This window comes from Vombatus ursinus, unplaced genomic scaffold (genome assembly GCF_900497805.2).
Source record: "Vombatus ursinus unplaced genomic scaffold, bare-nosed wombat genome assembly UNPS02014894.1, whole genome shotgun sequence".
Taxonomy (NCBI): domain Eukaryota; kingdom Metazoa; phylum Chordata; class Mammalia; order Diprotodontia; family Vombatidae; genus Vombatus; species Vombatus ursinus.
The window spans coordinates 630,076-702,164 of record NW_020954672.1 but is presented as its reverse complement, the minus strand read 5'-3'; the positions used below and the strand labels follow the sequence as shown (position 1 = coordinate 702,164).

General features: G+C 39.4%; 1 protein-coding gene and 9 non-coding genes across 10 annotated transcripts; 6 read left to right on the top strand and 4 right to left on the bottom strand.

Moving 5' to 3' along the window:
• Window positions 1–8,830: 8,830 nt before the first annotated feature.
• LOC114028737 (olfactory receptor 6S1) lies at window positions 8,831–9,790 on the bottom strand. The gene has a single exon (XM_027843011.1). It carries the CDS (start codon window positions 9,788–9,790, stop codon window positions 8,831–8,833), a length of 960 nt encoding a protein of 319 aa, XP_027698812.1.
• Window positions 9,791–27,675: 17,885 nt separating this feature from the next.
• Window positions 27,676–27,757, bottom strand: TRNAL-UAG. Its single transcript has one exon. It is a non-coding gene; the product is annotated as a tRNA-Leu (tRNA).
• A 6,207-nt stretch (window positions 27,758–33,964) lies between these two features.
• TRNAY-GUA lies at window positions 33,965–34,055 on the top strand. Its single transcript is given in 2 exon segments — window positions 33,965–34,001; window positions 34,020–34,055. It is a non-coding gene; the product is annotated as a tRNA-Tyr (tRNA).
• Window positions 34,056–36,421: 2,366 nt separating this feature from the next.
• Window positions 36,422–36,503, bottom strand: TRNAL-UAG. Its single transcript has one exon. It is a non-coding gene; the product is annotated as a tRNA-Leu (tRNA).
• A 240-nt stretch (window positions 36,504–36,743) lies between these two features.
• TRNAP-AGG lies at window positions 36,744–36,815 on the top strand. The gene has a single exon. It is a non-coding gene; the product is annotated as a tRNA-Pro (tRNA).
• A 483-nt stretch (window positions 36,816–37,298) lies between these two features.
• TRNAP-UGG lies at window positions 37,299–37,370 on the bottom strand. Its single transcript has one exon. It is a non-coding gene; the product is annotated as a tRNA-Pro (tRNA).
• Window positions 37,371–38,454: 1,084 nt separating this feature from the next.
• TRNAL-AAG lies at window positions 38,455–38,536 on the top strand. The gene has a single exon. It is a non-coding gene; the product is annotated as a tRNA-Leu (tRNA).
• A 973-nt stretch (window positions 38,537–39,509) lies between these two features.
• TRNAT-UGU lies at window positions 39,510–39,582 on the top strand. The gene has a single exon. It is a non-coding gene; the product is annotated as a tRNA-Thr (tRNA).
• A 402-nt stretch (window positions 39,583–39,984) lies between these two features.
• Window positions 39,985–40,056, top strand: TRNAP-AGG. Its single transcript has one exon. It is a non-coding gene; the product is annotated as a tRNA-Pro (tRNA).
• A 4,395-nt stretch (window positions 40,057–44,451) lies between these two features.
• TRNAP-AGG lies at window positions 44,452–44,523 on the top strand. Its single transcript has one exon. It is a non-coding gene; the product is annotated as a tRNA-Pro (tRNA).
• The last annotated feature ends 27,566 nt before the right edge of the window (window positions 44,524–72,089 follow it).

The window sequence follows — 72,089 nt, the reverse complement described above, 5'->3', positions numbered from 1 at the left end:
GTAGAGATCAAGGAGAACCCTGGTAAGTAGCTGCCTCCTAGATCCAAATGGGGCATGGCCACTGCAATTGGGGTGAGACAGTATCCTCCCACTACATAACAAGCAGTCTTCTCCAATCAATTTTGGTTTAGGGATCCAGGATCTTTCATTGAGCAGAGGCAGAGTTGGACTGGGTCTTGGACTCTTCAGGAATACATGACCATAGGAAAAGCCAGACCATTTGCAGCAAGAATTTTCATACAGAGAGTCGAAAAAAATCTAAAAGAAGAATAATAAATAGGCCTGGCTGTACTGGAAAAAAAAATAAGAGTTTCATTCTTTCCCACATTTTCTCTAACTCCTTAGTTTTGAGCTAATGAAGCGGAAAATTTTACAATTGGGAAAGCATTACATTTTTAGGTAATCCACTTCATTCTTGGATGGCTTTTATTGTTGGCAAGGACCTAAAATGATTCCCTGGAGTAGAACAGAGAGGAGAAGGAGGAGAGTGAGGGCTGAATCTGTAGTCAGGAAGATTTGAGTTGGAATTTGACCTCATACATTTTTTGAGTTATATGACTGTGGGCAAGGCACCCATCCTCTCTGACACTGTTTCCTTATCTATAAAATAGGGATAATAACACCTACTTTTCAGGTTTGTGGTTGGGATCAAATAGGACAAGGTAAGTAAAGTGTTGTGTAAACCTTAAAGCCCTATATAAATATGAGCTATTATTTATCCTAGTTGTGTCCTCTGGGTCCAAGCAGGGCATCTCTTTTTCAAATGAGAGTCCTTCAAAATAATTTAGGATGACAATTATATTTCCCCCCCCCCCCCGCAAGACTTCAGGCTAAACACATCTAGTTCTTTCAATTAATAACTCATCTGAAAATGGAAACTGCTGTGGGGCCCAGAGGGCTGAGGCACTTCTATCACTCTTTCCACCAAGAAGTTCCTCTTCTCTGCAACCATACACTTAGTCTAGATAAACCTCAGTCCTGAGTGAGACTGACTACCCATAAAAGGAGTCATATTCCTATACTTACACTCAGCCTCCTTATGCGCTCCATCTTGGCATCCTGGGAAATTTTTGCTTAAGGTTTTGCCTCATGTCTAGGATATTTCAAAAATAATGGCTGGAAGGGTATTCAATGGACAATATGAATCAGGTATAGGGTAGTTATTTTTTCCTACACACAAAAGAAATGTTTAACACAAAATACTCACTAGTACACATTGACATTCCCAAGATGATTAGAGAAAAAGGAAAAGAAGCTATAAGTTCCAAAATAATTATAACAGCTCTCTTTGTGATGGCAAAGACCTGGAAATTGCAGAGATGCCCATCGATTGGGAAATGGCTGAACAAGTTGTGGTATATGATAGTGATAGAATATGACTGTACTATAAGAAATGATGAGCTCGATGATCTTAGAAAAACATAGATAAATTTGCATAAAATAATGAAGAGCGAAATGAGCAGAACCAAGAAAACATTGTATACAGTAACAGCAATATTGTTTAAGAACAACTTTAAGTGACTAAGTTATTTTGGCTATTATAAATATCCAAATTAACCACAAAGGACATATGAAGGAAGATACTATCTGCATCCAGAGAAAGAACTAATAGAAGTATGCATAGAATGGTTTTACATACATACATACATATACATATATACATATATGTACATATATATATACACACATACATATTTGTGTCTAATGGTAGCTATCTCTAGGGTATGGGGGAAGGGGAGAAAAAAGGGGGAAAAGTTACATGGTAACGTTCTTATATATTTAAAGGAATAGCAAGTTGTACATAATAGATTTGTAGTTTCATGCACAATCATCTTTTTTTATTTTACTATTTTATGGAAATGCTTGTTTTATTTTTTAAGGTCAGAATACAATAAATTAAATTAAAAAAACAAGTAAACATTGACAGACTCAGAATGGGTTTCAGTATCTTAATACAAATACTCTTTTGCTCTCCTGGGAAGTTGAGACTTAAAGATCACTGGCTCAGACCAGCAGTCTGAGGGACTAAGGAAGAAGTATTCTTACATTTTATCTTAGTTCTGCTCTGACTCCTCAATATCCACATCTTCTGATTAAGCAGTTTAGGGTTTTGGCTCCTCCTCTTGTCTGTAATCATCTTTTCCAATTCAGAACCTCCCCATGCAGCTCTGACTAAGCTAACTAGGATCTCTCAACCTCTATTACTCTCAAGGTCACCTCAAGACTGGATTTTATCTTGAGGCTGATGTTTAGTCACCTAAATCCAGGAAAGAAAAAACACAAAACAGAAGAGGCAGCCAAGATGTTGAAGTCCTCAGGCTTACCCAGGCAGGACATATGCTCTAGCTGCTGTGTTCTCCTGGTTGTTTGGTAGCCAAAGTAGAGAAAAAGTAAGTTGTCCTTCCCTTACCTGGAAGGCTCTGGTGCCAGTGGAGGATCAAAAAAAAAGATAACAAGTAAATTTAAACATGTTTTCCCTGCAGAAATTCTCTCACAGAAATAACCTGCAATAACTTGAAATGCATACCCTTTTGAACACTTCCCTTTCTCATGCATAAATTAAAACATTTGCTGCATTTTGCAAAATGTCAATTCTCCAAAAATGTATCCATATATTTCTGTACCTGCAGTGGAAGAAAGGTTTAGACAAAACCCTATAATGATAGTGGCATACTGTCACTTAGGTTTCAAGAAGCAAAATAAACAGTACAGATAACCAAATGAAGAATCACCCCTTTTATAAAGGTCCTCTGAATCATAAGCTCTTCCTGTTCAGTGGCCAATGAAGGGCTTATTTCTTCTGCTCAGATAGCTCTAAGAACCTAGGTAACACACATAGTTGATAGAAAAGAGCCAGAGCATTTCTGCACATGCTTTACTTAAACCCTGCCTCCCTTCTTTATTTTTTAGAACATGATCATTATTGACCCTGGGATTGACTTGGATTCAATTAAAATGAACAAACATTGGTTGAGGACCTACTGTGTACATAGCACTCTGGTAAAAGCTGAGAAAGATACAAAGGTTAGACAACCCCCAGATTCCCCAAGTCTTTTTAAAATTCTGACCAGAATCCTACCTCTCCCATGGTAGCGAGTGAGCTCAGGATGCCTCCTTGACACTACTTAGACTATTTCCTGGATACTGAACACTAAAAAGCACTTGAAGACCATGGAGAAGAAAGATGGTTTCTTACTGGAAGAATCTGAAACAAGGAAGGCATATATAGTGAGTACTATTTAGAAAATTACCAAAAGGTAAGATGCTAAGGTCTTGGACTTGTCTCCAGGGCTTGGCAGAGTACTTGGCACACAGCATGCACTTAATAAATGTTGATTTGACTTGACTTAACAAGAGAAAAACCAAGTAGATGAAAAATGTCTATTGTCCATACTATGATATCCAAGTAAATAGACAGACTACCCTTAGAGTTGGTTGGTAAGTCCATATCTTGGACAAACCTTGGAAATGGACAATTAACTGGACCCAAATTGAATAGGAGAGTTGACTAAACTACCTGTATGAAATTATCTAGTACTTTTCCCTTTAAAAAAAAAAAGCCTTCTTTGATTTTTTTTTTTACATCACCAGAATTTCTCTATTCTTTTTCATCTCCCTCCTAGAGGCGCCATCCCATATATATAAAAAAAAACCATTTAAAAGGAAAAAAGGGGGGAAAGAAGAAGAGAAAAAATTAGTAAGACATAAATACATTGTAAAAAAAGAAACCCTGAAAGTACATGCAATGTGCTACATCTGTGGACCTCCCACTTCAACAAAGGAGTGGGATGGAAGTGCCTTCTCATACCTTTCTGGGGCTCTTCTTATACTTTGTAATTTTACAACATTCACTTTTGATTGCTTTGCAATTACTCTTTCCATTAACATTATTAAAGTCATTGTGTATGTTACTTTCTTGGCTCTGCTTACTTCACTCTGAATCAGATTACATGAAATCTTTCCAGATTTCTACGTATTCATCATAGTCTTCCTTTTTAAAGCACAGTAACATCCCCTCATAGTCATGTACAACAATTTGTTTACCCATTCCCCAATTGATGGGCATCTAATGCGAGCATTTAGCACAGTATCTGGCACATAGAAGGTGCTTAATTAAATTTTGGTTACCTAACTACTTTGTATCCAAAGCTTTGCTGCAACAAGAAGTGCTGCTATAAAGACCTTGGTGTATATGTATAGTTTCTTCTCATCAGTGGTATTATTGAGGTATAAGCCTAGTAGTGAAATTTGAGTCAAAGATATGAACATTTCAGTAATTTTATTTGCATACTTCCAAATTGTTTTCCAAAACACTTGTACAGATTCACAACTTGCCTAACAGTGCAGTAGTGTGCATATCTTCCAACAACTCCTCCAAAATTAACTATTCCCAACTCATTTTATCTTTGCCAACTTTCTGGGTATAAGGTAATACCACAGGGTCGTTTTGATTTGTATTTCTTTTGTTAATAGTAATTCAGAGAATTTTTTCATGTTGTTAATATTTTGTAATTTTTAAAAGAATTCTTTGTTCATTTCTTTTAACTACTTATATATCGGGGAATGACTTTTATACATTATTTCCATTACTTGTCTGTATATCTAGAATGCCAAAACCTTATCTGAGAAATTTAGTATAAATATATTTTCTTCATTTGACCACTTCACTTCTTGTCCTAGATATGTTAATTTTGTTTGTTTAGAAGTTTTTTGGTTTCAAGTAATCAAAGTTATCTAGTTTATCTTTTCTAATTGCCTCTAGGTAGCTAGATGGCATAATAGATATTGTGCTAGGCTTGGAGTTAGTACAGCAGAGCTCAAATCCTGCCTCAGATACTTAGGAGCTATGTGACCCTGGGCAAGTCACCTAACTGCTATCTGCCTCAATCGTCTTACTTGTAAAATGAGGATAATAATAGCGCCTCTAAGCACAGTACCTGGTACATATTAGATGCTTAATAAATGCTTGTTTCCTTCTGTTGTCTATCTCTTGTTTGCTTAAGAATACAACTCCTATCCATAGCTATGAAAAGGATATGAACTAATATTTATGGTATGATATCTAAGCCTAATTTTTGCCTGTGTAGTACTTTTAAGAACCTCATACTTTCCCCTTCAAATAAAAGCTGTCTTTAAAAAATTCTTCTAGTGATGCTGTGTGACTGTAAGTCATGAAATATCTCTCTAAGAAGAGGATCAGTCAAAGGTAACGGATAGATGCACAAGTGGTGGGCACAAGCTGGCTGACACATATTACCAGTAAAAATTGTGTAAGAGGAATATTGTGAAGGATGCTACCAGGAAATGTGATAAGATCTGGTCTTGTGAAAAATGAGGGATCATCACTGGTTAGTTCTTCTACTCCACTGAGATCCATATAATGTCATGAGATACAGAGGAAGACCCCACCCCCACCCCAGAACCTGTGGAGGATATGTGGGACAATATAGACAAGATTTGCAAAGGATGACAGGATGTGTTGCGATTTACATCTTTGAAGGAAGTATCTTTAACCAAGGAGATCACAAATCCACTGAAGTTTCAAAGCATTTCACTCTGATCTTTATAAGAGCTGTTTCTGTCCAAAAATATCTTGGGTTATTTGTTAACTTCCCCACTCATGTAAATGACTAGATTCAGTTTTATGTTACTATTGGGTCACTGGCAGTTGGGAAAAATCCATTCTTCTGGATTTCCCCCACTCCCTAGTAATTTCTGAGTCAAGTAAGGGTCTGTTCATTGACCTCAGCAAATCTCTGAAAATCTAGATCTCTTATCATAATCTGCCCCTCCCCATTGCTTCTTTCTCCATTCCTTTGCTAGGCTTCCTTAGATAGAAATCATTGGGAGTATATGTGATAAGAATGGGGGTAGTAGTGTAACAAGAAAGGGAAAAAAACCCCAGCACTCTTACCACATATTGAAATCTTAAAGATATGACAATTAGGCAATAAGCATTTATTAAGCACCTACAATGTGTTAGGCACTGTACTAAGTGCTGGTAATAAAAAGAAAGGCAAAAGATAGTTACTATCCCCAAGGAGCTCAAAATCAAATGAGGGAGGGGCAGCTAGGTGGCACAGTGGATAAAGCATTGGCCCTGGAGTCAAATCTGGCATCAGACGGGTAACACTCACTAGCTGTGTGACCCTGGGCAACTCACTTAACCCCATTGCCTAGACAAAAAAAAAATCAAATAAGGGAGATAGCATGCAAATAAATATGTGTGATTTGGAAATATCCAAGGATTCATTGATAGGTACTACTGCCAACCATATTTATCAACATGCAGAAACATTTCATTAACCAGTTTATTTTATGCTCAGCATAGTCTCATGGTATCTAAAAATGACCACTAATTGCCAGACAGAGTTTTCATATGACTTATATGGATGCTAATTTTGTCAGGGGAAAAAAAAAGGTACAATTGGATTTTATGGCTGCCAAAAGGGAAAGGAAAAGATTTATGTTTCAAAGATAAACATAAAATTTCTAATGGAGAGCATGATTTATATGGAAAAGAGAGCATAAGGGGAAAAAGTATAAGAGATCAAGTTGTAAATTGATCAACAAATACTGAGAGGATTTACTCTGGAAATCACAACTAGCTGGGTAATCATTATCACAAAGCTGAGTTAAGGATTCTTTTACCCCTAACCAGCTAATTATCTGTGTTAAACTACTGGAAGTCTCAAGTAAATTCTACACTGTAAGGAAAGCCTCAGTTATTTATTTGATTCTTTTTACAAAAAAAAAGGGAGGGCAGCTCTCCTAAAGCCACTAGAAAGGAAATTTAAAATTCCTATCATGTGCAAACAAGCTATAAACAGGATAAAGGGGACATAATGAATAGAGGGAAGACACTAGAATTAAAATGGTTTGGGAAAGACTTCTTGTAGATAGTAGGTTTTAAGCTGGGACTTGAAGGATTCCAGGAAATCCAGGAGAGATAGAGACGAGGAGGGAAGGCATTCCAGGCCTAGGGGAGTGACTGGTCCAGGGAACAGCAAGTAGGCCAGTGCTACTGGATCAAAGAGTATATAGGGAAGAGGTGCAAGAAGACTGGAATGGCAGGGGAGAGAGAGGTTATGAAGGGTTTTGAACACCAAATAGAGGTTTTTGTTTTTGATCCTGGAGGTGCTAGGGAGCCACAGTAGTTTATTAAAAAGGAAGCAGGATGACATGGTAGGATCTACAAGCAAGGAAAATCACTGTGGTGGCTGAATGGAGGGTGGACTGGATTGTGGAGAGATATGTGGCAGGCAGACCAACCAGCAGGCTATTAAATAGTCCAAATGTGAGGTGATGAGGTCCTGCACCAGAGTGGTAACAGTATCAGAGGTCATAAGGGGCCATATTTCAGAGATGTTGCAAAGGTAAAATCAACAGGCCTTGGCAACAAATTGGATAAAGGGGTTGAAGGATGGTGAGGAGTGTAGGATAACATCTAGGTTGTGGGTCTGAAGGACTAGGAGGATGATGGTGCTCTGGACAATAATAGAAATTTTTGGAAAGGGGTGGGCATTGGTGGGAGGAAAGATAATGTGTTCAGTTTTGGTCATGTTGAGTTTGAGATTTCTACTGGACATCCAATTTGATATGTCAGATAGGCAGTTGGAAGTTGGAGACTGTTTCTATCAGCCATTGTTTCCCAGTGGTGTTAAAGCTTTTCAGTGTGCCTATTTTTTGGATCATTTTGAAATCAATTTACTTACCAAGCTCTTGAATTTAATTGTCCTTTATCTGGAACATCTCTGTACATTTATTTCTCCATCACTATCTGATATTAGGTTCTCACTGATAAACATCACCTTATTTGTCATCTTTCTTTCATACCAGCTTTCGAGTACATTATAAAGCATGAGCTCATCTGCTCCCCAGCATCCTATGAGGTAAATAGTTGCAAAATTACGGAACACATTTTTTAGAAGGAACCATAGAAGCTACTACTATTTATCACATTCAATTGGCCAGTAATTAGTCTACTGTATTTATAGTCATTTAAAAAAAATTGTCAGTATTCATCAGAATAAGTTCATCCCCACTCCAACTTCAATAAAAGTAAATATGAATTTAAGAAAGGACAGAAGGGGAAAGTGGTACAATTAAAGGAAATCTATCCCAGTGACAAGAAATAAAATAGTCTTCCACCAAACCTTTACCTGAGGCGAGATGAAGATGAAATATGGGAAGTAGAAGAGTTGATCAAAAGCTTTTCCCCTTGAACCTTTCAGGGATCTCAACCTTCCATTACTACTGGCATTTCCCTAGAGTTGGAAACCAGTCCCTTGGTTCAATTTTCTTTACTTCTTTTCCATCTGATGGCAAATATTTAGGTGTTGCAAGTAGATTTAAAAGACTCAGGCATAGTCTATGCAGGCCTGATCTACTGGCACGTCTTCCTGTGCATCATAATCTTGTAATCCTTCATATTTGTGGCAAACTTGTTGACTTTATGGAAGTTTATTTAATTAGAAAGAGTTCCCAAAGGCTGTTGGAAAATTCAGTTGATATTTGTAATTGGTAGCGACAAAGATTACTTGTTTTGGCTTGTGAAACCTTCCTTGAGAAAAGAAATAAAGACTAGGTGATCTTTTGAAGTCTTTGCTAGCTCTAGAATTCTGCAGTTTGCTGCTGCTGATGTTAGTAGAATGAAAATGGTAGTGAGAAAGATTTTCCCAAGAGTGAAGGTCTATAAGATATGGAGACAAGACTGACTCTCATATAGTACCAAAATTATAGGCAGAATGCAGAGATAAATTAGATCTACTCTTTCCTCTGACCCTTCCCCCTTCATTTCATTCTTTTTCCTAATCTAGCTCCAATACTATCAGAGATGCTCAGAACAAGATGCTAGCCCCTTCTTAAGCATATCCTTTAAGGCTACCTTCACTCGTTCATTTCGAAGGGTGTAAATGACAGGGTTCATTAGTGGTGTCACAAAAGTAGTCACTATTGTCACCACCCAGTTTGTACCAACAGAATCACTTTGTGATGGTCGGACATAGAGGAAGATGGCACTTCCATAGAAGAGTGTAACCACCATCAAGTGAGAGGTACAGGTAGAGAAGGCCTTCTGTCTGCCTGAGGCTGAGGGTATTTGAAGGACAGCCAAAACAATGTGACCATAAGAAGTGGCAGTAAGCAAAAGGGAGACCATGATGACCACTGAGGCCAGAGCAAAATCAACCTCTTCCAATTTTTTGGTGTTGGTGCATGCCAGGCGAAGCAAGGGGCCACTATCACAAAAGAAGTGTTGGATCACCACATTCTGGCCACAAAAAGGAAGCAAGGACACAACCACTGTAGGACCAAGCACAAGGAGAAGGCCTCCTGCCCAGCAGACCAGAGCCAATCGTAAGCATATGGTCCCATGCATCAGTATAGGATATCTCAAGGGATGACAGACAGCCAGGTAACGATCCACAGACATGATAGCCAGTAGCAGGAACTCAGAAGCTCCAAGGCAGAAGTAGAAATAGAATTGAGTAATGCAAGCAGTGAAAGAGATGGTATGTTGACCTGAAAAGAAGTTAGTCAACATCTTAGGAATAATCACAGAAGTGATCAGGATCTCCAGGCATGACAGGTTCCCCAGGAAAAAGTACATAGGAGTCTGCAAGCGAGGATCAACTCCTACCACACTTATAATCACCATGTTGCCCATTAGGGTCAGCAGGTACACTAGCAGGAATATTGAACAGAGCTCAGTTTGCATGCTGTGAAGAGTGGGGAAGCCTGCTAGGATGAACTCAGTCACACCCCTACTCTGATTCCTGCCCATAGACATTGGTTTTCTCACCTGTTGAACAATGGAGAGATAGTCATGGTGAAAGAATACATATCCAGGTACTTACCTATCCCTATGTCCCTCACTTTCTTCCCTCATTGAGAGATTATACTAAAACTAGATGGAGCCAGGGTTGTTTTCCAACAGGCTGGATGGGACATCTTTAAAGAAGAGCTAAAATCCAGGTGTAGAAATCTAAGCCTTCAAAACAAAAATCCTCCTTCCTTCACTTCTACCCTTCTCGTACTGTGAAGTTATGTCATTCTTTCATTGATGTAAACTTACTGAGAAACTCACACAGATAACCTAGATAAGGCTGGGAACAGGAGAATCCAAAAATGGTTTTCTAAGGCATTATTTGATGCTATTCAACCCAAGCCAGAAACTGGGTAATCCTGTTGCCCAGATAGGAGTGACCTAATTTTTCTACCTCCTAGTCTCCACTGGTTTACTATTAAACCTGAATAGGCTGCTTGCTTTTTTCCCCTTTCTTGGAATGAATGCACTCCCCAAATCTCAGAACTGGAAAGGACTTCACAGACTATCTAGTCTAACCTATATTTGACTGAGAATCCTATCTACATACATTATCCTCAAGAAATGTCCATCCAGTCTTCACTTAGGACCTTCTGTAAAAGGGAACCCCCTGCTTCATAAGGTAGTAAAAGCTTCTTTTGAACACCTCTTTTTAAGAAGCAGCTTGGTATGTATACAGCACTGGGCCCAGAGTCAGGAAGACCTGGGAGCAAATCAGCCTTAGACACTTAATAACTGTGTGACACTGGGTAAGTCATTCAACCTCTGTTTAGCTCAATTTCCTCAGCTGTATAATAGGAAAGAATAATAGTATTTACCTCCCAAGGTTGTTGTGAGGATCAAATGAGGTAATATTTACTTATCACAGTGCATTTAATAAATTTCCTTCCTTCCTTTTGAACACCTGTAATTGTTAGGAAGTTTTTTCATACATAGACTCTATATTTATCTCTACAACTTCTCTTTTTCCAAGTAATGCCCTCTACTGCCAAATAGAGCAAATTTATTCTCTTTTCCACTTGACAACCATTCCAATACTTGAGGACTCCATGATGACCAAAAGTCTTGGACTGATCCCTCATCAACATTCTGACCACACCCCAGCTTGTCATTATCTTTCCTAAATGTCATACCCCAGATGTGGCCTGACTAAGGCAGAGAAGAGTGGGACCAGTCAGTCAGCCAATAAACATTTATTAAGCACCACTATGTGCCAGGCACTCTTCTAAGTGCTGGATGAGGTCCTCCCTCATTTTGCATGCCTTGTTTTCTAATGCGCTTTAGAAGGTTTTAATACTATTTGCCTGACATTTTACATCATTACTCATACTGAAATCACCAAGCTTCCTGGAGCTTTTTTAAAATTCACATTAATGGAAGTATAACTGTACCTTCCTCTACTTTGTACTATGAAATTGATTTTTTAAAAACTCAAGTGTGGACTTTATGTTTATCTTTATTATATTTTGCTTTATTAGATTTGACTCACTTTTTTAGCCTGTCAAAATCCTTTTGGTTTCTGATTTTGTCATCCAATGTTTTAATTTTGTGTCATCTGCAACTTTGCCAAGAACATCATTTATGCCTTTATCAGTCAGTCAATAAACATTTATTAAATGCCTACTATGTGCTGGGGATTCAAAGAAAGGCAAAAGACAGACTCTGTTCCTAAGAAGCTCAAGGTCTAATGGAGGATTCAACATGTAAAGATCTCTCTCTCTCTTTCTTTCTCTCTCTCTCTCTCTCTCTCTCTCTGTGTTCTCTGTCTCTCTCTGTTCTCTGTCTCTGTCTCTTTGTCCATCCATCTGTCTGGAGTTAAAAGGAAAGTGTTGAAGCCAGGATTTGAACCAAAGAATTAAACCCAGGTCTTCTGACTGCCAGTTCATTATTCTGTTCATTAGTTCACATTCCATAAAATGACAAATGTCTTACAGGAAAATGAGAAGGCTGATGCAAATATCATATAATCCAGCTGGAAAGGACCTTATCTTCTCCTCCTCCTGCATTTTTAGAGATGAGGTACAAGTTACACTTTGTTAGAAATAACACTGGATTTGGAAAGAGAGGACCTGAATTAAAATCCTTGCCCTGCAACACACATCCATTTTCAAATTACTTGTGTAACTTTGGATAAATCTCTCTGGGCCTTAGCTTCCTCTTCTGCTCACTTAGAACATTGGGCTCGATATTTTTCAGGCCTAATATCTGTATTTTTTTAATATTATGAATCTGAAATCTGGAGAGCGTATGAGCACTGGCAAGGCCACAGAGGTAGTAGTAGCACAGCTTGATTGGAATCTAGACCTTCTCATGTAATAAATGAATATGTCACAAGAATGTTTGGGGGTGGGGAGTCATTGGAAGTCTCACTTTAAAAACTTGAACTAGAGATCCAGCTGGAATGAATTTCAGGCATGTCATCCATTCTCAGTTTCTTCATTTGTAGAATGAGGTGGACTGTGACCTTTATGGTTCCTTCTAGCCCTGATCATAAAGTGATTTGTGTGCTTCTACCTAAGGTCTTGTGCTTCAGTGAAGTAACTCCCATCTTTCCTCATTTTTCATATGCTAAAAGGTGGTTCCCATTCATTTTTGAGTCATTTAGGAAGACAAGGGGTAACCAAGTCCTATCCTTAAAAACACAGAAGAAGCCATATGCTTTGCCATGGGAATGTATGACTCCCATTTCCAAAGCATCTTTAACTGAAACCAGGTCAAACTCTTGGTCATTTACAAAGTATAATAATAATAATAATAATAATAATAATAATAATATCTCTCTACATATATAATATTATATAATAATACTATATATAAAATAATATCCAATAATAATAATTTTTATTGATATAGTATTTTGGGGGAGGCAAAATCATTCCTTTGTAATACTCCAATGAGGTAGATAGTGCAGATATTTTCTCACTTTTACAACTGAAGAAGCCTGTTGGGAAAAGTTAAGTGACTTTCTTACAATTATTAAATGCCCAAATTAGAATTTGAATGAAAACCTCTTGAGGCTAGGTCCATTGTATCTACTTTAACATCCTCTGTCATTTGAAATAGAGTTCAAATTTTGGTAATTTGAGTAGCTCCAGTTCTGAGTATGACATTCCCTAAGAAAGATTTACCATGGAATTAATTTATTTTTAAATCTTCCTAGCTATCGGAATAACAATGTCCTTATCCATGTACTGGGTTACGTCTCAAATCCTCTCTCCCTTATTTGCCCAAGTGTTTCCTTAAGCAAAACCCTAGTTAATATTTATCACAGAAAAAAACAATGATTTGCACAGAAAAAACAATGGCATTTCTAAGTTGTGAGTGATTATTATTAGAGAAATCTACCAGAGCAGGGGAATTGTCACCTCTTGCTTGATTTAAAATTATAAAAAAAAAGACTCTGAGGGGCCTTCATCTCCAGGGGCTAAGGGCTTTTGCAGCACTGGCCTGCACCCAACATTTGCTGAAATTGCTGTGAGGCTAGTCTAACCTTATCTTCAATAGGAGATGCATCTAAAGCTCATTGTTCTCAGGGTAGCATTCACTTTGAGTGACTAGGTGAAGGAAAGGGAAATTTCCTCCCTTTTCCACCAAAAGCTCTCTAGAATTCTCAGAAGAATGGTCAGTTTGGTGGAGATAGAGACAGGAATTTTCTACCCTTTCTGGTGTTCACTGATCAGTCTTTGATCTTGCATCTTGTCCTTACTCTTGTCCTTACATCTTGTCCTTACAGTCTTACTCTCAAGGTATGCTTCATGGTTCAGGTAATGATAGCAAGCTTATGCCTACCTTGGAGCACTTCCATATGGGAAAAGCAATTAGGAAAAAAACAAGGGATAATGTGACTGGGAATAACTACCATTCTTCTCCTGTACTTTCCTCCCTGTGTGTAGCCTAAAGGCACTGTTCTTCTGCCTTGTAAACAGAACATTCTTTCTGATCCTGAGTAAGCTGAATCAGACCCGATCTTTCTAGTGGTTAAGAGGTTCACAAGCTAGACAGCACCAGGGGATCAAGGATCTTATATCTAGAGTTGAAAGGAACCTTAGAGTGAAACTATCAAAACCTCTCATTATACAGATGTAGAAACTGAGGCCTCAAGAAATTAATTTTTTTGCTCAAGGTCACACATCTCCCTCCTTTGAGGGTTTCTACTAATCTCCACAATATTGTCCTAGATTCTGTTCTGGGGCTCATGATGGAATAAGACAACAAATTGGTTTAAACTGCCATTGAAATTAGAATATGGTTCAGTTACAAGAATCCCTGAATTATCTTTATCAGACAAAGATGTTACTGGAATGGAAGAATAACTTCACAGGCTTAACAGATCTCAGGCCTCTATTACTGAAAAGATGCAGGGAATTAAAAAAAAAAACATCTCCGCACTTATGGTTTCTTTAAAAGTTTCTCTGTTTGGAAGATGTTCCCTTTAGGACCAATTCTTTTGCTTTCAATGATTGATTTTATGTAGAATATGCACTGGCTTTGGTCCATTTTTTGAACTTCAATTCCATTCTTTCTGGCTCCAAGCACTGTCCTGTGTTCAAGAAGGAAGGGAAGAGAGGGAGACCATTGTTTCTGAACAGTTCTCTTTAATGAGAGAATCCTCAGTGCATAATATTAGTAGCAGTCACTATTGGAAAACTTCACACACTGAGAATTGGGCCAAGAACAGGAGCCCAGACAACCACAGTTCTCTGGGAAAGTTCTCCCCAGTGAGTGAAGGCCCGAGACAAAGGAAGAGAGGAACCAGCTTCTGGAAGATTTAAGAGGAATTCGTGCTTCAGTGGAAATTTCCCATTGGCTGTTCCAAAATCTGAAAGGGGCATTAAATATACAGCCTAGCATTTGTCACATTTAACAACTCAGCTTAGCACAAAGGAGCTTCAAACAATGGTATTGGTGGTAAATAAAGTTTGAGATTGAGGAGGAGACTACTTACCTATTCTTATCTTCAATACTCCTTTCTCTATAGCATTCTTGAAGTTGGGATGTCTTCTGCACAGCAATCAACAAAAATTCAATATCTTTCCTCTCAGTATTATGTGGAATATTTGGAAATTGGGGTAAATGACAGAGGTGGGGGTAGAAATATTATAAAAGGTAAAGATTTCTTACAGAGACTCCTGTCATGAGGAACTTCATTTCTCATGTAATAAATGAACTTGGCATGTGAATGGTTGGGCATGGGGAGTGACTGGACAACAAACTTTGAGCACTGATGCATTAGAAATTCGTCTTGTATTAAATCCCACAAAATTCTATCCCTCCATAAACACATTCAATTACAGATTATAGAAGACTCATAAATGTATAGAGGTTTCCAGTTGGAATGAATCCTTGTGAAAAGAAAGATATCTCTCAATCTAGTGCCTCTTTGTCTTGAAGAATGCCACTTTAACCTAATCCAGAGAACAACTGTGTTTAAAAAATCAGAAGAGGAAATGGGGACCATTGTTAGTGTTGATCTATGGAAGGGAAAGGTTATGTTTGCCAAGACAAGAAGAGAGACAGCAGAACTCTTCTAATATTTGAGAAATAATAGAGAAAATCTAATTCATAAGTACGATTTTTGCCCTTCATCCAAATACAATTTTTGAGCCAATGAAGGCATAGATGAAATAAAAAGTCACATAATTTAAATAATGCAAAGACCATTTGGGCCTATTGCCAATCAGTTTGGACACTAGAATGTTATTTATATCTCCAAGCAGAGAGGAACATAGGAATTTTTCCACAAAAACAAACAGATCAGAAGGAAATTAGGTTAATATGGCTCCCAGCAATCAAACAACCTATTGAATTATAGGCATTTTAGAATTAGAATGTAGAATTTTATAATGACTATTTCTAGTTACAACAAAGAATGACGTAAGAAAAACCACTGTAATTCTGAAACTCAATCTTCCCACGATTTTACTCTCAGAGATCTATTACAGGGAGAACTTGCATCTGAAAAAATAATTACCTTCTTTGTAAATACAAATAAGCAGTACAAAGTATTTAGTGGGCCGGTGCAGCAGTTTTGTTCCAATAGGATTTCAAAAGTAGTTACAACATACATACAAATATAGAGGAAAGTTACTCTCTCTCTCCTCCAATATTACTAAATGGGTAAGCTGTCAAATACCTCAGGCCAGACAGAAAGCATTTTTTTGCTTCACAGTTACATAATTTATCTCCTGCCTGATGGTAATTGACAGATGAACCTGTCAGTGACAGGGATTCAGGCACACTGAAGCCTCTCGGTTGCATGTTCCTTCCTTTCCTCTCTGGCTAATTCAATGCCAACAAAAAGAAGGCAGCAGTATGAAAGCCAACTGTGTTCTGCTCCTCTAAGAATTTGAGTAGATGTCAGTGAATCTTCAGACTTCTGGTGAATGTCTCCTTTGTCCACTCATGAGCAGCTGGAGTGATTTCCAGCTGGAACATGAGTATAATCCAATGAGATGATGTCCCTAAATACCCCACACTTCAGTGTAGTTATAGTCTTGGACCAGAAGGTACTCTTTTCATGAAGAAATACCTAAATTCCAAGAAACATGTCTTACTCACATGGCAAAATTTATGAATGTTGGGAATGTTCCCCCTGGAGACGATGACATCTAATTCCATGGAGTTTAACCAGTCAACCACTAGGGAATGTCAAGTAACATGTGGGCTACTCAGAGCTACCACAGAGAAAGTCTAGATTCTAATGAGCTGCAAAATCCATCAGGACTGCAAGTGTTTGAGAATAGCTTGATTTCTGAGTCTCCAAAAGGAGGAACAAAATGCAGAGAAGAAAAACACAAATCCCCATGAGGCCTGAGACCAGGAGCTAGAGACCAACCATTCTAATTATATCATTGTTGCCTAGATTAGACATTCAACAAAGGATGAATTAGTACGGAAGTACATCATAATGAGGATTATAATGAGACACTTTTAAAAGCACCTAAAGTATGCAAAGTATTGTGATAAACACTGAGGTAAATTCAAAGATCTCTGTTGCCAATGGAGCTCACAGTTTAGTTAGGAGATTTGACACATACACCATAACTGTAATATGTGTCACTGAAAGTTCACTTCACAGAGAATGTATGAAAGTGGGAAAGTAATATAAGTGTCACTGGGAGTTCACTTCACAGAGAATGTATGAAGGTGGGAAAGTAAGGGGCCATCTCAGGAAGAAGGCACAGGGCCTCCTCTGACAACTTCCAGAGAGATATGTGGGGCTCAGCACTGAACATCTTATGATTTGGCATGAAGACGCAATTTTCTTAATGACTCCTAAGCAGAAAGAGCTGCTGACTCAATAGATATTTAAAAGGGAATGTCCTAAACTCTGTCTCTTTTTTCTTCTTCTGCCCACTTAGTTTACCCACTAGAGTAGGTATCGCTGAGCATCCCCCTAGAGAGGTAAGGGTAGAGTTGGTGCTATTCCCCACCACCACAGAAATGGAAGGCTTCAAACACTGGGCAACTAAAGCACATGTATAGTCTTGGGCAAGGCTGAGCATGGGACTTGGGACTCAAGCTGCTGTTCGTGTTTTATTTCTTGCTTGAGTATCGGTAACTAAATAGTGATTTCCCCAGATGGGAGTGTCCAGACTTGAAGGCAAGTCTTGGATATGCAGGGATCTTGGTCCTTTTAGTTGGATGTGACAGGCTAAAGGAAAAGTTTTTGCATTGGAGAAAATGGCCACCTATGGAGGGAAGAAATTCAATCCCTTGGCTGGGATGGCTACAAGACATGGATCTGGTGGGAATTGTTTGGACATTTTAGAGACTAGGTCAAATGTAAAACTCCTAGCCTCATAAACTGCTTCCATGTTCTAAAGTGTAATTAACCTTATAGGAGAGTATATCTGTAGATATGTCACTGTATCCTGGTTTGTCTTTTTGTCAGTTTAAACTTGTGTTCTTCAAGTTAAGCCTTTGTTTTGCATGAAGGGAAAACCTTACCTCTTTGGTAAAAAGTGAGAAGGCATAGCACTCCTAGCCTCTGGGTCCAATATTGGCTGTAATTTATGTGTGTAAATACACACATACATACAAACATGCATGCGTACATATATACATGTATACATACATATATAATTTATATTTTATATATAGTTAGTTCTTGTCCTTCATTCTCAAAGAGGACCAAAATGACACCACTATATTGGGGTCAAGGTAGAGTGTGTCCAACAAATACAATCTCAGAAGGCTGTACCACAGGTAGGGCACAAATAATCGCTATGAACATTTGGAGTGGAGATGTCTCTAAATTTGTGCATTTCATGCTTCTTTTGAGCTACTGCAATTCTGTTTTGCTCATAGAGTACAGCACCCTCTTTGATGCAGGCATACCATGCTGGGCAGTCCTGTGACAATGTTTCCCCTGTCTCAATTAATCCCAAAGTTCTTCAGAGAACCTTGAGAGTGTCCTTGTATCACTTCTTTTGACCTCCAAGTGAGCACTTGCCTTGTGTCAGTTCTCCATGAAATAGTCTTTTGGGTAAACACATGTTTGGCATTTGAACAATGTGGCCAGTCCATTGGAGTTGCGTTCTCTGCAGTACAGTTTGAATGCTTGGCAATTCAGCTCCAGAAAGGACCTCAGATCTTCAGAATCTTCCTAAGACAATGCAAATGGAATTGATTTAGTTTCCTGGCAGGGCACTGTATACTGTCCAGGTTTCACAAGCATACAACAGTGAAGTCAGCACAAAAGCTCTATAGGCCTTCAGTTTTGTAGGAAGTCTAACACCTCTTCTCTCACACACCTTCCTTCTGAGCCTCCCAAACATGGAGCTAGATCTGGGATTGTGTACATCAACTCCATCATCTAAGTGTATGTAACTGGAAAATATACTGCCAAGGTAAATGAAGTTATCAACAGCATTCAAAATTTCTCCATTTGCTACAACCAATGATTCCAGATATAGTGTTAGCTGGTAGAGAAGTTCTGTTTTCTTGGTGTTAATTTTTAGGCCAGAATTAGTGCAAGTCACAGAGAATCAATCTATGCTCTGTTGCATCTCAGTCTCAGAGGTTGTATTGAGTGCACATGCATTGGTAAGCAAAAAGTCACACAACAATACTCCCTCATCTTCGTCTGGGCTTATAGCCTTTTCAAGTTCAATAATTTACTATCAGTTTGGTAGCTGATCTTTATGCCATTTTTGTCCTCGTTGAAGGTGTCTGACAAGACCACTGAAAACATTATGCTAAAAAGCATGGGAGCAAGCACACAGCCCTGCTTCACTCCATTGGTGATTGGGAACGTGTGAGAGGATTGTTGTGGAACAATACTGATGAACTTCTCTGGGTAACCACATTTGGCCATGATCTTCCACAAGCCCTTATGACTGACAGTGTCAAAAACCTTGGTGAGATTGATGAATATTGTGTACAGACCTCTGTCCTCCTTCTGGCATTTCTCTAGGAGTTATTGGGCAGCAAACAACATATTGACCATTCCTCGACCCTTTCTGAAGTCACATTGGCTCTTGAGTAGATGATCATCTTTCAGGTGAAGGGTCAGCCTATTAAAGAGGATTCTGGGAAGAATCTTGCCAGCAATGAAGGACTAAGAGAGAGATTCCCCCCCCCCTTTATACAGATGGACAGTGGAGGCATCTCTTGGAGGTAATCCTCTCTTGCCATATTTTGCCAGAAAATTTCTATCAGCTTTTGTATAAGCAGTGGACATCCTACTTTGTAAATCTCAGGTGGAATAGAATCAGCACCAGGTACTTTGCCACATGAGAGGAGCTTAATGGCATCCAAACCTCCTTTTAAATTTTATACATGCACACACACACACACACACATACATATATATAATTATTATATATGTTATATATAATATCACAGGATGAATGCAGTCTTAAGAGGTAACATGGTGTAGTGGATAGGAAGTATCAGGAAGACCTGGGTTCAGGTTCCACTCCTGACACATATTGGCTAGGAGACCTTGATAAGTAGCAAATTCTCAGTGCTTCAGGCAACTCTCTAAGACTCTCAGTTACATAGGAGGTGTCAATCTGTATTGAGATTGTGAATTTCTCACCAGGAGCTCCCAACAAAGAACTCTTTACACCAATAAAATAAGAGGTCCACTCAAAGAGAAAAGATTGCAGTTTAAAATTGCCAAATAAAAATACTATTCAAGGTCTGAAAAGAAAGGACATGCTGGTAGTAGGGGAGGAGGATCTAGGAAAGATTTCAGGAAGACTTGGCATTTGAGTTGGGCTTTAAATAATGACTAGGGAACCGATAACAATAGCAGCAAAGATAGAGCTGGAAGGTATTCCAGGAACAAAGAACTATTTAAGCAAAGTCACAGGACTGTGAGAGCACATTCCATGATTACTTATTCATTCAGCAAGGACTTAATAGAGCCTACTGTGTGCCTGGTACTGTAATAAGTGCTTGGAAGCCAAAAACATAAAACAAAGCAATCCCTGTACTCAAGGAACTCATATTCTATTGGGGGGAAACAATATGTACACAGATGATTTTTTTTTTTTAATATACAAAATCAAAGTAACTTCCCGGGGGCAGGGAGAGAGAGGTGGGAAATACAGAGAGCTGTTGCAGATGAGGGGACTCTTGAGCTGAGTCTTGAAGGAAGCTAGGGAATACAGGAGGTGAGGAAGGTGTACATTCCAAGCCTAGAGATAGCTTGCGTAAAACCATGGAGATGGAATATAGAATGCTGTGTACAGAAATAATAGCTAATGGAACAGTTTGAGCAGGAATGTAGAGTGTGGGAAGGGGAGCACTGTGCAATCATTTTGGAAGAAGAGACATACAAGATGCTCAGAACAACCCCATGCACTGACATTTGCACACGTACTGTTCCTATTCTTGCCTCCAAAAGACAGCCAAGCATGTCCTGTATATGCAGAGGACTCAGAGCAATTACAACTAACCACCACTATTACAAGTATAGCTCTGAAGCTTCCTTGGTCCTATTACCAAGGACTTCTCTACTTTATTTGACTGTTTGTGGCTAGTGTCAAACTGTAATATCAAAGGGATAGTCCCTTCAGGTACTTGCTAGAGGCCTTTCTGTAGCTATTTTCTTATTTTGTGGACACTAATACGACACTTAAGTAGGCTCTCTTTATGCCCAATGCCTTTTCACAACTATCTTTTTAAAATTTTTTTATTAATTTTTTGTTACATTTTACATTCTGAACTATGTACCTCTCGCCTCCCCACCTCACACTAGAAGCCATCATTTGACACAGATTTGTAAATATATGTAAAACCATACCATGCATACTTCTATTTATTAGTTAATTCTAGAAGTGGAAAGCCTCTTCTTTTGTAGGTCCTTTGTAGTTGACTTGAGTATTTATAATACAGGAACACAATTATTCTTTGAACAGTACTGATGTTACTATCTACAATGTTCTCTTGGTTGTGCTTATTTCATTTTTTGTTGTTTTATGCAAATCTTTGTCATTTTCCCTTTCTATCATTTTAGTCAATCCGAAAGGTATAAGATGATATCTCAAAGTTGTTTTAATTTGCATTTCCCTAATCAATAATATTTTAGTGCATTTTTTCATATGCCTATATATAGTTTTGATTTCTTCATTGAAAAACTGCCTGCTCATTTCACTTTGCATCAGTTAATACAAGTCTTTGATCTCTTTGAGGTTTGGGTCCAATAGTGGTCCCCCTCCTTTTTTTTGTTATACTAGGTCAGCTGGATGTTCTTAGTGTTCTCATAGAATTCTCTTTAAGTCTTCTTCCCATCATCCCAGGCCATCTCCAGTCATCCTGATCTATATCTTGTCACTGGATCCAGATGGCTCCAGGCAGAAAGTCAGGCTGGTGACCTTGCACAGCCCTCCCTAACTTAAATCCAATGTACCTTATCAAGATAACCCTAAGGATCTGGGATTCTACTACTGTAGATCACTAGCCGCTACTTCTTCTTTGCCAATACTTCTCGTCGCCAATCAGCCATTGGCCTCAATTAGTTTTTAGCTAAGGTATTGACTAAGAAGGTATAGCAAGAGCAGTAGCTACAAAACCATTCTCCTTCAAAAATCTGGGGCACTTCAAATCCAGCCTCAGACCAAATTTGACACTTACTAGCTGTGTGACCCTGGGCAAGTCACTCAACCCCAATTGCCTAAAAATTAAAAAAAAAAAGAAAAATAACTTTAAAAAAAAACCTGGGGTGCTCTCTTCCACAGATACACACAAGATCTATGGGAAAAGTGGACACAAATTTACATGACAAATGGGGTGAGGTACATGTATAGTGAACACATGTGGCAAAGGTGCAACTCACAACTCCTGGTTACTGAAAGCAGTTTTCTCCCTTCAGAGAGTCCTCATGAGATTTCCCTTAGGTCTAGCTTTCTTCAGGGCTCAGATGACTATCTTTGTACAGATGATTCTGTTGCTATTGACACTACTGCTCGGATGTCTCCTGTTACCACTTGAGGTTGTCAGTAGGAACTAACTTGAGACTCCTGGATCTCCCAAACTCACCAGTTCTCTATACACATCCACCTCAAAGTTGCTGCTTGTTTACTTACTCTAGGGAGCAAAAACAAAAGAGTACTCACAGCTGTCATTAGTTCACCCTGTAGATAAAGCACTGAACCAGGCATCAGGAAGACCTGAGTTCAAATAGGCCTCAGACACCTTCTAGCTATGTGACCCTGGGCAACTCACTTAATCTCTGTTTGCCTTTGTTTTCTTGTCTGTAAAATGGGAGTAAAAATAGTACCTACCTTGCAGAGTTGTTGTGTGAATCAAATAGGATAATATTTGTAAAGCATTTAGCATAGTGCCTGGCACAAAATAAGCTCTATATAAATATTATAATTGTTGTTACTCACTCAGCTCTGAGAAAGAAGGTTAAAGCAGTGCTGTTTCCCTCTAAACTACAAAGAAAGAGAGCAGGCTTAGGGTTGGCTAATCCTTTTGAATGCCGATTTAGTTCTCATCTCAGCAACTCTGGAATCATCAGTTCTTCCTGTTCTTCAGTCAATTAGATTTTTTTTTCTCATCAATGGTACAAATTCCTCAGTAACTTGAGGCTAGAACTAGCTCCCTAAAGTTCCATGAGGTGGACTGAAAAGAATCAGAGATATTCTTGAAGCACATGTTTCAAGAATGGGTTCCTCGTAGCCCAGTCTACCCCTGTTAAATTTTCATAAAGAGAACAGTTCACTCACTCATTCTGTATCAGTCCTCTTGACAAGGCTGGGACTGGCTGCTTTGCACTTAGATTTAAGTCACTAAAGACCCTGGGAGTTGAATTGTACTTTTTCCCCACTTCTAAAATAGACGGAGCTAATGTGAGATCAGGAGTGGAAGGGTGAGTTTTCTGCTATAGTAAGAATTTAAGAATCTGGTGCCTAGCATGTAGTAGGTACTTAGTAAATGCTTTCTTCTCCACTCCCACATGGAACAACTTTAGTAATGGTGCCCCTCTTCAAACTTGTGCCTCTAAAGAAAGCTGCATGAGATAAAAAGCTAAAGGGACAAGCAACAAGGTATAATACTATGGTTTGTTGTTGTTGTTATCTTGCTATTATTTATCGTGAGTTTTCACTTAGGTAGCTGAAGCACAGAGAAAGAAACAAATATAGAGGAACGAAAACCGTTCCCCAGCTTTACTTTGGCTAAGTGTGGCTGGTTCCCATTTCTGTGTGTCCTTTTAGTCTGTTCTCATTTGAGTTGACTGATCAAAATTTTACTGCTTATAAATACCTGTGGTTGACTCTGTCCTTTGTGTTTCCTGGTGTCCATTTGTTTGCAGTATGATGCCATAGGACTGCTCTGGGAACCATACAGGAGAAAGTGATCTTTCCTAGCACAGGCTTAAGATCCCAATCTTCCAGCCCATTGTTACAGAGCTTTCACTCTCTAACTGGAGGCAAAATCAGAAACTATTTATTTGTTATCTTAATGACACTTCCAGCAGAAGAATTATAGTTAACTTGAGGTTTTAAAATCTGCTCAAAAGACCACAAGGTCAAACCTCTTATGACTTTTAGTGGTTACAATTAATCTAGTCATTCAAAGAACATTTATTGATCTCCTAACATTTACATTATTAGTCAATGTTGAAGAGAGACAGCTGAGTGAGACTTTCTGTACCCCCGGCTAGATGTTGAGCTGTACTGGGAAGAAGGACAGCCTATATACCCTAAGTATTTATATGTTTGTATTTTTTCAAGTAGTAATTTTGTTTCAGGCCTCTACCTGGCTGCTGCCAACATTTACCACCCCAGGCTAAGTAAGTCTAATTAAATCAAAAAATCCAATACACCCAACTTTTTAAGTTAAAGCAGGGCTCTTAACCTTGGATCGATGACCTTATGTTTAAAAATATTTTGATTACTATTTTAATATGTAACATTAGACACTTTGGCCTCCACTACCTGAAGGTCAGGTGTATTATATTTCATCCCTTCCCCAGGGTTCTATGTACCCTTAAGGGAATTTAGGACTGTGAAGGCTCTCTGCAAATGACTCCATCCCCCACAAACACTATTCCCCCCTCAAGTACAGGAGGGCTCCCCTGTACCCTAGTGCACTAATAATTGGATTAGCTTTTACAAAGACATATTTACTTCAAAGATATAAAATAAATATACAAATAGCTTAACTCAGTTCCTGTACAGTACAGTGCCAGTTCCAAGTTCAGAATCCACCTTGGACTGGTTTTCAAGGCAACCCTGACTTCCCAGAGCTTCCCTTCCAGACTGTATAGCTGTAATATTTCTGGAATTCTGCCTCCATGGTCACTATGGCTCAAACTCCCAGGGCTGGTGGGATCACAAACAACACGTTTAACTGAAAAGCACAAAATGAAAGAAAGACCCACTCCTTTCCCCAGGCACAAGAGATGTGATAAAGAGGATTTCTCCATCCCAGGAGATCTTAGTCTTTTTGGACCCCTTTGGCAATCTGGTGAAGCCTGCGGGCCTCTTCTCAGAGTAATGTTTTTAAATGCATAAAATAAAATATACAGGAATACAAAGGAAATCAATTATACTGAAATATAGTCTGTTAATCTATCATCTGCCTCTCTGTCTCTTTCTTTCTCTATCTCTGTGCCTGTCCATCTCTTTGTCTCTGTCTCTCTCTCCATTGTCTATTTGTCGGTCTATCTACCAAGTCCTCAGATCCCATGTTAAGAATGCCTGTCAACCAATATGAGTTGGCTTAGTGGTCCTTGAATTCCCTTCCAATTAAATGAAGAATGGAAAACAAAACAATATACACAAGAACTACAATTATGTAAATACAGGCAACATTAATTAACTGCAACTTAATTGCAATACAATACAGGTTAAATATAATGGACATTGTTACTCTGACCTAAATATATTAAAGTATCTAGGCTTCTTTTAACAATGGGCAGTATAATAGCATTCACTTTATTGTGTTGTTTTGCTTAACTTCTCTGGGGTTATTTTGTTGCTATTTTTGATTGTTTTGTTCTTCTTTTGGTTTTCTATTCTTTTTGTTAGTTTATTAGTTTCTTCAAAGTTAAAACAATTTATCCATTTAAGAAAATACAGTCTAAGGAAAATTAAAAGCAGGCACGTATCTGTTCAACAAAAGGCTGTTATAGAGACCAACATCTGCTTGTAGCAGTTTAGCTGTCTGGAGTACGAATCAACATTGTCTAAATGATAAAGGTGGGAGTAATTTATTATTATACTGCCATTGCTCTTGAAGTCCTTTCTTCTCAAGGTTTCTTGACAGAATTGATGTTACCATCGATTTAAGGCTTGTCAATTTTACCTTCATACCATCTCTTCCAGATGTCTAGTCTCTCCGCTGCCACTACCACTGTTGAGGTTTAGGGCTTAGGGATGCTGGGACCCCGAAATAGTGACACGCAGGTCCTGCCTGAATAAGTTCGACCCAAGGCTTCTTTCAGTCAAAGACAAGGTTTACCATATTGTCCAGACTCTTAAGGAATCTGAACATTTGTGATGCTTGTATTGACAAGCAGACTAGATTGAATCTGTGATGTGGATGCAAAGGATGCTTTAAAAGTTAAAAGAATATTAAAGGTTGTTTTTCCAGTACCTTGTGAGGCCCCTCCTCAGCTTGAGGGCATCCTAGAGTCTCTACCCCTTATCTAAAGATACCATAAAACTTTCCCTCATTCTGAACCATAAAATTCCTTGTCTCGCCCATCCTGAGTCATAAAATTTCCTGTCTTCCTTATCCTGGGTCCCCTATCCTATCATTCATCTTCCTCATCCAGTGTCTTGACGATTCCTCCTTATCTTGTAAGCAATCATTTTCCTCATCCTGTCCTTATAAGAACAAGCCCCTGTCCCTCTGTAAGTTGCTAGTCCTCCTCCAGGGCTAGTCCACTGCTTTTGCTTCAGTAAAGCTCCCAATGGTTGCAGAGAAGGTCTAAGTGAATTTTCACACCTGAACTAGCTTCCTAACTCTAAGCTTAACACTGGCCCAGGGCTCAGATTGAATCTCAGTCCTTTAATGGAGACAAGATGGCTCTTACATACAGAAAGACTGTGGGAGGGATCTGGGAGTAGCCAAGTGGTTTGGGATGACTGGAGGAGGGGTCTAGGGAGGATCTTGATGGGAGTGACTGGGAGATCCAGAATTGGGCCTAGATAGGATCAAGGGTGGGAAGTGGGGTGGGGTGCATCAAGAGGTAATAGACAATGAAGGGCTGGGCTAGGTTAAGGGTAACAGAGAATAGGGAGATTGGGCATAGACACAATGAAAGTAGCCATAATGAAAGGCTAGTTGAGAGGATTACAAGGATGATGCCTCAGGTGGACTCCAAAGACTTGACCAAGTGAGAGAAAACTCAAGGATAGTTGGGGGGAGAGGTTTCCCAGGGCCCCTACCGTCTTTCCCCCCTCAAACAAATGGGACCCAAATTCTTTTGGGGTAAAGGGCAAAGGTCTTGGCTTGGGCCCGTACTCCATCACCAACACACTGGTATAGACCTCCAGCTCTTCAATCCCAGACTATTGCAAGTTTGCTGAAGGTCTACCTGCCTCAAGTCTCTTTGCTGCTCCAGTCCATACTTCATTTAGCTTCAAAAGTGATCTTTCTAGTTGCTACCATTCATACTCAATAAACTCCAGTGGCCCCTTATTTCTCCAAGATGAAATATAAAATCTTCTGTTTGGAGTTCAAAGTTCTTCATAACCTGCCCTCCTAACCTTCAGAACATCTTGAACTTTACATCCTTGCCTTTCCTCCCCTCCCCCCCTCCCCCCTTCCCCCATGATCCCCATTGTACTTTGAGATCCAGTAACCGCTGGCCTCCTTGGGGTTCTACCAACAGGACACTCCACCTCTCAACTGGCATTTTCACTGGCTGTGTTCTATGCCTGGAATGCTCTTACTCCTCACCTCCTGGATTACCTGGTTTCCTTCAAGTCCCAGCTAAAATCTCATCTTCTACAGGAAACCTTTCCTTATCTCTTTGAATTCTAGTGCCCTCCTTCTGTTGATTATCTCCAATTTATCCTGTATATATCTTATTTGGATACAGTTATTTGTATATTGTCTCCTTGGCACCAGGGACTGCCCTTTACATTTCTTTATATCCTTGGCACAGTTACTATACACACACACACACACACACACACACACACACACACACACAACATAGTAGGTGTTTTATAAATATTCATTGACTGACCCTTAAAACGGTCTAGGGGATAAAAATTTACATTAAGACCTTTTGCAGACTTAGAAGGTGAGGATGACAAATATAATTAACAGCACTAGCCTTCCTATATTGCTTCACGCAGGTTTTCACGTGTGTTCGCAAGGTAATACGCAAATTTTCAAAGTAAATTTTTTTTTTCACCAAAAACCGACATTCGTGGCAGCGGTGGGATTCGAACCCACGCCTCCGAAGAGACTGGAGCCTAAATCCAGCGCCTTAGACCGCTCGGCCACGCTACCCACAGCTCTACTTTCCGGCATCCGTCTTTATCTCCTTGATTTAGGTCAATTTATCTAGCGTCTTTCTCCAAGATTCTGCTTTGTATACGGAAAGAAAGCCAACACCTGATCTTTCATTCAAAGCTCGCTTTCATCTCAAATGACGTGGTCGCCTGCCATTTCCTGATCCAGGCCTTTCCCGGGATGCTGGCTGCAGACAAAGATTCTCTCTCTCGCTGAATTCAAGATCTAGGAGCTGCCGGAAACCAAGGGCTTACGGACACTGTTCAAAAGGAATGGAAAACCAGGAGTCTGGGAGCGATATCTTCCTGGCCTCCCAGGTCTTCTCTTTACCCGGATTTGTGTTTGGGGATCTAGAGGGCCCTGGAGTGGGTACGGAACTGAGCGGACCTTGGAGCAGTAAGAAAAGGCCACTCGCTTAATGATAACATAGAAACTTCAATCTGTGATCCAGACAAATTGTCCTTTTCTCATTTCCTCTTTCACAACACTCCCAGGTCTTGTCTTTGCATCGGTCTTTCCATGGGCCTGGAATATAGCCTCTCCATCCTACCCCCTCCCCCGCCTCGGCCTTCCTTTAAGAAGCAGCTCAAGTATCAAGAAGGCTTTCCTGATCTTCTCCCCTCCCCATTGATAGATAGTATTTCTTTCCCAAACTTCTTTTAATTATATTGTATATATTTATGCTTAATTTAGTCTTCTTATACACACATTGTCTCCCTATTAAAATGTAAGCTTCTTGAGAGCAGTAATTGTTTCAGTGTTTGTTGATTCATTGGTTGATTGATTGCTGGGTAAACGTCCGACCCTTTCGAGAGGGATTTCTAGACCAGGAGGGGGGAAAAATTTCCCACGAAGATTGAAGCCTGTTCAAAGGGCTGATGAAGAACTTCGTTCCTCTGGTTACTGACTTCGAGAGCCATAAGGGAAAAACGTAGGCGTGACGGATTCCTGTTCTAGACTGAAGTCCTAGCTGTTTTCAGTATGTTGTTTCAGTTTTTTGTTACTGCCCTCTAGATGTTCTCGCCCGCAGCTGCAGGGAGGGGGCTGGGGACACAGAATTGCAGCTGTTGAAATGTCAGTTGTTACTGAAGAACATGTTTCCACATCAACTAGTTAGACATAAAGCTGGAAGGGTCATAAAGACCATCTTGCTTAATTTTCACATTATTTTGCAAATGAGAAAACTGATGCTTCTTAGGCTTCACAGGTAGTAAGAACACAGAAGGAACTTAAACCCAATTTCTCTGATTCTACATGAGCCCATCTCCACAATGCTTTGCTGAGACCCCAAGCTAAAGAGCAAGTGACCAGGAGGATGGTTCAGGGCAAGATTGTTTTTAAACCCAAGCAATGGTGGAGGGGGAGGATGGGGGGGGAGGAGGGAGGAGTATGATAGGCCTCTCACCTATATAACAAATGAATAGGCAATGTTAGACCCTGAATTGGGCAGCATAAGTCATTTCCTTGCCTAATCATAGAATGTTAGAACTGGAAGGGGCCCCCAAGAAACCTAAATTAGTAGATTTGCCTTAATGAAAATTCATCTACCTGGGGGGGAGGGAAGTGAAGGATGGTGGGGGGGAGAGGGAGAAGGGAGGTTTTTGGTGGGTTACAGCATTCATCATATAATCTAGTGAGTTTAACTTTCACAGGGGCCAATGATAACTTTTGTTGAGAGGACCCTTTATTCTTCTGACTTTGAGGAGGTTGTGAAAATGACCTTGTAGGCATATCCTAATAACTTAGCATAAAGGCAGAATGCAAAGTCCAGGCCTTTTATTTCTCCATATTGTGACTTTAATATTTTAAAGATGCTTCTCTCAGTACTGGGAGTCTTGTGTGATTCTTTCCTCTTATGAAGAGTTGGAATGCCCAAGTCAATGGCCTTCTCTTAGGCAAAAGCTAGACTCTCAAACCTTCAAACTTGGGAATACTTGGGAGACAAACCCTAAGGCTGGTGCTACCCAATAAGGTTGGTGCATCCCTTTCCTTACTTAAAAAAAAAAAAGAAATAGCACTGAAGAAAATAAAAGAATAGAGATAGGAAGACTCACTAGATTTAGCCAGTCAAACACAGAAGAGTTTTATGTTGGAGGTGATAGGATTTTGAGGGTATTAAGAGATAAATTCTCAAGATATCTGAAATGGGACAAGAAAGGCTTGGGTCTTATTAATAAAAATGCCTATCATTTATATGGCATTTTAAATTTTGCCAAGCATTTTTATACATATTATCTCATTTGATCGCAACCATAGTGCTGGGAGTTAGGTGTTATTATTACCTCCATATCACAGATGAGGAAACTGAGGTTAAGTGACTTATTCATGGTTCCACAACTAATACCTAAGGCCAGATTCAAACTCACAGCTTCTAACCACTATGCCAACTAGCTGCCACTAATTATTATCCCCCTAACCCCCCCAAAAAAAATCCAACCCCACAAAAGGCAACAGATTGAATATAAATAACTACCAAACTACATGTCTGTTTTCCCATACATGGAAGGCACCCTTGATGAAGATCTGAGTAGTGAACAGTAAGGCTCTTTCAAATGCTATTATATAGCAGACCACATCTTTGAGGCCAAGTAGATGGAAAGATTTAAAGAATACAAAATATCGTTATGTATGTTTACTATAAAAATGCATTTGATTCAGTAGAGACACAAACTGCCTTCCAGGCTCTGCCTCACTATGATATCTTCTACAATATGTCAAAATTATCCAAAATTCCTTGAAAGATATAACAACAAAGAGAGAAAGTCCCCTGATCTTCTGATTATAATGAATAAGGCAAGAGGCATAAAATAGGGATATTTATGCTTGCTAAATATACTTTCCAGCCACATGGAGGATTTTCAGCACTGAGTCCAATTAGAATAAAGATAGATGGTGGAGGTCTTTCAGGCCCTCCTGTTTGTAGATGCCAATGTGCTGATCTATAATTACTCAAAAATAGTTTGGCCTCACTATTTATGATCGATCAACCAAATGCTTGAAGAATGGTTCTATTTTCCAGACTCTAACATGGTTAGATGGAGCACCTAGAGAGCTGGTCCATTCATTCAAATATCTTGGAAATATACTATACATCGAATGACGAGCTGACTCTAGAATTGAAAAGCTGCCAGGACTGATTTTGGGAACTTCTTCAGTACTTTCCATGACCACCAAACTTCTTCTTGAAAAGGCCTATCTTTTACAATATATCTTACCCAGGGGTACTGCTGGCCACTAGCTTACCACCAGACAATAAGGAGGGCCTGGGTAGTTCCATACTCACTCCAGTAGTTAATGAATTATGTTCATATCACAGAGTGTTTTGGGAGATACCAGTTTGCCTGTGCTTCTCGGACAGCTGATAGTCTCTCTCCCCTACTTCCAACACTTTTATGTGAGGCATTGCTTTCTTCATTAGTCTAAAGACTTGTCTAGGTGGACTTACTCATTTTGTCTCTTAAAGTTTGTGTCTGAACCACCTTAAGCCAATTCTAGTCCTCTCTCTTTGTGAGAATTTCGCTGGACCTATCAGGATCCCCATAAAAGACCACTCCTCTCTTTTTACTATCAGGAGACATTCTATTTTCCTGAGCTAAGGCCCAGCAAGCAAGCTGTGCCCTGAACTTGGGCTTGGCATAACAGCAATCTTTTGCACTCACTCTCTGGATGAACTTGATAGAATCCTAATAAAGCTGCCCCCAGCCCCAATACTCTTCCTTATGGGCCCCACTGAACAGCAGGCATGTCCTGATTTAACCACATAATCTGACTCTAACCACACCACAGGCCCCCAGACTCAATACAGCCACTACTCCTAGCTAGCCACTGCCCCCAGATCTAATCCATATATTTGAACAGGTACATTCTTGTACCCAACCACAATCACATCATCCATTTAGTCCAAGACAAAACCACAACAGCTAGCCAATCAGAAAGAAGCATGACCAGGATGTTTGACCACCCAACCATAGAAGGGATTCCCTCCCTTATTCTGTAATCCCTTAACAAACCCCTCCTGCCTTTCTAATATCAACCATGTTCCTATATTCTATGTAAAGGTTGATTGTGTAATCAGCATCATATACTCTATAAAAGTATCTCTCCTACCTTACTGAAATTGCAAGTTCCTCTAAGGAACTCACCTGAACATGAAACCTCAAATCCACAATAAATCTCTAACTGGCTTGGAGTCAGCCTGAGTCTTTGAAATTCTTTGAGGCAATCTGCCACATCACAACCTGACCCTTATCAAACTCCCCCACAGCAAAATCCCAGAATTGTTTCACACCAGCGCCACCAGGTGGTCTCTGAGCTCTGACAAGCACCTACAGTACCCATGTTCTGGTCACGAGGTCCTGCTATGAATCAAACTTGTCTCTTTGTTGCTGTTACTCCACATTGTCAGGGCTATTGCTCACCATGTAGCCATTGGTGCACGTATTGAGATTTGCCTACACTAAAGTCGTTCTCCTTGGTACCAGAGCAGGGCCCAGCACATGTGTCTAGTTTTCCTCCTCCAACTGAATGAAGAAAGCTTTTTGTTTGTGACCACTATTAGCTCTTTAATTTTATTTTATTTTTCAGGGTTAACTGTGGTTGTGATAACTTGTGTGAGCTCTTTGGCATTTTCAGAGTTGACAGCAGTTACATAAGCTCTGTGATTCTTTGGTCATTTGTTTTCAGGGTGGACAGACTCTAATGACATGAGTATGATATGACAACATTAATGACACAAGCTTGGTTTAACTCTACAGTTTTTACTCATAACAAAAAAAGTAAAAGGAATAAAGTTTAACATATTCCAACAATGAACTACCTTATGAGTTGTGAGCCTGACAGCTCCTGCCAAACTTAGGCAGGCCCTAATCGATCTATAAAGGCATGCTATCAAAACAGGAGCTTTAAAAAAATACAGTTCAGACACTTGGACTCAAATTTGCCCATGGACTGCATCCTCTGGATGCTAGTAAAATGTTCCCAGTGCTGGAATTAGCAAGCATTCTCAATGCTGGAGTTCCCCATGAATTTTCTTTTTCTACTCACAGCTTATGGATCTTTGTCCAATCAATGAATGGAATTTATCACTCTAATTCCACTTTCCAGACACTTTTTACTGCTCATTGACTGGGCCCTCCAACATGGTCCTGTGTCTAAAAAAGAAATAACTCTCTTCCCCTCAAAACCCACTCCTTTTTCCAATTTCCCTGGCTCTGTAGGAACCATCACCATCACCCTTCTAGCCACTCAAGTTCACATCTTCAAAGTCTTCCTTCTCCTTTACCCTCCCTCATATCCAATCAGTTGCCAAGCCTTGAAGATTCTACTTCTCAGTGTTTTCAGTTGGTCTTCTGTTCTCAGAAGGCCACTATCCTAGTTCAAGTCGTCCTCACCTTTCCCCTGGACAATTTAATAGCAACCTTCTAATTATTCTCCATGCCAAATGATGATATTGCTAAAGTACAGGTCCTAGAGTCCTAGACCATTTCACTTACTTGCTTAATAAACTCTAGTGACTCACTATTGCCTCTATGATCAATTACAAGCTTCTTTGTGATCCTTTAAAAATATGGAATCTAACCATTCATGTATGGCTGACCAATGTGGAAAAGAAGAAAGCTCCTTCAATCTTTCTCTCTTCAAGCTCGAGAGGAACTTGGGACGGCCTGCAGGGTCCTGTTAACTGTCTCCTGGCATTATTTTCCTTGGTGTTCTGAAGCCAAAAAGTGTCATTTCAGGATCGGTTGGTAGTGGCAGTTTACGGGTGAGGGGGGGTTGCCAGAAACTAGCTAGCTGTGGAAGGTTCCTAGGACCACAGAATTTGAAGACCTGAGAAATTTAGAAACGTCCACTTATCATAGGATCATAGGGCTATATATATTTGGATGGAACCTTAAAGACCATTTAGTCTGACCTCCTCATTTTACAGATGAGGAAACTGAGGCTCAGAAATGTTAAACGACTTGCCCAAGATCTCCTATTTACAAGACGGAGGTGTTCTCCGAGTTTTAGAAATTTGCTGAGTTCCTGAAGGACTCTTTGATATCTGGCAGCGTAGCTCTCCTGCTGTCTTTGGCTTGAGATTTAAATAGAGAAACTCAAGTAGACTTAAGATCAACTCAGAGATTCATGGAACAGTACCGAAGAGACATAATTTAACTGCAACCATGCACAGAAAATTCTGTGCTAGAGGGTTCTAGTGTGCGCCCTTCGATAGCTCAGCTGGTAGAGCGGAGGACTGTAGAGTGGCATACCTAGAGGAATCCTTAGGTCGCTGGTTCGATTCCGGCTCGAAGGAGGCGTGTGAAATTTTTTAAACAATTTGCTACGAACAATGTCAACTGAACACATTCTTTTGCTTGTTTTTCCGGTAATAGATTTGGATTTTCACTGAGACACGCAGAGACTTCTTTGTGCCCATGAATTTTTCAAGATACTTGGCCAGGGTTCGGGATCTAAGCTAGTTGAGGGCAGGAGCCGTTTCGGTTTGTGTCTGTAAATCCAGCACAACACAGACCAAGGTATGTAGGAATTAAGTCAATTCTTATTCATTGATTGATTAATGGGGGAACTTCAAATTACTATATTCTAACCAAACTGATTTTCTACAAACACCCCTTTCCTTTAATCCTTCCTCTTTTCCCTTTCTTCATATAATTCTTCTTGCTTCCTTCCTCGTAGGAACAATCCAGGTTCAAACATGTAGAGTTGGAGGGGATCTTAAACAAAGTCAAGAAGTTCTCATTCGCTTTACAGATTAGGAAACTGGGACCCAGAAAGTTAAGTGACTTCTCCAAGATTACAGAGTCAGTAAGTGGAAAAGATAGAGTTTAGACTCAGGTTCTGTAGATACAGAAAGTTAAGTGACTTGTCCAAAGTTACACAGCAAGGATGGCGGAATAAAAGCAGTGACTTGCTTGAGCTCTCCCCCAAACTCCTCCAAATACCTATAAAAAAAAAGTCTCTAAACAAAGTTATACAGCAAGAAAGTGGAAAAAAAAAACAAAATTTGAAGTCAGATTTAGAACACTCTCCATTTACCAGATTCAATAAACATTTATTAAATGCCATCTTCTTTCCAGACATTTCCTGCTCTCAAGAAACCTACAGTCTTTTTGTCTTGTTTTTTCTTAATTTTATTTTACGTAACCTACGTTTTCATATTCAATTGTTTTGCTTAGAAAGCCATCCCTTGTAACAAAGAGAACTTGCCTTCTCACAGAGTGTGTGAAGAAACACCAGGTACTCATAAAATTAAACACAAAAGTTTTATGAAGTAATTTGCAGAGGGAGAGCATAGACTATTATGAAGGGCAGATTCTTCAGGACGGAGCAAGTATTCCAGGAGCACAATGAAAGGATAGGGAAGAATGGTACAGGGAGGGACACCACATGGATAGGGCTGACCTGGATGTGTATGAGAGTACCAAGTGTTAGTCAGGGAAAGGAACTTGGGCCTAAGCAGTCTACAGGTCAGAATCACAGCAGTTCATAGAGAAGTTATTGGGCAGCCGGATGGCACAGTGGATAGAGCACTGGAGCCAGTTCAAATTCAGCCTCAGATACTTACTAACACGCCAGGTGAGTCATTTCATCTTGTTTGCCTAAGTTTTCTTATCTGTAAAATGAGCTAGAGAAGAAAATGGCAAACCACTACAGTATCTTTGCTAAGAAAACTCCAAAAGGGGTCAGGAAGAGTTAGGCACGACTGAAAAGGGCTAAACAACAACAATAAGGCAGGATTTAAAAAAAATGGTCGTGCCTGTGGGTCCAGACAATCAATGTAAGATTACTCTTGGGGAAGGCTGCAGAGCCAGGTCAATGTAAAGGTATATTTAAGTTCTAAGCTTAGAGGTCTTTATCCTTCAAGTTTTTATTATTCTAAGGGAAAAGAACAACAAAAATAGAAATAAAGCTTTTAATTGGCATATAATATGAAAAGAGGCAACTAAAAACTAGGGCACTCACTAAAGCATTTGATACAAGCCTATTCCTTTGTGAAATATTTTTAAAATAAAAATGCTCTCTGACTTCTTACTTGGCATATATGAAAACTATAATCTAACAACACAAGGGCACTTATAGAGTTCAATACTTAATGAAAGGAGTAATATAGCATGTACTGGGTGATCTGCAAATGAAATCAACCTTTCTAATCCCCAATGATATCCTCCAAAGATGTTACCAAATTGATCAATAGTCTATACATATAAAATTTAATTGCCAACAGTTTCTCTTGTAGGACTATTGTCTATAGTTCATTACTCATCTTTTCCAGTTTCCAAAATGACGTTTCTCCAGAGTTTGATTAGGTCAAAGGTCATCTCAAGTTGAGTTTGGTGATCTCTCCTCTTCTTCAGATGGACACTTGGCCCAAGGAAAAGGTGACTCGAATTGTAGATTTTAAAAAAAAATGTTTTTGTCGTATATCCATTGAAAATATTTTGACACAACACAATAATGATGTACTTTTCCTGTTTATTTTTGGAAGCTCATTTCGAAAAACTTGAAAATTTTTCATTTTTAGAAGCTCTTTTTATTATCGGCTACAGCTTGTCTTACCGGGCAACATTTATCTTTTTGGGGATAACTCAGATTATTCCTAAAACAGGAAGATGATGTCTTAAATCATAGTGAAATCATTTTAGGAAGGAAAAACCCTGTTGGCAGCGGTGGGATTCGAACCCACGCCTCCGAAGAGACTGGAGCCTAAATCCAGCGCCTTAGACCGCTCGGCCACACTACCAGTCACGCAAAGTATTCTCGTACCTGATTTCTTCAGGAAGATTTTCTACCCCCAGCTGAGGGTCTAGCAATTGAGGGATTTTATTTTTCAGAAAGTACCAACAGTAATTGTCAGTCAATCCCTATTGAAAGACACTTTTGTATTCCCTTGAACACTTAGAACTGAATTTAAAAAAGAAGCAAGTTTGTCATTGCAAGTGATTATGCTAGAGTAAGAGAGAGAAAAACGACGTTCCACGTGGGCTCGTTGGTCTAGGGGTATGATTCTCGCTTAGGGTGCGAGAGGTCCCGGGTTCAAATCCCGGACGAGCCCGTTTTATTGACTCCGGACCCAGATGCATGGAGAAAGGAACTGAATTCGAGAATTCACTGACACTCTGCGGTTAGCCACCTGAACGTGTACAAAGCTTCCAGGTGTAACCTGAAATCGGTGTTCAGCAATGGATTGTTACTGTCCCCCATCACTCTCTCATCCCCAGAAAGACACAAATACATAAACTATTGAGCCTAGTGCTAAGGTAGGCAAAAAGATCAACAATTATCTAATAATTCCTGTAGGAAAGGAGCTGTTTCCAGGTTCTGGGGTGCAGTCCAAATTCGGGGGCGGGAGGTGGTGCAGGTTGAATAGAAGGGTACAAGAAATCGTTTGCCTGGGGCAGTCCTTGGGAGGGAGAATGGGAAGTCAGATAGCCCACTTGTCCGTGCTTTGATGGTCCCAGTTACGGGTTAGAACGCGCTTCGTTGTTATTATTGTTGCATCCGAGTTATCCAATTCCCCAGAAGAAGAGAAAGAAAAGGGCTCGTCCGGGATTTGAACCCGGGACCTCTCGCACCCAAAGCGAGAATCATACCCCTAGACCAACGAGCCATCTATAAAGGGCGTCTTGCTGAACTCCCTTCTGTGTTGGCTAGAGCTGCGGCTTGGCCGGTTTCCCGTACGGAACTTTATTTCTTCACCGAGAGCTTCTTAAGAAGTACTTGTTTCCTTCGCTGGCCTTTCCTTCCCCTTCTCAAACCCATTGTCTCCTCCCTGGGCATCTTCTGTCGTCTACATGCAGGGGAGGAAAGCCCTTTGTTTCTGGTTACATTCCTACGGGGAGGAGGAGGGGGATTGGAAAGACCTGGGAGAGGGGGAGTAAGAAAGGAGAGAGGAGAGGAGCAGAGCAAAGCGGCTAGGCATGGGGAGGGATTCGGGTCACCTACAAACAGGCTAGAAGGTGATTCTTGCGGGATCTCAGGAGTTTGAATGGAACTCATTTCTACAAACAAACAGCTGTGCGCGGTCCATCACTTCTAGAAGACTAGCATTTATGGTGGTCTTTTCTTTGCCTTGGGAAGTCAGGGCTCACTTCTGAGCACCCTCAGTCTCGGTGGGCAACTTGTTTTCAAGATGCCACGTCAGCCCCGTCCCTAGCTCGGTCTTCAAACGGGCTTTTGGCGCCACCTGCTGGTGTAATCCTATTACTCCGTTTCTTGGCATTGCTCTAATATCCCCGAACCGCAGACTCGCGGATCACCATAGGAAAATAATCATAGCCCACTGTAGCACAGTCATTTTAACCTGGACCCACAGCAGGGTCTATGGATGGGTTTCACGTGGTCCGTGAACTTGGATGGGGAATGGAATACATACATACATACATATGTATACACACATATTTTACATATGTGTGTTTACTTTATTTTCACTAATCTCTCATTTAAATTTAACATTTCCTCCAGTCATGTGAGCGCATTATTCTGAGACGGTATCCATAAGTTTCACCAGACTGCCGAAAGTGTTCAGGATACAAAAAAGTTAAGAGCACTTACTTTAAACACAAAGTAACTGGAAACGTGAATTCCGTTGGGTTTCTGCTCTCATCACAGACATGTAACGACTGTCACAGAACTAATGAAAGAGGAGATCGGTGCATGTTGCATGAAAAGTACAGCCGCTCGGTTTTCCGACTGGTAGCGTGGCCGAGCGGTCTAAGGCGCTGGATTAAGGCTCCAGTCTCTTCGGGGGCGTGGGTTCGAATCCCACCGCTGCCAAGTTTTTGGCAAGGTCAGAAATGTCTACATTTGTTGATTTGCATCTCATGACTTTTAAGTATAAAGCGAAGTGTCACTTCTCCCAGGAGAGGCGGCAAAAAGAAAAAACCGTTGATAAAAAAGTAACCTTAAAGGCAAAGAAAGAACCCGGACTCCATCACGAAATATTTTCCTTGTCCATTTCCTGAGCCTTTGTACTAACATTCAAATTCCAATTTAGCTAATATTTCTTAAGCACCTGTTTTTGTGCCGGGCACTGGGTATAGTTACAAACATGAAGTGGAACGCCTCCTTTTTTTTCCTTTTTTTAAAGTATCTTACAATCCACTGACTACTACAGACATTAAGACAGTGAAACTGCAAAGGATTAAACAACCTAGAACCAGTGTCCTGACCCACTTACAACCGTTTCTAATAATATTCTACAATCATCCAGCTTAACTTCTCTTTTGTTATAATAGGTAAACCTATATTCTGCTCCCTATAGTCCCCTCCCTCTTGTCAGTTCTAGAACCTCGCATCCTATGGTATTATTGGTCTCCGCTTAGTATCTGGAGGGATATTGGGAGCGGTGCTAAAGAGGGTGCGTCCAATAAAAGTAGGACCACAAAATAATCCCCACTTTTCAGACTCAGTTCCCTTCTCCAAAAGCTCTCTCGGGGTGGGGAATATTGTACCAGAATGACTGAAATTTATTTTCTATCCGTTTCCCAGGGCAAATCTATCTTACCATTTTCTGGGATCAAGGCTAAAGTAGGGCCTGGTGTGAACAAACAGAAATCAGTTCTTTGCAGTACCTCCAGAGAAGGTCTAATAGTGCATTTTGTTTAAAGTGGACTAAATTAGATTGTAGATTTCGGCCTCAAAGATAAGAATTTAGCATTATTTTTTAAAATCTTCACAAAATTCACTCGGTGAGGACAGAATCTTTTTTGCCTACAAAGAGAAAAAAAGAAAGTGATGCTTTCACGGAGGCTCTATAGCTCAGGGGTTAGAGCACTGGTCTTGTAAACCAGGGGTCGCGAGTTCAAATCTCGCTGGGGCCTTCAGAATGTTTTTTAAAATTGGAAAATCTTAGAGGTTCAGGAGATGGGAAAGAAAGGAGGAGCGCAGACTGACGAGGAACAGCGGTTTGTTACATTTGTGTCTACCGAAGGTGTCTCAGTAGGAGCAAATCACCCTGCGTTCACAAATCACTTGTGAGGCCTGAAGCTCCCAGTCTGGATTTGGAGTGTCCTCGCCACAGGCTGTGTGCATGACTCATTTGGAAAAGGAAACGGCTCCTGGGGAATGGCGGAGAAATAGCTGTTTCTCTAGATCGTAAACAAGGCAGAATTCCAGCCAGCAGGCGGCACTAAAACATTTTTCCGCAGTGGGGAAAAAAACAAAACAAAACAACTCTGACGTGAAGAGGCCTTGGGACAAACTTAGAAAAAGTTAGGCTATGTGGCTCGTTGGTCTAGGGGTATGATTCTCGCTTAGGGTGCGAGAGGTCCCGGTTTCAAATCCCGGACGAGCCCTGTTTTGAACACTTAAGAAGGTGTTCCCCTACTCCCTCTCCGTTCCCAGTGTGTACTGGACTCCTCTCCCAGCAAGTCCGTCTAAATATGATACTATATAAGTATAAATATTTGAGATAAACTAAATTGGTCTTTGATGTTCTTCCTAGGTGTCTTGGCTCATTAATGTTAACTCATGCATTTAGTGCTTTGTAAATCTTAAAAGCACATTTCTCACAATAACCACAGTCAGATTAGGTAATAATGGTGAAGAAACCGAGTTACACTTACAGTTACAAGGACTAATTATCAGAACCAGAGTTGAAACTCAAGTTTTCCCCCCAAGTCCAATAATTTCTCCCATAACACACTACATTGCTTCCTCTGATTTACATTCTTCATACTGTTGTTCTGGATAGGAATTGCCAATGCCAGGCTCTTCACTTTCAAGTTTAGCCAGTTTACATCTCATGTTCTTAATCTGTTGTATGTGTTAATGATAGACCCACTTAAAACATGAGTTTTATTCTTGGCTTTCTGAAGCCTAACTTCTATCTTTTGTTTATTCTGTAATGATTGGAATTTCATTCCAGTTAGGACAAAAGATTTCATGCCAGGCTATTGGAGACCAGGAAGGAAGTAAATAAGCATTTATTAACCACCTGCTATGTGTCAGGCACTGGTTGCTACCATCAACCTATTTTACCGTGGAGGAAAGGAGGCTGTCAGAGATGAACTGACTTGCCAAGAACTAGTAAGAGTTTGAGACCAGATATGATCTGAGAATTTCCTAACTTCAACTCCAGTACTCTATGCAATATGCCACCTCATCTGAGTGGTTTGATAATCAGACTACATAAGTTACCACATATTCTGCCAACAGAGTTGAAAAATCATTTTCTGGAATAGGGCCCATAAATCTCTCACTAGTATTACCTTCCCTTAAATAGATCAGAGTAGGCTGGCTCCTGTTGTGCATTCACTGTGTGTGATTTAATTTGCTTTTGATTTGAATTGAAGTCTTTAAGCAAACTCTGAACTTGAAAATTAATGATGAAATACATGGTAGTATTGTTTGGAATATGGAGTGTAAGCTCCCTGAAGGAAGAGGTTTTTTCCTTTGTGTTTTTTGCTAACCAATCCTCAGGATCTATCACAGTACCTTACACATAGTAGGTGTTTAATAAATGCTTTTGGAAATGAAATGAATTAGCTACTGGGCTTCCCTCATTCACTTCCCCATTCATTTCCAGTAATTTTACTTCTCTGCCCCTGGTTTCTGGGCCTATGCATCCAAAATAACTACGTCAAAATAACCATCAAAAGGTTGACTGAATTCTTCTCATTGAATCCAGGAGGCTCTTATATTATGAGCATCTAAGATCCTGAAAAGATAGTCTTTCTTCCTACTTTCAGGAAGGAGACCCTGAACAGAATTGACACTGACTTTTACCCTCTATCCCTCATACACAGGCTCCACCTTCACCTGAAAGTGAGCTGAGCTGAGCCAAGGAGGCAATCCCTCTATTATGAAAGAAACACTGCCTTAATGGGTATATTTTTCTCTTTTTCTTCCTAAAGTACTCTCTAGAGTTGAGGGTGAGAAACTGGCTTTCTTTCCTTTTTTTTTTTTTCCTTTTTGGCATACCTCTCTTCTTCAGTTTTCCAGAAAAGAAAGAAAACACATATCTCAGGGAAAGAACCAGCATTACCTCGTGATAGATATTACTCAAAATGAGTTTTCTGTGGTGGGAATTAGGTTTGGTGTTCTAGAGGTGTCATTTTTCACATAGGGTAAAGTTCACATCCCTGTGAAGCTCTGCTTTGTCCTTAATGTCAAATCCCCAGATTGAAACCTTTTCTGTGTCTTCCACCTTATCCCCAATAGATTGTAAACTTCCTTAAGTGCAAGGACTACTTTTAGGTTTGTTTTTGTATCCCCAGGCCTAGTATAATATTTGACATATAATTCATGCTTAATAAATCCTTTTTGAGTGAATGGTGAATGAAGGCCACCATGAAGATAATGACAATTTATTCTCACATTTGTTGCGGAGAATGAGGAAGTAAATGATTCTGTGAACAACTCTATAAAATCCTACTAAATCAACATGTATTTAATACTTGGTGACTTCAATGCAAAGGTAAGCATGGGGGAGGGGTAGTGGAAGAGAATAAAGTTTGTTGGGGAAAAGATGGCTATGGAATAAGAAACAACAGGCTGCAAAAGCTTGCAAACTCCCTAGAAACTTTATGCTATGTATTATCAGTAATTTCCTCAACAAGATATTTAAAAAGTACTGGTCATGGTAAACATTGATTAGCATCACAAAAATGAAATTGGGTACATCTTAATAGAAAGGAAATGACTCATTATTGATGTGGGAGCCATTTTGAAATCTGCTGTCTATGTACCTTGAAATTGTGGGGGAAAGATAAAACTGTTTCAAATTAGAAGAAGAAATAAAAGCAAGAACACTTAGCTTGCAATTAAAATAGCTCTAATCTGATGTATAGTGTTAACAGATAAAAGAACAGACATAGATATATATTAGCATAATTTTTAAAGGAAGTTTAACAAATAAAAATGAATTCTACAAAGAGGACAAAAGAGCTTAGAAACTGTATTTCCTAGCAAATATATTATCTTCTTGTAAAGTCCAGATGTATGAAAATAAAGAGAAACACTATTTAGAATATAAACTTATTTGTATTCTTTTACAGAAGAGGGTGGTAGTAGATTACAAACACTACTTCATAAAGCAGTAACAAGTGGGGAGGAAAAGAGTCAAGTTTAGAGGAGAGAGACAGAGAGACATACAGACACACACACACAGAGACAGAGATAGAGAGAAAGAAACACATACACACACACAGAGAGAGAGAGAGAGAGAGAGAGAGAGAGGGAGAGAGAGAGAGATGCGGCAGGTAGAATTGACACGACTTGGCAACTGATTGGATATTGGGAGGATATTCATTGAAAATGGAAAAAAAGGTCAAAGATAACTCTGAGGTTTCAAATTTTGGAGGCTCTAAGAATGGTGGCTTTCTCAACCAAAATAAGGATATTTTAAGAAGGGGGAGGTTAATAATGAGTGGAACACAGGATAGAAAGGATATGAATTTGGAAATGAGAAAAGAGAAAAAGAAAGTAAGTGAAGCGGAGAGAGAGACTTTCTCTACCTCTGTTCTATGGAACCCCAAATTTTCTTCTCAGATTGTGATAATGAAGAGGAAAGGTGATGTTGGAAAGGGAAGGAATCAAATTAGGTAGAGAGAAGTATGGATTACCACGCCAAAATGGCGTTGCCGGGCCAGTCTTTCTTATTTCAGTCCCTGTATCATCTAATTAGAAGCATGCCTGAATCTGCCCCGTAAATACTTCAAACAATCCCATCATTAGCAAGTCCACGAATTTGGATTTTCTAGGACTCTCTGAGCCCTCATTCTACCAATGCTATTCTTCCTCCGTTTTCAGTTCCAAATTCTGAAACAGCACTAGGCAAATGGTTGCTATGACTTGATACACATGGTCCTACGTTCTTGGTGGCTTAAACTTTCTCCGCAGCCCCTTTCCACAAACCTGCAAGGTACACTGGAGCCTGGATGAAAACTTTAAGCTAACTATGGGGGTTAGCAGATCTCGTTAAGTCGGGAACCCAATTATTTAAAAATATCCGCGATTTTGTCCGCGTGAGAGAGAGTACAGACTCTACAAGTCTCAGCAGATAGTTTAATGATCAGTTTTCTGATTTATTTACAGAGGTTTTGGCCTCTTTTTTGACAGGATTGAAAAGTCTTTGCTTTCCAGTTTGCTGATATATGCCATAGCTTGAGCTCCGTTAATACACCCTGACACACTGACAGAGAATGCAGTGGGAACTCCAAACCACATTGAGGAGACCTTCATTGAAGGTAATGATTGATAAAATCCCAAGGAGTCTCGAATGGTTGAGGCTCTAAAATCTAATAGAATAGTATTATTCGAGTCCAAGCTCTCAGCAGCAAGTGCCTTCGATCCTTCCGCTACAGTGTTACAATCTAAAGTACCATAGCTTAATTCTTTGCACATACACTTAATTTTTGGACTAGATTTCTACTTCGTTTTGTTTGGCATTCACAACCGTATAGTAGCTTTCATATGGGGACAAGTGGTTGAAAGAGTTCATGTTAGAACGTTGACAGAATAAAAAAAAAACAAACAAGCAGTGGGGGAAAGAAATCACAGTTTGGGAAGCTCGTGAACACGAAAAGTTTCTGTTTTGTTGCATGGCGCTAAATCTCAGAGATTTATTTTGTCCAGTAGGGGGCTCCCAGTCCCTAAGTGTTTAAAAATATTCTCTAAGTCAAAAAAAAATTTAACATGGCTGAAAACTTCTCTCTGAATTTAAAAGATCTTGACCGTCTTGCCAGCGTGGCTCGTTGGTCTAGGGGTATGATTCTCGCTTAGGGTGCGAGAGGTCCCGGGTTCAAATCCCGGACGAGCCCTTTTCTTTCAAAAACTGCTGTTTAGGACTTACATTTAGATACCAATAGTCGAAGATATAAAGCACTTATATTTTTCTCAACTTCCCATATAAGGAAAAAAACAACAACAAACAAAACCAACCCCTTTTCCAGGATATTTTGTATCTCAAACTATTGATATGTGACATCTACATGTATTCATTACATTTTTTTTTTTTTTACCAAGGGTGCTGTGTACAAAACATATAAAGACAACAATACTTAACATATATTGCCCAAGCAGCAAAATGACCTTATTCATTGAACTTTATTTTACATGCATAAGGCACTTAGTATATTCAAAAAAGTTCCAAAAGTCCCAAAAGTGTTAGTGCAATTTTGAACTTTAATAGCTTGTACTCCATACAATACTACACTCTGTACAATACTTATACAAAGTCATTGTCTCCACACCTGGCAATTTTTTTTTTTTGGCCTCCCAAGCTACTAGTCCTTCTGCTGGTAACTACTGTTGTTAAGATGAAATCATTCATGTATATAATTTAGGGAAACGTGGAAAGAAGGACAAGGATTTGTGGTTCCCTACAACCTTACAACTACATACAGAAGATACTATGAAGAAGGCTAATGAAATACTGTAAATTTGCTCTATCTCCTGGTCAAACTGGCATCTGTCTTAGAAAAACAGATTTTCTGTTAAGCTAACAAGATTACAAGTGTCACCCAACTTTGCAATCTATGCTTTTGGGAAGAAGTAGATTTCTATATGTGGCAGTGGTTTGGAAGGAGTATAATGTAAGGACCCCCACCCCAGACACACATTTGTGAAGTTCTAGGTCCTTGGGAAATTTTGGAAATGAACGAGATAGCACTTTTGATTTCTTTTCCCTGCCCTATTCACAGTCTCCTCATTGACTCCAAGGCCTGACTCTGGCTCACAGCTCCTATTAGAACACTCACTCCTGCTAAGAATCTATTTTCTGTAGGTGTTTAAACCACCAGAACTTCAAATTCCATCTGGGCATCCTTTTGTGTGTGTGTTTTTTTAAGTGATAATTCCATCTCCCATCAAAACCTAGGGGTCAGTTTTCTCTGAATAGATCTAATTACAAGCAGGAGAATTAAGTTTGTCCCTCAGCTCTATCACTCACTGAGTGGATTCCCGTTTCTGTGCTAGACCAAAATCCAGACAGCAAGTATCATTGTGAAGATAAGAAACTCGGCATTATTCACTATGAGATCTTGTTTCCTCTGTCCTCAGAGATGAGCCCAGAGCTCAAAGGTAACTTTTATGCCAGAACATCTGAAAAGAAATTAAAAAAAAAAAGCAATCCATGAAGTTTGCTTGTGATACTTTGTGGGGTCTTCCAACTGTCTCTTCAAAGACTAGGTCTATCCCATCCTCAGTTCATTGTTCCAGAGCTACAAAGAGTGTAGTTGCTGGCTTCTTGGAAAATAGGGATCAATAGAAAATGCAGGAAATTCTTAACCCTTCCCCATCCTGTGGTCACAGTTAGGACTAGATTTCAGTCAGGTAATAGCTGCATAGGAACATGGGGTGGGAGGAACAATGAAGAACCCTTTAAATATTTTTATGTGTACATTTTTAATATTAAAAACATTAAACTCTCTGTGATGTGAGATGACATACTTGTCCCCAATCCTCAAGATACCAAAGTTCTGCTCTTCTCATGGCTGGTATGTTGGGGAACTAAAAGATACATGGACCATTATGTTTCCCTACTATTCTCTTAGGTTGGCCTAACAATTTGTTTGACAAGATCTCTGTTCCCCTATAGCTCAAGAGGGAGTTGAAGAGCAGGGGGGAGGGATATCAGAAGGCCTTGGGCCTCTTCTGGAACTCTAATTAGAGGGGAGATATTTGGAAGACTTTTAAATCAAACTTGACTTTTTTCCCCAGAGAAGATAAATTGTTGCCCAGTCTTGGAAATACTCTAAGTTTGCTTTTCTTCTTAGCCACAATGTTGCTATATAAGAGTTACACTTGCTTTATAAAATGAAATGAAACCACAGAGCTCAAAGTCAAGGACCTTTTGTTCTACTGGAGAGAAAGGATACAAAGTGACTTTTCTTTTTCTCTTTAGCTCTCCCTCTCTGTGTCTCTGTTTTTCTTTCTCTCTCCCTGTCTCTCTGCTCCTCTCCACTCCCCACCCCCATTCTCATTCTCCCTTGAGAAACAGGCCAAGACAGAGAGCTTCTTGAAGTATCAGTGGGCCCTAGACAAAACAGTCCAGGATTTTGACAGGTATGAGGTTCATTTCCATAATAGTCAATGTTTAGAAAAGACCAGAAAGATAACTTGTTCATTGGCAAGAACAAGAAAGAGAAGGAAGTATAATTAGATTTGAGAAACTGCTCACACACCCAGTGCCAATTTAAATGAAGCTACGTCCAATATTTTAAGTCATTAAAGAACATTAAGAGAACATTGAGAGAATCTGAGCTATCTGGCTAGTGAGGGTGGGTGCAGAACAGCCAGTGGGAAGTGACTCTTTGCAACAATAGGATAAGTGGGTGAAGGAACAAACATTTATTAAGCACCTAATATGTGCAGGCACAGTGTAAAGCACTTTACTGATATCTCATGTGAAGATAAGAATATGGTGTTATTCTCGGGAACTGGAGGAATATGGTGGGTGGATATGTGCTGCCCAAGGAGCTTAGATTCTCTTTCTCCTTCCAAATGGATAAACTGTGAAGTATGTGGGAATTAAAAAAAACCCCAATAAATATTTATTAAGTACCTACTAAGTGAGAGCCCAATGGCCTTAGGGACTGAGGGAGGAGCTAAGCCTAACCACAGCATGGTCCCTATCCTCATAGAGTCTAAAGTCTAGTAGAGGATTGAGGGAAATAAAATTATTTTACAATGTTCTATCATAAGTGCATTAGAGAGGTGTAAAGCAAAATGCTAGTCAAAGTGTGTTTGGGTGGGTAGAGGGAATTCTACACCATAAAGTGTATATGAGAATCATGGCTGGCTTCATGAAAGAGGCAATATTTAAATTAGACTGTTGTCAGTTCATAGGCCCATAGATGTCGAGTTCAAAGGGACCTCAGAGGCCAGTTGATCCAACTTATTTCATTTTATAGATGGGGAGCCTCTCTGTGATGGAATATAGCATACTTGGCCCAAACCCTCAAGATACCAAAGTTCTGCTCTTTTCATGGCTGGTATGGTGGGAAACTAAAAGATACATGGACCATTATGTTTCCCTACTATTCTCTTAGGTTGGCCTAACAATTTGTTTGACAAGATCTCTGTTCCTCTATAGCTCAAAAGGGAGGTGAAGGGGGGGTGGGGCTTGTGACACCAAGAGGTTGTGATTCATTCAATGTCACACAAGTGGTTAATATATATGAGTCTTATATATATAGATACAAATACACACTCTGTCCCAATGCAAGATGTCAATGAAACCTCCAGAGTCTCCTTCCACTTCTCAGTTACCACTTTTTTCTCTTAGTACTTAGTACTTAGTTTGTATGCAGTTTCTAGGCTCTTGTCTTTGCAGGGGACAGAGGATGTGATGTCCTAAAACTACTGATGGATATATTCTTGGATAAATAGGATAGAATCACATTGTGGTTAGATAGAATAGATAGAATCACCTGAACATCAGGAAAAGATAGACAACACATTTATTGAGCATTTTCTAAGGGTCAGGCATTATACTAAGCATCAGGGATACAAATGTAAGCCAAGTAAGACAGTTGAGCAGCTTACATTTTTATGAGGGAAAACAGCACATAACAGGAAATCACATAGAGAAGCAGCAAGGAGAGAATGTGTCCAGGAAGTGGTATGGAGGCCTGATTTCCAGCAAGGCTAAAGACAAGGCTAAAACTTACTTTACCTACGAGAGCTGGGGGGACCAAAGAGCTGACTTCAAGATGGCTTTTGGTGGGAGGAGAGGAGGGAAAATGAATACACGATGTTGAAGAGATGGTCAGGAAGTGGGTTTTAAACTTGATGTGGTGATAGGAAATAGATAAACACTAGAGAAGAGACATAGAGGAATTCAGTAGGTAGAGGACCTTGTGGAGGACAAGAGAAGAAAAATGTCTTCTCTTATGGCAAAAGTGTATATTCTGTTGCTTCAGGCCTACTTTGAAGGAGAGTTTTGTGAATGGGCTGGAGGTGGGCTATGGTGATGGCTGAACTATTCTCTCTTGGCCTTGGAACTCTCTAAAGACACTGTTACTGCTCCCCTCCTCCTGGAGAGGAGTCCATAAGAAGAAAAATCCAAAGGCTTTAGGGAAATGACTTCTATTTGGTAAGATTGAGTCATTTCATATTAAAGATATATATGTTGGTATAGGAAGATGAAGGAGGAGAAGGCTTGACCATGATGGCAATTTAGAGAAGATAGAGCCCTAAGGGGGAAAGATGAGGTGGCCCAGGAAGAAACTAATATATTAAATTTATTGATTAATCTCTAATGAATACAAAAATCTTTCCTGTCTCTATTTTGCATGTCTCTCAGATGATATAGATAGAGACACCGTGGTCATCACTTAGAAAGCTAGAAGAGAATGAGGCCGTAACAGAAATGCCCTAGCAGGCAAAGCCAACATGGTGGGGTAAAGGCAGAGACTCACCTGAGCTCTCTCAAATTCCTTTTTAAAATAATGCCTCAAAATTCCTTCTGGAAAAGCAAAACCAACAAAAGGATGGAGTGAAACAATTTTCCAGGCCAAAACAACTTAGAAGGTCAGCAGGAAAGGTCTTTATCACTGTAGTGAGAGTGGAACATAATCCAGTGCAGACCCTGCCCCAGTGAGCCAGCAGCAGGCTTAGAGGGTGACAGTAGAGGCTTTTGGAGATCCCAGAGCACAGACAGTAAACAGTTCAGAAAACTGGTCAGAATGAGATTACAGGGGATTGACTCTTTACTGGCACTGGGTGCAGGATTCTGTTACATTGCCCATACATAGTTCTGGGTTGCAATTCCAGGGCAAGGAGGAGTACTAGCAGGAGAGGGGTCCCTTGTCACAGTTCCAGAGTGGAAAAGAATGCTTGTGGTCACTCAAAGACCAGAGCACAGGCTAAGAGAGCAATGAACACCCTTCTCCCTAAATTATACCAACGTGGAAGAACTGAAAGCCCACAGGCCCCTAGAACTAGCTTTGATAACAACAGCATGAAAAGACTGATGTTTGAGAAGAAGGAGGAGGAGGAGGAGGAGGAGGAGGAGGAGGAGGAGGAGGAGGAGAAGAAGAAGAAGAAGAAGAAGAAGAAGAAGAAGAAAAAGAAGAAGAAGAAGAAGAAGAAGAAGAAGAAGAGGAAGAAAAAGAAGTGAACCATAGAAAGTCACAAGGAAGATCAAAATACAACCTTGGAAGAAAACAACAAAATCAAGGCAACTACATGCAAAAACACGAAGAAAAATGTGAATTGGTCTCAGGATCTGGAAGAGCTCAAAAAGGATTTAAAAAAATCAAATGGGGGGAAATGAGAGTGATACAAGAAAGTTATGAAAAAAGAATCAACAGCTTGGTGCACAAAAACCCACTGAAGAGAACTCCTTAAAAAGCAGAATCGGTGAAATGGAAAAAAAAATTTAAATCATTGAAGAAAATAACTCCTTAAAGAATAGAATCAAAGGGGGCAGCTAGGTGGTGCAGTGGATAAAGCATCAGCCCTGGATTCAGGAGGACCTGAGTTCAAATCTGGCCTCAGACATATAACATTTACTAGCTGTGTGATCCTGGGCAAGTCACTTAACCCCATTGCCTAACCCCCCCACCCCCCAAAAAAAGAATAGAATTGGCCAAATGGAAAAGGAGGTACAAAATCTTACTGAAGAAAATAATTCCTTAAAAATTAGAATTGGGCAAGTGAAAACTAATCACTCTATGAGACATCAAGAAACTATAACACAAAATCAAAAAAAGGGGGGAAATGTGAAATATCTCATTAGAAAAAAAACTTATCTGGAAAATAGATCAAGAAGAGATATTTTAAGAATTATTGGACTGCCTGAAAGCCATGAACAACAGTAATAAAAAAGAGCCTAGACATCATCTTTCAAGAAAATATCAAGAAAAACTATCCTGATATCCTAGAATCAGAGGATAAAATAGACATTGAAAGAATCCACTGATCACCTCCTTAAAGAGATCTCAAAACGAAAACTCCTGGGAATACTAAAGCCAAATTCCAGAGCTGCCAGGTCAAGGAGAAAATATTGCAAGTAGTCAGAAAGAAACAATTCAAATATTGATTAGCCACAGTTGGGATAACAGCTTCTACATTAAAGGATCAGAGGTGTTGGAATATGATATTCCAGAGGGCAAAGGAGTTAGGATTACAATCAAGAATCATCTACTCAGCATAACTGAGTATAACCCTTCAGGGATGGGGGGAGGGAGAAAATGGATATTTAATGAAATAGAGGATTTTTCAAGCATTCCTGATGAAAAGACCAGAGCTGAATAAAAAATTTGACTTTCAAATACAAGACTCAAGAGTAATGTAAAAAGGTTACATAATAATGCAACTCCTAAGAACTTTATCATTATTAGGGCAATTGGAAAGAGTATACATAAACAGAGGGCATGAGTGTGAGTTGACTATGATGGGATGACATCCAAAAAAAAAATGTTAAGGGGTGAGAAAAAGGAATGCACTGGGAGAAGGGGAAAGAGAGAGGTAGAATGGGGCAAATTATCTCACATAAAAGAGATGCAAAAAAAGTTTTTGCAATGCAGGGGAAGATGGGGGATGGTGGGCAATGCTGGAAACCTATTCTCATCAGAATTAACTCAGAGAGGGAATAATATATATACCCAACTGGATATAGAATTCTATTTTACCCTACAGGGAAGTAGAAGGGGAGGGAGGAACTAGAAGGGGGAGACTGGTAAGAGGAAGGGTGCATTGGGGGAGGCAGTGGTCAAAAACAAAACATTTTTGAGGAGGGACAGGGTGAAAGGAGAAAAAGAGAAGAATAAAAAGAGAAAAAAACAGAATGGAGGGAAATACACAGTTAGTAATCATAAGTGTGAATATGAATGGGATGAAGTCAAACATAAAATGGAAATGGATAGCAGAATGGACTAAAGGCCAGAATTCCACAATATACTGTATACAAGAAACACACTTGAAACACAGAGACACACATAGAGCAGAATCCATTATGTTTCAGGTGAAGTAAAAAAAAAAAATCAGGGGTGGCAATCATGATCTCAGACAAAGCAAAAGCAAAAATAGATGTAATTGAAAGAGATGAGGTAGGAAACTACAGCTTGCTAAAAGGTACCATAGACAATGAAGTAATATCAATATTAAACATATATGCATCAAATGGTATAACATCCAAATTCTTAAAGGAAAAATTAAATGAGTTACAACCAGAAATGTACAATAAAGCTACACTAGTTGGAGATTTCAACTTTCCTCTCTAAGAACTAGATATATCTAACCAAAAAATAAACAAGAAAGAAGTTAGGGAGATGAATAGAATTTTAGAAAAGTTTGATATGATAGACCTCTGGAAAAAGTTGAATGGGAATAGAATATAACTTTTCTCAGTGGTACATAGCACCTAAACAAAAAAAGACCATGTATTAGGTCATACAAAACTCACAACTAAATCCAGAAAAAATTAAATACATCTTTTTCAGATCATAATAATAAAAGTTACAATAAAATTGCCTCCAATAAAGGGCCATGGCAACATAAATTCAAATTAATTAAAAATTAAACTAAATTAGATTAAAATTAATTGGAAACTAAACAATCTAATCCTAAAGAATGAGTGGGTCAAGGAACAAATCATAGAAACAACCAATAATTTCATCAAAGAGAATGACAACAATGAGACAACATACCAAAATTTATGGGATGCAACCAAATCAGTACTTAGGGAAAATTTGCATCTTTAAATGCTTACCTAAATAAAGAGAGAGACCACACTGCGATTGTCACAGGACAACCTATTTCCTTTTCTTTTATAGAGATGGACAATGGAGGCATCTTTGAATTCCTGGGGGAATAACCTCCTCTTGCCATATAAACCAGAAGACATTAGTGAGCTTTGTATGAGCAGTGGACCCCTTGCTTTGTAAATCTCTGCTGTAATAGAAACAGCACCAGGCACTTTGCCACATGAGAGGAGCCTAATGACATTCAAAACCTCTTCTTCCAGAGGAGGTCCAGCTAGAGAGGAGTTGATTTTTATCTGAGGTCAATTACTTCAACATTGATGATGATCTGTTGAGAACATTATGGAAGTGTTCAGTCCATCCCTCCAAGACCATGTCCTTATCACTAATCATCGGGGATCCATCATGGTTGAGTAGTTGAGGTGCAACAAAGGTCTTTGGCTCATGAATAGCCTTCAAGGCATCATAAGAGTGCTTTGGATTGTTACTATCGGCATAAAACTGAATTTCATCTGCTTTCTTTCTGAGCCAAGAATTCCGCATCTCTCTAAGTTTCATTTGCACTTTACTTTTTAAAAATTTTTTTGCACTTTACTTTTGATGGAGTTAAATACTGCCTTCTTAAAGACAGGTGAACTATCCTACTGGTAAACCTGTGGAGTTCTCATTTTTCATTTAGTAACCTCTGAATTTTTCTATGATTTTCATTAAACCAAGCCTGTTGTTTGCAAGTATTCTGACCCAGATGAGTAAATGCAGTACTGTACACCAAATCTTGGAAAGCTGGCCACTCTTTTTCCATTCCACTGTTGCCAACCATGTGTTGGCTCAGTTCTCGCTCCAAGTTAGCAACAAATTGTTCATGTGCAGTTGTCTTACCTTGGGGTCACCACTTTTGTTAAATGCCAATGTTTAGCATGGAGAGGCTAAGTCTATGATTGGTCCAACGCTTTGTGCCATACATTGCCTTCATTACTCTCATGTACTGTCTGTTTCTTCACCTTATAATGACATAGTCTATTAAATGCTTTGCGACCAGGGTGGATCCACAAAGTTTTATTGCACTTAGGTAAATGGAAGACAGTGTTGGTGATGAGAAGGTCATGAAACACATAAGTCTTCACTATTAAGTGATTGTTGCCATTGCTGTTTTTGACTTCATTCCTCCCAAGCACTCCCTTCCATGTCTGATAGTCTGTACCTACTCTGGAATTAAAGTCATCCAGAATTACAAGCTTGCCTACTTTCAGCACATTAATGATGAAGGTCTCCAGGTCTTCATTATTTGTTTTAACCTCATCAGGCTTCATCCTTCTTAATAGGTTGATCCTTCACCTGGAAGATGGTCCCAAGAGCCAGTGTGGCTTCAGAAAAAGCTGTGGAACAGTCAATATGTTATTTGCTGTCTGAAAGCTTCAGGAGAAATGCCAGGAACAGAAAAGAAGTCTGTATACATTTGTTTATCCGACCAAGGCCTCTGAGATCATCAATTTCCAGGGCTTATGAAAGATTGTGGCAAAATTTTTGTCCAAAGAAGTTCATCAGCATTGTACAATAGTTCAAATGAAGGTATGTTTGCATGGGTTCTTGTGAGGGACTGTCTGATGTTGACTGCTGCCAGGTGAGGATTGTGGCAAGATTGGGGTAGAATCTGGGTATTTGGAAGTAACCAGAGCTCACGCTCCCGAGGCAGGGGCTATGGTAGGCGGAGTTGTGGTGAACTAGGATGGGCTGGATACGGAGAAGCCCTGAGGCAGTGGGCAGTGCTATGTGAGATAAGCTGGGGAAGGATCGGGGTGCAAGGAAGTAGCCGGAGCATGTGCTCCTGAGGCAGGGGGCTGTGCCACGTGGGAGTGGGACGGCAGAGGACGAGTTCCCTTTGCTTAGTCCCCTCCCTAAATGCAACGTCAACCCCAGACACCTCCTTCCTGTGTCCTTCCTGACTTCCTGGGTCACGTACCTTCCCTTTGTGTAGCACTGACCCCAGACGCCTCCTCCCGGTATCTGGGCCTGACTTCCTAGGTCACGTACTCTTTGTCTATGCACTAATCCCAGATGCCTCCTTCCTGTATCCAGTCCTAGCCTCCTGTGTCACTTCCTCTCCCTTGGTGCGCTAAACTCAGACAGCCCCTTCCGGTATCTGACCCTACAATCATTGACTAGTAGGCAGGCTGAGGAGGAGGGGCTAAGTAGGTACTTAGGAACCATCGTGGTCGGATCACGCGCTCTCTTTGCTCCTGCTCTGTTGCTCTGGCCTTCCTGCTTGGCCTTGCTGTGATGGCCTCTGAATAAAGCTCTGGTGTTGGCACCTTCTGGTAGGCTCATCTCTGTGTTTATCCGGTTGAGGACCGAAGACTGGTAAGTATGACTCTGGCAGCCTGCTCCTTATAGGAGGAGAGTGTACAGCGCGGCCGGCACAAGGTCGGCGCGGCCGGTACAGGTTCTAGATAATGGACCTTGATCTTGTGCTTTGCTAGTCACCAATGGAGTGAAGCTGGGCTATGTGCTTGCTCCCATGCATTTTAGCATAATGTTTGCAGTGATGTCAGATGACTTCAACAAGGACAAAAACAACATCAAGTTCAGCTACCACACTGATGATAAGTTATTTAACTTGAAAAGGCTATAAGCCAATACTAAAGTGGAGGGAGCATTGATGTGTGACTCTTTGTTTGCCAATGATTGTGCACTCAATACAGCCTGTGAAGCTGAGATACAATAGAGCATAGATCAATTCTCTACTACTTATCCTACTTTGGGCTTAACAATTAACACAAAGAAAACAGGTTCTCCACCAGCCAGCACCACATCATCCACACATGGAACCATTAGTTATAGCAAATAGAGAAATTTTAAATGTTGTGGATGAGTTCACTTACCTTGGTAGCATATTTTCCAGGGAGGTGGATGTATGCATTGCTATAACTAGCTCAGCATTTGAGAGACTCTGAAGGAAAGTGTGGGAGAGATAAGGTATTAGACCAACTACAGAACTGAAGGTCAACAGAGTCATTGTGCTGACTGAGTAGTTGTATGCCTGTAATATCTGAACAATATACCAGCTCCATGCCAGGAAACTGAATTGCTTCCATTTGAATTGTCTTAGAAAATTCTGAAGATCTCCTGGCAAGATAAAGTACTAGACACTTAGGTCCTTTCTTGAGCTGAACTGCCAAGCATTCAAACTCTATTGCAGAGAACACAATTCTGATGGACTGGCCACATTGTTTGAATGCCAAATGCACATTTGCCTAAAAGTCTATTTTATGGAGAACTCACACGAGGCAAGTGCTCAGACAGAGGTCAGAAGAAGTATTACAAGGACACTCTCAAGGTCTCCCTGAAGAACTTTAGAATTGATTGTGAGACTTGGGAGACACTGGCACCGGGTGATCTAGTATGGCATGCCCTCATCAAAGAAAGAGCTGTGCTCTGTGAGCAAAGCAGAATTGCAGTAGCTCAAAAGAAATGTGAGATATACAAATTTAGAGCCATCTCCATTCCAAATGTTTATACAGACTATTTGTGTCCAAATTATGGTAGAGTCTTATAAGCTCAAATCGATATGATCAGCCACTGTCAGACATACTATACCTTGACCCCAACATAATGATGTCATTTTGGTCCTCTTTGAGTATGAAGGACAACAGGCACCACTACCTCAATAAATAGAGAAAGAGCAGAACAATGAATTGGGCATGCAATTAAAAAAGTAGAAAAAGAACAAATTAAAAATCCCCAATTAAACACCAAATTGGAAATCCTGAAAATTCAAGGGGAGAATAATAAAATTGAAAGTAAGAAAACCATTGAATGAATTAATAAAATTTGGAGCTGGTTTTATGAAAAAAATCAATAAAATATATAAACCATTGGTTCATTTGATTAAAAAAACAAATTACTAGTATCAAAAATGAAAAGGGTTAATTCACCACCAATGAAGATGAAATTAAAGCAATTATTAGGAGCTATTTTGCCCAATTATATGCCAAATAAATCTGACAATCTAAGTTAAATGGATGAGCATTTACAAAAATGTAAATTGCCCAGATTAATAGAGGAGGAAACAGAATACTTAAATAACCCTATCTTAGAAAAAGCAATTGAAAAAGCTATCAATGAGTGCCCTAAGAAAAAATACACAGGACCAGATGGATTCACAAGTAGATTCTACCAAACATTTAAAGAATAAGCAGTTCCAATATTACATATGCTATTTTGGAAAATAGGCAAAGAAGGAGTCCTACAAAATTTCTTTTATGATACAGATGTGGTGCTGATACTTAAGCCAAGAAGAGCAAAAACAGAGAAAGAAAACTATAGGCCAATTTCCCTAATGAATATTGATGAAAGATTTTAAATAAAATACTAGAAAGGAGATTACAGCAATATATCACAATGATCATACTCTATAACCAGGTGGGATTTATACCAACAATGCAGGGCTGGTTCAATATTAGGAAAACTTCCAGCATAATTGACCATATCAATAAGAAAACCATCAAAAATCTTATAGATATCTCAATACATGTAGAAAAAGCTTTGGACAAAATATTTCTATTGAAATTATTTCTATTGAAAACACTGGAAAGTATAAGAATCAATGGAGCTTTACTTAAAATGATAAGTAGTATCTATCTAAAACATCAGCAAGCACTATCTGTAATGAGGATAGTCTAGAAGCCTTCCCCCAAAAATCAGGGGCTAATCAAGGATGTCCTTCATCACCATTATTATTCAACACTGTACTAAAAATACTAGTTATAGCAATAAGAGAAGAAAAAGAAATTGAGGGAATTAGAATAGGCAATGAAGAAACAAATCCATCATCTTTGTAGATGGTATGATGGTATACTTGGAGAATTATAAAGAATAAGTTTTTTAAAAAATCATCTGAAATAATGAACAACTTTAGGAAAATTGCAGGATACAAAATAAACCCACATAAATCATTAGCATTTCTACATATCACCAATGAAGTTCAACATCAAGGGAGAGAAAAAGAAATTCCATTTAAAATAATGGTAGATAATATAAAATACTTGAGAATCTACTTGTCAAGATAAACCCAGGGGTTATATGGACACAATTACAAAACACTTTTCATACAAATAAAGTTAGATATAAACAACTGGAGAAATATCAATTGCTCCTGGGTAGGCCAAGCCACTGTAGTTAAAATGACAATTCTACCTAATTTAATTTACTTATTCAGTGCCTTACCAATCAAACTATCAAAAAATTTTTTATAAAGCTAGAAAAAATAATAAAATTTATCTGGAAGAACCAAAGGTCAAGAATGTCAAGGAAATCAATGAAAAAAAAATGAAGAAAGGTGGCCTAGTCATGCCATATCTCAAACTGTATTATAAAGTGGGAATCATCAAAACAATCTGGTACTGGCTAAGAGATAGAGTGGTGGCTCAGTGGAATAGATCAGGTACACAATACACAATAGTAAATAGCTATAGTAATCCAGTGTTTGATAAGCCCAAAGATTCAAGCTTTTGGGACAAGAACTCATTATTTGACAAAAACTGGTGGGAAAATTGGAAAGCAGTTTGGCAAAAAGTAGTTAAAGATCAGCATCTCATACCATATACCAAGATAAGGTCAAAATGGGTATGTTATTTAGACATAAAAGGTGATACAACCTTGGGCAATTTAGGGAAACATAGAATAGATATATGGGTAAGGGAAAAATTTATGCCCAGACTAAAAATAGAGAGCATTAAAAATGTAAAATGGATAATTTTGGTTATATAAAATTATTTTTTTTGCACAGACAAAACCAATGAAGCCAAGATTAGAAGGAAAGCAGAAAACTTGGGGAGGGGGGAGACTTTACAGCAAGTCTGTGTGTGTTGTGTGTGTGTGTTTTTAGGCATTTGAGGTTAAGTGACTTGCCCAGGGTCACACAGCTAGTAAGTGTCAAGTGTTTGGTCTGAGAACAGATTTGAACTCAGGTCCCCCTGACTCCAAGACTGGTGCTCTATCCACTGCACCATCTAGCTGCCCCAAAAGTTTTTTTTGGTGAGGCAATTGGGATTATGTGACTTGCCCAAGGTCACACAGCTAGTGAGTGTTATATGTCTGAGGTAAGATTTGAACTCAGGTCTTCCTTACTCCAGGGTTCATGCTCTATCCACTGCTCCACCTAGCTGCCCCACAAGTCTCTCTGTTAAGGCCCTATTTCTCAAATATTTAGAAAACTGAGTCAAATTTTTAAGAATACAGGTCATTTCCCAATTGATAAATGGTTAGAGGATATGAACAGGCAATTTTCAGAAGAAGAAATCAAAACTATCTATAGTCATATTGAAAAATGCACTAAATCACTATTGATTAGAGAAATGCAAATTAAAACACTTCTGAGGTACTACCTCATACCTATCAGATTGGCTAATATGACAGAAAAGGAAAATGACAAATATTGGAAGGGATGTGGGAAAATTGGGACACTAATGCACTGTCAGTGGAGTTGTGAATTGATCTAATCATTTTGGAGAGCAATTTGGAATTATGTCCAAAAGTCCATAAAACTACATACCCTTTGACCCAGCAATACCATTACTAGGTCTTTATCCCAAAAAGATAAAAAAAAGGGGGGGGAGGGAAGGATCTATATGTACAAATATATTTATAGCAGCTCTTTTTGTGGTGACAAAGAATTGGAAATCAAGGGAACATCCATCAATTGGGGAATGGCTGAACAAGTTGTGGTATATGATTATGATGAAATACTATTGTGCTTTAAGAAACAATGAGCAGGATGCTTTCAGAAAAACCTGGAAAGACTTACATTAGCTGATACAAAGTGAAGTGAGGAGAATAGTGTACACAGTAACAGGAATATTGTACAATGATCAACTATGACTGACTTAGCTATTCTCAGCAATACTATGATCCAAGACAATTCCAAAGGACTTAGGATGAAAAAAACTATCCACCTCCAGAGAAAGAACTGAAGGAATCTGAATGTGTTTTCTTTCACAGCATGACTAATAAGGAAATATATTTTGCATGACTACATTTGCACATATATGACATATCAAATTGCTTGCCCTTGGAAGGGGGAAGGAAAGGAGGGGGGAAAAGTGGAACTCAGATTTTTAAAAATGAGCATTGAAAATTATTTTTACATGTAACTAGAAAAAAAATTAACATTTGGGAAAAAAAAAGAAATAACCCTAGGAAAGGTAAAAGAACCTTGTGATAATGTTGTTCCCAATGGACAAGAATAACACCTGGCTATAGACTATACATCATTATTTGTGTTGGTTACATGTTTATATCTGCAGTAACTGTGCCACTGAAAGGTACAGTATCATAGGTAGAAGAGACTTTTAAGTACAGTAGGATTTCCAAGACAGAGGAAGCCATTGAAGGCTGATTTATCAGGGAAGATTTCATGAAGGATATGATACAAGCTGGGCCTTGAAGGGTGAATAGGATTTGAGTAAGGGGGGCATTTCAGGTGAAAAGGGAAGGGAATTTCAGGTGAGAAGAATGACATGAACCAAGACACAGATGTAAGAATAAGCATAGCTTGTGCAGGGGATAGCAGATCTATTGACTTGATTAGGTGACAGGTACAAGCTGGCACAGGTAGTATGGGGCCACATTATGGATGCCTTGAAGGGCAGATTGAGGGATTGTAAGATGAATTGTTAAATAATTACTGAGCTAGAATTAGAACACAGGTGTTCTGGGCACCCATTCAGTACTATTTCCACTGTATCATGCTGCTTTTGAGAAACGTGTTTTATAAGATACAGATGCTGGGATCTTTGTGTTCTAAGAATATCTCCTTTTCCTTCTCCTTTTTCTATTTGAGCAGATGGAGAGAATAAATGGTGACTACTTGAAAGTCTGTCTAGTGATGACTGGGTCAGGTAACTGGGGAAAGAAAGGTAACTGGGGAAAGAAAGGTAACAGGGAAAGAAAAGAATGAAAAGACCAGCCAGAAAAGAGTGGCAAACATGGAAAGGAAGGGGACTCTGGAGATTTTGCTAGAATGCTGCATAGGAGAAATGGTACCTAAAAAGCGGAGCATTCTCAAGATTTGTAATGATTGATCCTCACCTTGCTGAAAAAAGAGTGGCCTGGATGGCTATGCCCTAGAGCCTAGAATGATATTTAGAACAGCAGGAAGTTGGAGAGAGGTTTAAAAAAAAAAAGTAAATTCTTCCCTCTCTGTCAGGGAGAAGCAGGCCAAAACAGGATGTGTGTGTGTGTGTGTGTGTGTGTGTGTGTGTGTGTGTGTGTGAGAGAGAGAGAGAGAGAGAGAGAGAGAGAGAGAGAGAGAGAGAGAGAGAGAGAGTGAGAGAGCACTTCCACCAGATTAAGCCTCATATTCCAGAATGTAAGGGACTCTGCCTATTTACTCTGGGGAAATGGTTGTTTATTCCAGGGTCTCATTTTTTGGTTTTGTTTTCTCCCTTTAATAAAGCTTTCTTCTATAATCTTGAGATAACAGAAACTAGCATATTCATATATCATTTTGGACAATGTCCAAATGCTTGGGAGCCTGCTTACAAGAAATTCGTGATGACATGTAATAGTTGAGCATGCATAGATAGTCTGTAACTGGTCTTGTTCTGTTAACCACCTCGTTAGTAAAAGCCTTTTCAATTGACTGCACATCTGAAATTGGAGGTCTCTCCAAAAAGGCACTGCTAATCAGAGCCTCTGTCTTTTTCTCTTGGCTGCCCTGCTCTTACTTTGACTCTTTCACTAACACTGGGGGACAGTGCTGTAAGGGGAAAGGTGTTGAATTCTCTCCACTTAGACTAACGTGTGGCCTTTAAAATGGGCCATGGTCCTTTTTCCTCACAGTTTATTCTTTTCAATTTTAGGTAAAGGAGATTAATCTTGATATAATGTTTACTCTGGGTTTTGGCAAGCTCTGAAACAGTTTGTGGCTAGACCATCAAAATCTCACACAAAAGCAAAAAAAAAATTGATGGGTGTTTATGCATCTCTGATGTTTCTCAGAAGTAGTTAGGGTTCTGGTGAGATTAAAAAGGTTGTGGCTTCACATTCTGAATTTAGAAATCCTTTAGCCCTACACCTTTTATTAAGTAGAAGATGTCCCAAAAGATTTAGTGCAATTTTAAGCTATTAAAGTTTAAAACTGCGCTGAGCTCTTTTACTCTTCAAAATATAGTGTTCTAACATCTATGGTCTTTTACTGTAGAAGCTGCTAGGTCTTGTGTAATCCTGATTGTAGCTCCATAGTATTTAAATTGTTTTTTTTCTTGTTGCTTATAGTATTTGCTGCTTAACCTGGGAGTTTCCTGGCTTTGAAACTTTGGTAATTATATTCCTGTAAGTTTTCATTCTAAGACAGGGGTAGGGAACCTGTGACCTTAAGGCCACATGTGGCCACAAGTGGATCCAGTCAACAGGCCACATGTGACCTTAAGGTCACAGGTTCCCCACCTCTGTGACCTAAGAGCTCTTTCAGGTAGTGGTCAGTGGGTTCTTTCTATTTCTACTTTACCTTCTTTTTTCTAGAATTTCAAGACATTTTTCCTCAATAAATTCTTGCAATATTACATCAGGACTCTTTTTTTTGAGCATAACTTTCAATTAGTCCAACAATTCTTATGTTGTCTCTCCTTGATTTGTTCTCCAGATCAGTTGTTTTTCTAACAAGATGTTTCACATTAATTTTTTGGTTTTTTTGGATTTTGTTTTATTATTTCTTGGTATCTTGTAATGTCATTCACATCTTGCCCGATTCTAGTTTTCAAGGAGTTATTTTCTTCTTTAAGTTCTTGGATCTTTTTTTTTTCCAATTGGTTGACTCTTTTATAATTTCCTTGATTTTCTTGGATTGCTCTATTTTTTACCTTAATTTTTCCTTGATCTCTTCTTAGTTGATTTTTGAAGTTCTTTTTAAGTTCTTCCAAGATCTCTTTTTGTGCTTGTGACCATTTAATGTTTCTCTTTGAGGTAGTAGTGGCTTTTTTTTTTTTAACTTCACTATCTTCCTCTGAATATGAACCTAGATCTTCTCCATCTTCATAGTAATAATCTATGGTAAGGTTGTTTCACCTTTGCTTACTCAATTTTTTTTATTTTGTTTTGTTTTGCAGCTTATTGTTGTAATCAGGTTCTAGACCTGAGTTGTGGCACCTGATGGTGCCCCAGGCCTCAGTTCCTTCTTTTTTTATATAATTAATTTATTTTTGGTTTTCAACATTCACTTCCATAAGATTTTGAGTTTTGAATTTTCTCCCACACCTCTCCTCTCCCCCTCCCCAAGACAGCATGCAATCTAATATAGGCTCTACTTATACATTCATATTAAACATATTTTCACATTAGTCATGATGTAAAGAAGAATTAGAACTAATGGGAGGAACCACGAGAAAGAAGAAACAAAACAAAACAACAGAAGAAAAGGAGAGCAAATAGTATACTTCCATCTGCATTCAGACTCCGGATGTGGATAGCATTTTCCATTGTGAGTCTTTTGGAGTTGTCTTAGATCCTTGCATTGCTGAGAAGAGTTCAGTTCCTTCTTACTGTTATTTTCTAAACTCTGTCCAGGGGCCCAACTTAAGCACTCCTCTCCATACCTAAGCCATGGCTAAGACCCCAGCCATGCTGTCCCACAAACTCTCTTGCTCCCTGTGGTCCCTTCTATGGCTGCAAACTTCAGCTCTCCCCTCTGCCCTGGTACTGAAACCAGGGACCCTGCTCTTCCGCAAGTGCCCTCTGCCAACAGGCCCCCTGCCCCTCTGCTACCACACTCATTGGGCACATGTGTTTGTTTCTTCTTGTTCACAGCCACAGCCCATGACCAGTTTAGTCAACACAGTTGTGTCTAGTGTCCCAAGACAGTGGAGGGTCCTTCAGTCTTCCTTTACTCAGACATCTGACTCCCACACTGTCTGTGAGGTGAAAATTCCTAAGGCTGCCCCAGCTGCCCCTAGGGCTTGTTTGTTGATTCAGCCAGAGTTGGCCTGGAGGTGTTTGCACTTCATTGGAGCCAAACCTCCACCCCTAGAAGCAGAGTCTTTCTGAAGTCCTCTGAAGTTGTCTTAGGAGAACAACTGCTTTACCCCAACTTTTGTTTATTTTTGCTGCTCTGCATTCACTTTGAAGTGGTATCCTGTATTGTTTGTGGAGGAAATCTGGAGAGCCTAGAATTTTCTGACCTACTCTGCCATCTTTCCAGAATCCTCCCCCGTAACTATATTTTAAAACTAAGCAAATATGCAGCTTATGGAGATTCTTGTGTGTGGATTAGTGGTCCCATTTCTATTTGAGTTTGACACCACTGCTTTGGAGTCTAGAATCTAGCTCAAGAGTATTGAGTAGTCAAAGTCAGGCTATGAACACACTTTAGCACCTTTGTTCATTGTATGACCATCTGCTTAGGGGTAGAGTTTTTCAGACTCCAGTCAAAGTTCAGGAGAGGAGATTACTATCTCTATGAAAATAGACCTAACGTCAACCATGGGGATGAGTTGGATTTTCTCTCTCCAATCCCCACCCAATTCTCCTTCCTTTGTTCCCTCAACCAATTAAAATACCCAAAGATCTGGAAGTAGGAAAAGGTTGTAGCTGATATCATTGAGGCCCAGGAGATCTAAATATTGCAAACATTCCATGATATTAATAAGGTGAATTTCTTTAACAATGCAGGTCTGAGGTAAGTAGAGGCCCATGATGATGACTTGCCTTGGTTCCTTACGTCAATGAAATCACAGTTCCATTTTCCGTTCCTATAATGTGTATAGTATTGCAAGTGAAAACTACAAGGAAGTTAAGAAATGATCTCATTGATATAGAAACAGAGGCCACTAAATCATACATAAGGATCCCTGTGGGCCTCATATTGACTTAGAAAATTACATATTAACATTATCTATGTTCTATTGCATTTTTATTTATTTTGTTAAATATTTCCCAATTAAATTTTAATCTGGTTCTTGCTGCACTCTGGAGTGTTGTGGGCTATGGTCTGTGGTCCTCATGTTTGACACCTGTGCCTTCAAGCATTGAGAGCATGTAACTTGTTTAGGGTGACAAAACAAGTGTGTTCAGGGCCAGGTTTGAACCCAAGTCTTCCTGGCTCCAAACCATACCTCTTCTTATTTATACATAATAGAACTTTACACTTCAGAGAATTAATAAGTGGATGAATGAAATTCAGCAGAAAGGTAAAAAGTTATAAGGCCTTCCATAAGCTTAAGAAGTGGAATAAAAGCAAGAATCTAATTTCTTTACTCTCTAAGCTTTTCTTATAAGCTTAATGTGGTGTTTAAACATGGAGGATGAATAGAACTGAAATTAAGTGTCGAGTTTAATATTTTCCATTGTCCCCTGTGGATCTCTTCTTAACACATTCAACATCTTTACCCTTTTTGTTGCTTTACAAGAATCCTACAAATACCCCACAAATTGGAATTATATTGATGACATGCAAACAGGGGCACTTGGCTGGTGGGCACCATGACTGAGGTCATACTACACAGATTTTTTTTTTCCATGTTAAACTCCATTGTTGGAATTTATATGGACACAGACACTTTGTGGTTCTTGAGGCAACCAATAATTGAGGACTAAATGATTCAGAGTGAAATTCTCAAACTCTGGAATGACACAAGGAACATACTTTGAAAAACGCCAGAGGTGGTTGACTCAATGCTTGCAGTATATACTTGTCAGTCTGATCCTTTCTTCCTTGCCACTTCATCCCTACATATGTGTACAATATCCCTGCTAGTCTAGGCCTCAGCTTCTCAGGCTCAGAGCTCAAGTCACCACCCACACTTTGAGGTCATTTAACTAGAAAGACCAAGCAAGTTGAAACCTAAGGCTTTCTGCCTAGAATTGGAGGCAAAATAGTACTATAATCATGGTTTATCAGGATCTCCAGGACATTTGAAATCCCTTCATTCCTACCACCATTTGCCTTTGAGTTTTGTGCTGTACCTAACTGTGAATAGGTTTACGTGTTTACTCTGGGATGTGGCAAGTTCTGAAACTGTGACTAGACCATCAGAAACAGTTTTCACACAAAGGCAACAAAAAATTGATGTGTGTTTATGCATCTTTGATGTTTCTCAGAAGTAGTTAGAGTTCTGGTGAGAGTGATAAGGATGTGGCTCCACATTCTAAATTTAGAAATCCTTTAAACCTGCACTTTTATTAAAGATGTCCCAAAAGGCTATTAAAACTTAAAACTACACTAAGACTTTTGGGACACCTGGTATAATGTAGCATGGTAAGTAAAGGTCAGGATGATACAATGGAAAGCCTATCAGACTTGTCAAAGTATCTGGGTGTGAATCTCACTTCTGTCACTTACTGGTTGAGTCATTCTGGGTAATTCACTTAACCTCTTTAGGCCTCTTTCTTCATCTGTAAAATGAAGGGTTTGAACCACATGATTTCTAAGGTCTCCTTCACTTTAAAGCTAGGATATCATGGAGGGTCTTCAGTTCCTACCCAGATCCTAAAGTATGTCAAGTCTGTAAACAAATGGCCAAAAAGTTACAGAGCTTATGCAACCACTGTTAACTCTAAAAATACCAAAAAACTCATACAGGTTATCACAACCACAGTTAACTCTGAAAGTTATCAGAGCTCACACAGGTCATTACAACCACATTTAACTCTAAGAAATAAAATAAAATAAAAACAAAATGTAAAAAATAGGACCAACAACAGTCATAAGCAAAAAGATTTCTTTATTCTGTTGGAGCAGGGAAACTAGACACTTATGCTTGGGCCTACTGGGGAAGGAGATTCACTTTAGTGTGGGCAGATCTCAATACATACGCCAATGGTTATGCAGTGAGCTATAGCTCTAACAATGAGGGATAACAGCAACAATGAGACAAGTTTGATTCATAGCAGAGCTTTATGACCAGAACATGGGTTCTGCAAGTGCTTGTCTAAGCTCAGAGACCACCTAATGCTGGTGTGAAACAATTCTGGGATTTTGCTGTGGGTGAGTACATCTAGAAGGTGAGTAACAAAGGATTGTTGTTATGCCAAGCCCAAGCTAAGGACACAGCTTGCTTGCTAGGCCTTAGCTCTGGAAAGCAGGGTCTCCCCTAAAGAGAGAAATAAAAAGAGAGGGGTAGTCTTAGCATGGGGAACCTGACAAGTACTAAAATACTCATTTCTACACCCCACCCCCACCTTCAGAACTTTTCTGCACTTTCAAAGATTATGCAGTTTGTGAAGAATCTACTTATAACTTTGTTTTAAACAATGTGATGTTCTGTTTGAATGAATTTTAAAATGTTTTGTTCTAATAAAAAGGCTATGGGATCTATAAAAGCAGCTTATCCCTATAAAAACCAAAATCGTCTAACATGGCAGCAGCTATTAAAGGACATGTTTCATTAGTAAAATGTGATATTGGATAAACTTTGGAATCAGTTGATCTTGAGTTCAAAAGAGAGTGAAAAATTCAGAGAAAGAGAAGCTTTCAAGGGAGGCAAAGATGACTTGTTTGGGGAAAGAGCAGTCCTTTGATTGTTATGCTGCAAACATAGGACATATATTTGTGTTTCAGATTGAGGAAAAGTAAACATTTCACAGTGCAGGAACCCTGAGGGTTCAAAAAGCAGGTCAGAGATGCAGGGAAAGGACACCTAAGTGCTTCCTAAGATGGACAGAAAATAACAATACATCTGATTTTCTCCCCAAAACAGTAGATGATGCAGTAGAGAAAAGACTGTTGGGGATTTTCACACTTGGTAGAATTGCTGGAAAAAAACAAAACAAAACAGAGTTTCAGCTAAGCCTTGGGAAAATCTGAATCCAAAAAAAGGTTTAAGGCAAGTTAGGTGGTTGTAATATACATAGGTCTGAGCATTAAAAAAGGATTAGACTGAGCTGAGACTAAGAATTGAATCTTAGTGGGTAAAGAACCTAACTGAATTTGAATATTCATACTATTTCTTCAAATCTTGTTTTGAATTGTATTATCATATTAAGATAATGTTACAATAATATTCATTCACTTTATTTTTTTCTTGATAATTAATTAATTAATTTTTAATTTTAAATATTCACTTCCATAAGATTTTGAGTTTTAAATTTTCTCCCCCCTTCTCACTCCTCTCCCTCCTCCAAGGCTCTACTTATACATTCATATTAAGCATATTTTCCCATTAGTCATGATGTAAAGAACAATTAGAATTAATGGGAAGAACCACGACAATGAAGCATTAAAACAAAACAACAAAGGAAAAGGAGAGCAAATAGTATGATTCCATCTGCATTGAGACTCCATAGTTATTTCTCTGGATGTGGATAGCAATTTCCATTGTGAGTCTTTTGGAGTTGTTTTACATTCTTGCATTGCTATGAAGAGCCAAGTCTATCAAAATCAGTGATCACACAATGTGACTGTTAACTGTGCACAATGTTCTCCTGGTTTTGCTCATTTTGCTCAGCATCAGTTCATGTAAGTCTTTCCAGGTTTTTCTGAAGTCTGCTTGCTCATCATTTCTTATAGCACAATAGTATTCCATTACATTCATATACCACAACTTGTTCAGTCATTCCCCAATTGATGGGCATCCCCTCAATTTCCAATTCTTGGCCACCACAAAAAGAGCTGCTATAAATATTTTTGTACATGCGGGTCCTTTTCCTATTTTTATGATCTCTTTGGGATACAGAGCTAGAAGTGATATTGCTGGATAATATTCATTCACTTTAACATATATTTGTTCAATACCTAATAGATGGAAAGTATGGTGCTAGGCTTTAATAGGGTAATAGAGGCATGAAATGTGCTCAGACTTGTCCTTCCTGGTAGGTTATGTAACTGGGTTCACTATGCCAAGACCACCTAAAATGACATCATCCATATGGGAGACATTTGGAATTTGCTCCTGGGAGACAAGAAAACTGACATGTGCATGGACAGTCTGTGCTAGCCTATTATGTAGTTGGGAACAGCCTTTTTTTCCCTGGCTACATAGCCAGAACAGTCTGTATCTATAAAAACTACCTAACTGTGGCATAGTCACTCTCTTATCTAAATTCCCATCTAGGGAAGAAGGATTCATTCATTCATAGTAGGTGACACTATGTGCTTGCTTTAGGCCTTGTGGACTTGATAAATAGACTTGGAATTTGGTCTTGTTTTGTTTATCATTTTCAATTCTAGGTACAGAGAGAGGGAATTCCCATCTTGGGAGTCTGAGCTATAGGGTTCTTAGAACCTAAGGCTTTAGGCCAGATGTTTTAGCTAGCTCAGCAGGCAAGCCCTAAGAAGTAAGGGTGCTAGGATGCCAGCCCAGAAGGCCTTTGGACTTGAAGTGGGACTAATGTTATGTAGGGACTGAGTTAAATCGTGAGCCTAAAGCTTCTCCCCTCTCCAGACAATGAGGCAGTATGTAAGGGATTTTGTCCTCAAGATTTTGAGAATGTTTCTATCTTTGTTTTTTGCTATAACTTTGAAGTAAATATTCTCTCATAAAATCTAATCTGTTTTTAAGTAATTAAATGGGACTGGGGTGCTAGTCACTGGCTCCTAAAAGGGGGAACACAACTGGTAGGAGCTCAAGCCGATGGCAGGGGAACAGACTCCCAAACTCCTTAGGGTACTGGAGAACAAGTTATAGTTACAATTGGTGAGAAAGGAATTTATAATTTTCATATTAATCTATATGATATGTGTAATGAATATAGTAATAATTTAGTTTTCTCAAGAGCTGCCTTTTCCAGCTTGTGAGTCAGATTCACAATGCAGCTTGAACTGATCAATCAAATCTTGACAAGGCTTACAATCACTGGCATCCTTCTGCCTGTGTATCTGAAGTGAATCGAATCAAAGACTGTGGAACTTGTTCCCGTCACAGAACTCTGGTCCACTAAATAATAACCTCCAAGAACTTGAGCAGTATTGCTCCCACAGGACTCCAGAATTGTTGTATTGTCTTCCATTTGTGGGTTTGTTGTGGGAAACCACTCTGGTCCTAGGAATAATTGTTCGTAATCCACCTTCCCCCCTCCCTTTGCACTTGTGATTTATGTATATAATCTCTGACTTCAATTCAGCAAGGTGGAATTCTGATCAGGAGAATTCCTGATTTACAAATCTGTTCCTCATAATGAAACTAATTAATTTAACAGCTACCTGATTACTGGCTGTAAGTAACGTGAATTTTAGTGTGTGTAAGGTGGACTTTTTTGTTATTTTTTCTTAATTTTCTTCCCAGGATCCATAGCCATAACAATCTCTACTTCCCAGGTGTTAGATATGAGTTCTCATGATCATGGTTCAAAACAGTTTTTACTGCACAGTTGCAGCAGATATAGAGATGAAGTTACGTAAAATTGTGAGGCTATTGCTGGCAATATGCCTTCTTTGTCTGTTGCCCTATAAAGCAAGTGGGCACTGGTCAGTGACTGGGGACCCCCTTAGGGGCAAATGCACAAACTAGAATGCTGTGTGTGCCTTGATCGGCCCCCATCAAGACTTGGGAGGGGGAATCTGTGTGTTTGCCTCAACTGGTCCCCATTGAGGCTTGAGGGGATTTAGGGGAGTGCACAAGTTGTGCTTGTCTCAATTGACCCCACTGAGATCAGAGGGGTTATTGCCCCCTTTCACACAGGCCCTTGCAAGAAGGGTTGTTAGAGAATGCTGTAGTAACAGCAAACTCTCTTTGAGAAGACTAGACTAGAATAAAGAATAAAGTATTTAACCCTTTATTATAACTCCATTCCTGTCTTCCTGTCTGACCAGATCCAAAGTGAGAGTTGGAGGGGTGCTAGAAGCCCTCTTGTGTCTCCTACCTAAGAGATGGTGTAGTCGGTGTGTTTACCTGTCTAACACTGGCACTTTGTCTCTGGCCTACTGTTTCACCATTCTCAGGTTAGCGACTGGCTCAGTAAAATCCTGTTAACATTAAATATTCCCTTTCTGGGCCCTGTCCATCACATGAAATGATGACGGCCTAAGTCCAGTCACATGGGATTGAGGAGTTAGTACCATGTGATAACAAAGAGCTCTCTAATTAGCTGCTGAATTGGAATGAGGGGTGCTGCAGGTGTTGCTGAGCCAGCACCTGCTAGAGGGTTTACAAAAGGAATGATCTTTCTTCTGCTACCCTCTTTCCTTTGCTGTGATAAGGCAAGACTACTTTAAGCTACCTCACTGGATCTGTATGAGAGGACAGTGGATGCCTTGTCTCCCACCCAGCTTTGGTTACTATGAATACAGAGCTACCTTTGTCTCTCTGTTCTTGTTCTTTCTTGTTATTAGACAACTCATAAGGAAATTGTCTAGGAGTTGATACCATAAGTTCAAAAGGAAGGAGATAGCTGCGCATCAGTAGCAGTGTCCATTGGAGCCAAATGAAGTGTCACCAGATTGGTAGTAGCCAACAGCAGTGGAAGCAGCTGCATCTCTGGAGTAGAAAGATATACCAAGGATAGGTGACTTTAGAATGACTTCTCATGGGGGAGCGATGTGCTAGCTGGGGACCCTAGAAAGGCACAGACCCTCAGAGCCCAGCAGAAAGCAACAATCAAGGTGAACTTTGTGAGGACTCCATGAAGGGAGAGTGGACTTCCAGTACTAAGATCTATGTGTTAACTCTTTTGCCACACATAATTCTCTATATATCTACCTCACTACCAGCATATTTTAAATTTAGTGCCACTTTTCCCATGAGTAATATATATATATATATAGATAGATAGATAGATATAGATATAGATATATAGATATATATATAGATATAGATATATAGATATATATATAGATATGTGTGTGTGTTGGTACTGGGAGAGTACACTACAGAATTTGGGGAGAAATGTTTTATACCAATTATTCTCTCTATATCATCTTAGTAAATGCTTTTGCTAAAAATGAATTGAGTATACTGGATGATTGTTAACAGGGAGCACATTTGTGGGGTCTCAGGAACTCCAGCAATAGAAGTATACTCCCTCAGATTTATCTCTAGAACCCTGAAGGTAATAGTTAACCTCTCTCTGGGGACCCCAAAATGGAAGCGAGTGTAGGCAGAGTGGCCCTATTGGTGGTGTTATGTTAGGTTTCTAGAATTATAGCAAAAGGATAATTGAATGCAGGCAACTGCTGAACTTTGACTCAGCTAGTCATATCTATTAGAAGTCAAGCTATTTTTGTGGGGTTCTTGTGAGGATAAATGAGGTATTTGTAAAACACCTGGCACTTAGGCATTATATAAAATTCTTCTCTCTATAGCTTAGGAGTAATTTTCTAGCTTGTAGTAGCTTACCCAATTGGCAAGGAATACCTAAGTAGAAATGTATTACCACGTAGAGGCATAGAAATAGACATAATGGCCTGTCCAGGGTTCTGTTGCTAACACAGGATCCAAGAGGCATGTTTGTTATGAGAGAATAAGGTTTTTCTCCCTGATATTAACTTCAAACTTAAAGAGGTAGTGTAGTGGGAAGAGCTTAAGACTTGAAAGTTAGGAGACTCAGGTTAAAATCCTAGCTTAAACATTTACCAGTTCTATGGCTTTGTTCTCCCTTCTCTATAAAATGGGGAAAATAATATATTCATTCCCTAATTCACAGGATTTTTTAAAAAAGAAATCTCTTAGTGAAAAGGTAAACTGTTATTATCCCAGCTTCTTGTGGCATGTCCTCATTTTCTTTAACTATAATGGGAATATTCCTACTATCTA

Bases quoted from the DNA above. Each gene is read 5' to 3' on its own strand.
- LOC114028737 (XM_027843011.1), bottom strand. From the start codon at position 9,790: ATGTCTATGGGCAGGAATCAGAGTAGGGGTGTGACTGAGTTCATCCTA.